The 51,885-nt window shown below is 44.7% G+C and overlaps 1 protein-coding gene across 2 annotated transcripts; it reads left to right on the top strand.

Annotated features, from left to right (window-relative positions):
• The first annotated feature begins 21,286 nt into the window (after window positions 1-21,286).
• On the top strand, window positions 21,287-31,238 carry gata6 (GATA binding protein 6). Of its 2 annotated transcripts, XM_086129572.1 has the most exons (8): window positions 21,287-21,411; window positions 21,924-22,867; window positions 24,413-24,585; window positions 26,421-26,546; window positions 26,635-26,722; window positions 29,253-29,344; window positions 29,487-29,597; window positions 29,693-31,238. In XM_086129572.1, exons 2-8 carry the CDS (start codon window positions 21,991-21,993, stop codon window positions 29,699-29,701), a joined length of 1,476 nt encoding a protein of 491 aa, XP_085985698.1. In that variant the 5' UTR covers window positions 21,287-21,411; window positions 21,924-21,990; the 3' UTR covers window positions 29,702-31,238. The 2 variants fall into 2 exon arrangements, with proteins under 2 accessions (XP_085985698.1, XP_085985697.1); XM_086129571.1 differs by having other exon boundaries at window positions 29,487-31,238.
• The last annotated feature ends 20,647 nt before the right edge of the window (window positions 31,239-51,885 follow it).

Raw genomic sequence — 51,885 nt, 5'->3', positions numbered from 1 at the left:
TACGTGATGGGCATGTTTACTGGTTGTATTTTTTAAAGGCTCGATTTTGAATGGAGCTCATTTTAAACTGTAAAATTTTGAAGCTGTGACAAAATCATTAATGGCACAATAGCATCAGAAAACTCTGGCAGTCTATCACTCTCACTGACTATGGGGGAGGGCATATGCAACCTGCCAGGGATGCCTCAGGGTGTCGGAGACACCACTATCTCCTCCCCTGCAGGACGTGATCTGATCCTGGGGAGGATCCCCAGACTGCCAGGCCTGCTGACCGGACAATGGGGGTTGTTACTCCCACTCCGGTGGGGGTCAACTAATCCACGGTCTGCCCCACAGTGGGTGAGCAAGCGGCAGTCGAGCGACCCAGCGGGCATGTGACAAATTGAACTCCTCAGGAGAGAGGACTTCTATATGTTACTTATATGTATAGATCTTGATATGGATACAGTATAGATATGCATGTGTGTGTGTGTAGAATAAACATGTCAGTAAATCAAATTACGATAACCCGAACAAATCTGTGACATCACTTCAACTGTTCATGTTTTGCCAACCAAGGATAGGTAAACGTAGAATGCTCCTTAGCACTGAATTTCCCTAGACAATATCTAACATGGGAGGCCCGGTAGTCAAGTGGTTAGCACAGTGGTGGGCAAACAACGGCCCGCGAGCCGAATCCGGCCCGTTGGTCTTTTTAATCCGGCCCGCCGAAGGTTGGTCCACAATTAAGGTTCGATGTGAATGATTGCATTCATTTCAATTGGACTTGTAATGACAGGCATTTCACCGCCAGGTGGCGCATTGACTTGAAGTTGCAGAACACGGGGGGGGGGGGGGGGGCAATCTTTTCGACCACCTAGTACCTTTGTATCGCTCTACTTCTACTGGTCTGATCATAACCCATCTGCAGCGATGCACAGGCTAAAATAGGTCATCAACAACACTTTTGTCATTTAAAAAAAGTATATGAAGACCGTACTTTCATGCTTTTGTTCTGTTGATGTTTGATATGGACTGTCAACAAATGCAGTTTTTTTTTAATGTACCATAGCTCGTGCTGACCTGGCCCTTCTGTCAAATTTTAAAAGTCAATGCGGCCCCCGAGCCAAAAAGTTTGCCCACCCCTGGGTTAGCACGTCGACTTCACAGTGCTGAGATACCGGCTCAATTCCAGCTCCGGCCTTCCTGTGTGGAGTTTGCATGTTCTCCCCGTGCTTGCATGGATTTTCTCCGGGTACTCCGGTTTCCTCCCACATTCCAAAAACATGCATGGCAGGCTGATTGAACACTCCAAATTGTCCCTAGGTGTGAGTGTGAGCGTGAATGGTTTGTACGTTTCTGTGTGCCCTGCGATTGGCTGGCAACCGGTTCAGGATGTCCTCGCCTACTGCCCGAAGACAGCTGGGATGGGCTCCAGCACCCCCCGCGACCCTAGTGAGGAGAAAGTGGTTCGGCAAATGAATGAATGAATATCTCACAAAGAAAAAAAATTTTTTTAAATCCCCCCGACAAAAGCAAAGTAATGCCCCACCCCACCCAAAAGATTTTACTCGACATTGCATCTTCGATTTGAATTCGATTAATTGTTCAGTTCGAGTCCCGTCTCAATAATGCAGTTGATGGTGCTGCTCATACAGACGATGTCAAGATGTGATAATGGCCAATATTTTTTTAAAGGCAGCGTAAAAGGGCGTTGTTGTCACCAGTATAATTATCTTTTGATGCAAGATGCTTCAGATTGATTCCAACTGCATCACACTGCACCGGATTTTCTGTTACGGCAGGTTCGCTGTGTCAAGAGAGGCTTAGCTGTCACCTGAAAAGAAAGGTGCGTGCAAAAAGGCGTTTAGTTCTTTGCTCTTTGAGACTTCTTCACAAGGGGGCAGTGCATCCACTGACTCGCAGTACTTTTCCGTGACCTGAAGCAAAAATGAAATTCTGATCAAGTTTTGTTCCAGCCCGGTAAAGGCTGAATGACTTTTTTTTTCTAAATGAATCATCAAGCTATGTTTCAGCCATGAATCGATGCTTCTCCAGTCATGTTGACCAAAAACATTTTTTTTGCTCCCTCACCTCTTGTCCACTGACTGCCATGTTGGAAGAATTGATCATTGACTGTCTGAAGGTCCCTTTTGCTTTCTCGCTCATGTCATGCAGTTCACGACTGCTCACATTTATTGTCTGCTTTTTTTTTCCTCTCTGTCTTTATGGCCAACCTGAGCAAAGTTCAAGCTCTCAAGAACTTTCTGGATTCATGTGCACCTCCTCAAATGGGAGACTCTTTGGACTTTGTTGCCAGTTATTTGTCCAAGTTGATGAAAAAGAACCCAGCCTCTCTCTCTCTCTCTCTCTCTCTCTCTCTCTTTCTCTGTCTCTCTGTGTCTCTCTCTTGCCCCCCCCTTTTTTTATTGCATTAAAAAGGGCCACACTCGTGTCAACACGTTATTTATGGGTGGATGGTGGGTAGTTGGAGCTGAAAGCAGCCAAACCCCTCCTATGGCTGTAAAGTCATAAAAAGTCCTCAAAACGCGCTGGCCCCCTGACGTTGCTGATTGCTTTATTGTATTGATCAGGGCAAAGTGTTCAAAGCAGTTCTCTTCCTATTAGTGTTGTTATTAGCAATGCGTCTACTTTGGCAGTCTTTTTTGTCACCTAACATACTGTTTTTGTATCTCCCTCTGTGGCATGGGTGGGAAACCCAACAGCCTGTGTATCCTATTTGACCTGACGGAGCATTTATTATGTCCTGCTGTGCAATTTTGAGAACACATGAAACCAAAAAGTTAGTTAAAAAAAAAAAAAAAGACCTCAGAACTTTTCAAACAAACTCGATTTTTGACAGCACCAAACATACAACAGGTCAAGCTTTCTGTTTCAGGGGTGGGCTTCTCATTAGGGCAAATACAATTGCCTGCAATGCCCTCAAAGTGTCTTATGAAAACTGAATGATCAAGTTTTCTTTGATTAAAACCAATTACTTTAAACCACGTGCTTAAATGATTCATTTATCGTCACATCGAGTGCTTTTCTCTTCTCGTGCAAAGGACTACTTAATTCAGGAAGACAGTAGCAAATCAAAGTACGGGCTGTTGCTTTGTTAGGAAAATCAAATGAAGTTCCCCGCAGAGCAAAGAGGGACACAAACAGTTTTCATCAAAAAGTTTCAATCTTCTTTACGGTGACTGACGGCAACTACAAAAGTGCAGTTGCACAGCTGTCAGCCAAAGATAAAGACAAATACTTGAGATTCATCCTGTGAAGGAAATTGGATGCGGTGGAGAGTGACGCCTCATGACCATCACATACTCAAGCGGTCGAAATAGTACATAAATATTTAATTTGGAGACGGTGATAAACATTCATATCCAAGGAGGGCCTCGTCACTGGATTATCATTGCCCTCCCCCCCCTCCCCCAAATGACTAAATATGCCATTCGTTACTAGTTTAGCTCGTTAGCTTTTTCTTTAGATTTTTGTTTTTGTTTTTAATGTTTATAGCCTAGAAGTGTTACTATTAAATTCAAACAGATTTCCCGATTTGAATTATTATTTTTTTTTTTTTTGGTTACACCTGCAGCGGATATACTTAGCATGATGACGCAAGTAGTTGTGCATAAGACAAGAACAAAGAAAGTGGTCAGCATCTTTTGGATGAAAGTGTGTACAGTTTGCATTCTACACTCACCTTTTTTTCTGCTATAAATGTAATGTGGCCATTGAAGGATGTTACAAAAACCACCTGCCTTTTGAAATAGTTCCCCGCCCAGGGCTGTCTCTCCACCCCTATAGAGCCTTGGGCTAAGAGGACCATGTTGGCCCCCCTAAAAAAAAAATTAAAAAAAAGACTGAATAATGGAGAAGAAGAGACATGTTTTCTTAAATAATTGCTGCATACTATCAAGTTAGCTAGTTGGAGGTCACGTGACAGAGATTCCTCCAGGCTGACCTCTACTTGCATCATCTCTGGCGTTTCCACTTGCGACGTAAAGGGGGGAAAAGTATTGGGATGCCCTCGGAAAGTGAAATTGGAAGAAACTAGGGAGTTGCCCTACAAAACCTTTTCTAGCTGCATTCATTAAATCCCTCTTCCTGTATTAAACTGTACACTAAATGCTCCATAATAAAAAAATTTTGCACCTTCATTTAAGGGCAGGGGTGAAATAAATCCTCCGAGAGTATATCCACATGCCTCGACCCATTCAATTGAACTTTTTCCCCCATTTGGAGCACCACGAATCATACTATTTATCAATCGACTGCATGGTATATTTATGTTGGAGTGGCTTTTGACCCGTCAAGTGGGTGCCGTCCTTATCATCGGCCGTGCGATTAGAAGGCTGGCGCTTTGCAAGCCACATTTACAGTGCAAATGTTATCGTTCCGATGACACTTTAAACAGCCTTTATCAATATATAGTCATTCAAGGTTTATGAGCTTTGATAAAAATAAAAAAATTAAAATGACGCTATGTTTTCGGCTATGTTTGCCACACGACATTGTGCACAGTGTTGTTAAAAATAGTCTTCTCGGTACTTTGTACAAAAGGTATTGATTTTCCCCCGACAGAGCGGTTCGGCTTCAGTGTGAGCTTATCATGCAATTATCTTTAAAACAGTGGGTTATCATAATTGCTTACTTAATAATTCTGTGAAACGCCAGAGCCACAACCTTTGCCTGGGCCGTAAAATGCCAAGTGCGTGTTTGATGCCGAGATTTGAAGAGAGAGCTTTTTACACCGGTTTAAACGTTGTAAGCTATTAATTGTGTTGCTCATTTACATTCAAGATGATCTTGTGCCAATCCATTCAGTGCACAAAACTAACAGCGTGGGTGACCATTCGTCTCACCACAAACGCGTACGTCCGAGACACCCATTGCACTCGCAAAAATCGGGTCAGTCATATACTCACATGTAAGGGAAATGTTTTTCACTGCCAAAATTCACCTGCTCCACCCTCAAATTGTCTATCACCTCTACAAGTTTTTGGACGATCTTAAATCGGATCATTTAGAGAAGAGCTTACATTTTCTGAACCACCTACTCCGGCGGAATTTTCAGGGCATACAGGGCGTACCATGAGTTTCCACACAGAAGAATAGAGATGTATTTTTCATGAATTATTAAAATCTCACTTTTGGGGGGGGGGGGTTGTTTTTCCCAGCTAATCAAACAAAAATGAGCGTTCAGCCCTACAGGCTTTTCAATGATCATGGACATTTTAGACTCAAGTTAACGTATTATTTGGGTTTTTCCTCTTCATGTAATTTTGTCAACATCCACCTGTACAAAACGCCAAATATCGCCTGCTAGCACCTTATGAAAACCTCCCCAATTAATCAAACCAGTGGGAGTCTCTCTTCTCTATTCTGACGTGATGAGTTTCACAGCGCTGCTAGCATGCTGAACAATGGTGTAGACGTACTTAATCAACAAGCGCAAACTCTTGTCACGTTTGAAGCCTCGGCTAAGCAAACAAGCTGATGACGCACTGTCTTCCTGCCCTTTGCTGGTTTGAATTTTTTTGGGGTCTTTGGAGAACAGTCAGGTTTTTATTAGAGAAAAGGAACTCTTGCAAGCTGCTTCATTTTCTCCTCATTTTTCTTAGGCCCAGCCAATCGCCATTTGGAGAGGTTTTCCCACACTCAGAAATCCCCCAATCTTGGCAGATGTGTTCATATCAGAACACAAAACAGAGTTTTTTGAACATTCAGCCTCTGAACACAACTTCACTTAGCCACCTAAGATTTAAAAGAAGGAGAAGTCACACAAAAAAGTCTTAAGTGGCCATGCAAGTGTGCCTATTTGGTTTGAAGTAATCCTTTTGAAGCAATTTGCTCGGGTTTCTTCAAAAGCTAACTTTTGAGAAAAAAAAAATACGCCACTGACACAAAATAACGTAGCCGGACCCACAAAAAAGTTTGAAGAAACCATGCCTGAAAAGATGCAGCAAATGTGCCATTTGGTTGAAATTGGCCATTTTAGGGTAATTTTGACCATTTTCAGGAGTCCTTGAATAGCGATCTTAGGAAAAAAAAAATAGTAGCCCCTCTCACCACTTTTACCAACTGGCACGAAATTGGGTGGGCATGACGATCATAACAAGAGGTACAAGAAAAGACTCGTGTCCAGGATAATTTTGACCCTTTCCAGGCGCCTCCATCTCTTAGTTTTGGCCCATTGCTACCGATTTGAAACTGCATGTGATGGCCAACCGTCAGCCTGCAGGCTGCTTAACACTCTGCGTGGCCCCTTGGGCAATAAAAATTATATTTTTTTGGGGGGGGGGGAGTGGTGTTGAATCATCATGTTTGCTCAACCTCATACTTGCGACTTGGCACCATTTACACATTTTTATTTATTTATTTTTTTATACATAAATGTTTTTTTGTCTTTGTTTTGGGGATGGGGCAAGCACATCCTCATTTTTCTTTGAAGTGTGTATTGAAGGTTCATCAGCATTTTTAGTAGATTTTGAGGGGTTTACAAATATTTTAAATGACATTTTTAATCGTACATCTGGTCGGGGAATTGCATGGTCCTGTTTGGCCCCTCCAGTCGAACCGATGAAAAATTGTGGCCCTCTCAATCATTTAAATTACCCAGCCACATATTCTCCAAAAGCGGCGATGCGAGATTACCAAATATGTGCATTTTCGTCATTGCATGACAGGGAAGTCTGATGACGCAGGTCCACAAGGTCAGTTTCCATACAAACGTAATGCGTGCGATGAAGGCCACGCCCTGGCGCCCCCAACATCGTGGTAGAAGTGTTTCTTTCCACCATTGTAAGAAATGGACACAATGTATCCAAAAACAAGCGCCCATCTGGCAGGTGTTGGCCTCCATTGCTGAGCTGGCAGTAGCCTTGGAGGGAGTAGACGGGAATGTTAGTATTTGAGCTCGCAGGGCAATGCTAGGGGGGGGGGTTTATGTAGGGTTTTTTTTGTATTGTTGAGAGAGACAGAGAGAAAGAGAGAGAGAGAGATCAATATTCCAGAGTCCATCACGCACTCAGACATTTTTTTTGCTTTGCACCCGCTCTCTCCCCAAACCATTTGCAAATCAACAGGCTCAGAATGACCCCTGGAAAAAAGGAGTTAATAGCTAACTTTATCTTTCTTTTTCTTTTTTTTTAACACAGCCAAGTGTTGTCTCTCTCCAAATCAATACATGATGCACAAATCTCCCACGGCTCCACGTTCTTTCTCCTCTGCGCCTGAGAGCGAGCCCCCTTCAGACCACCTGCTCCGCCTTTTTTGAAGGCCACAACCTGGAACAAACAAGTGGGGCTAAATCATTTCTGTCATATATATATATATATATATATATATATATATATGTTACATTTTGTACTGAACCGTAGCTGCATTGCAACACAACCACTAGCTGTCTGCATAGCTTCGCATAGCTAACAGCTGATTTTGAAATACACAAAAATGAAAATGACATACAATATTTTAAACATTAAAGTTTCCACTGAGAACGCTGTAAATTGTCCCTGGTTGTCATATTAAGCGCGAATGGTTGTTCGTCTTTGTGTGCCCTGCGATTGGCTGGCAACCAGTTCAGGGCGTCTCCCGCCTCCGGCCCGAAGACAGCTGGGATAAGCTCCAGCGCGCCCGCGTCCCTCGCAAGAATAAGCGGTTTAGAAACTGGATGGATTGAAGTTTAGACTTAGCACGTTCATAATTATCCTCCTAGTTGGAGGTGGTGTGCAACTCGATCGTGTCGTACGTAGAGGTGCCTGACACTTGAGGAGGGGTGTGAAGACTTATCCACTGTATCTTAACTTAATTGCTGTACAAAGAAACACTAAGTAAGCCATGTTGGGTTATTTAGAAAAGGTTCACTTTCTTATCACTTTTTCTCTCTTATCAGTGTTTATGCTAATAGGCTGGTCCTGTTTTCACTTTTTTTTTTTTTTTGCCTCTTTCCTTGATTCAAAAAGCATTTAATGACAACATTTTTAGGGTGACTTCGTATGTATACCGGTATGACTATCTGTAATGTGTTTTTAATTAAAGGTGATATAATCATCGGCCACATAGCATGATTGCTTTAGTCGTTATCCAATATTTTTGTCCATGTTTCACGTTATGTGTGCTGTTGTATTATTTTTATTTTATGTTAAGTGTCCTGTAAAGCGCTTGGTCACAGATGCAGCTGTTGTGAAATCACTGTTTAGATAAAGATGTATTTTATGTTTATACAAGTGAAGTATGTACTGCTATGTGTACATTTCATTGACTAAATATGCGCTAGAATACCATCTGCACTTGTTCAGAATCGGCTACTTATCACAAATAACTAACCTGACTTTCTTCTCATCCACAGTGCTTTTATATAGTCGGACGCAGAGCGTCTACTGCCTCATAGAGGTGGTTGTTCCACTTGCACAAGCCCGGACGGTCTTCGGATAGCTTTATCCCGCCCATCGGGCGCTCGCCATCTCTGGGGGTCTACGGGCCACCGGGCTGGCCCGGATGCTCGGCTTTTGCATTTTGCATGATGGATGACAGATGTGTCTGATGGAGATTTCTTTTTTTTTTTTACGTTTGGAGCCCTGTAATGTCTGTCAAATTTTCAAAACTTCTTCGCATTTTTTTTTTTCATATAATATAAAGAAGAAGCAAACGGTGAAAAAGTGGAGACAATTGTGGCTTGTAAGTGGGATATTTTTCCCTTATCTGTCAAATTGTGTAGCACGGCACAAGTTGAAGGCCACATCCTGGGAAAGAAGCATCTGGGCGCAGCGTGTTGTTGCTCCGCTTGCGACGGGCGGTGGAAAAATCAGCTGAATGTTTGCTTTCATTCCTCCTCTGTGCATCCAAGACACTGGCTCGATATTTGGCTGATAGCGCAAGACCTTGTAGCGAAGCAACACAGCCACTGTTCTGTAGATAAAGCAGCCACAGCTGACTTTGGGAGAGAGGAGCACCCATTTAGGTGGAAAACAAGCCCACGCACCCCCTCGCACCTCCCCGTCATCAGATAGTCGCCGCTAATCTCCCGAGGTCGACCCGGCCGTCGGGATCTGGAGACGGATGACGTGAGGCTCGTGATAGGCTGACTCCAGAGAAGGGATAGAGAACAGGAACCTGGGCGACGGACGCACAGGGGTGCTTTTTTGGGGGGCAGGGGGTCAGTCAGGGAGTTGTTGGGAGGTGGGAAAGGTTTCCTGATGAGAAAAGAGACACCTCTCTGCTGGAGATTGTTGCACGGCTGACAATGTTTGCTTAACACCAACCCCTTGGGGGTGTCGGTGGACTTGTTGGCCTTGATTTGGGGTCGGGGGCTGGTAACAATCGAAATTGCAACTTTTTCTTTTTTGACATTGCTCCACCACCAAGTTATCCATCCATCCATCCATCTTCTACCGCTTATCCGGGGCCGGGTCGCGGGGGCAACAGCTTTAGCAGGGAAGCCCAGACTTCCCTCTCCCTAGCTACTTCTTCCAGCTCTCCCCGGGGGATCCCGAGGCGTTCCCAGGCCAGCTGGGTGACATAGTCTCTCCAGCGTGTCCTGGGTCGTCCTTGGGCTCTCCTCCTGGTGGGACATGCCGGGAACACCTCACCAGGGAGGCGTTCAGGAGTCATCCTAATCAGATGCCCGAGCCACCTCATCTGGCTCCTCTCGATGTGGAGGAGAAGCGGCTCGACTCTGTGCCTCTCCCGGATGACCGAGCTTCTCACCTTATCTCTAAGGGAGAGCCCGGACACCCTGCGGAGAAAACTCCTTTCGTCCGCTTTGTATCCGGGATTTCGTTCTTTCGGTCACGACCCATAGCTCGTGACCATAGATGAGGGTTGGAACGTAGATCGACCGGTAAATTGAGAGCTTCGCCCTTTGGCTCAGCTCCTTCTTCACCACGACAGACCGATACAACATCCGCATCACAGCAGACGCTGCACCGATCCGCCTGGCGATCTCTCGCTCCCTCCTGCCCTCACTCGTGAACAAGACCCCAAGATACTTAAACTCCTCCACTTGGGGCAAGATCTCCCCCCCGACCCGGAGGGGGCACTCCACCCTTTTCCGACTGAGGACCATGGTTTCAGATTTGGAGGTGCTGATCCTCATCCCAACCGCTTCACACTCGGCTGCGAAACGCTCCAGTGAGAGTTGGAGAGCCCTGTTTGAAGGAGCCAACAGGACCACATCATCTGCAAAAAGCAGAGATGCAATACTGAGGCCACCAAAATGGACCCCCTCATGGGGCCCGGCCGGGCTCAGCCCGAAGAGGCAACGTGGGTCCACCTTCTCATGGTCTCACCACCCGTGGGAGGGGTCAAAGGGGTCGGGTGCAATGTGAGCTGGGCAGCAGCCAAAGGCGGGGACCCTGGCGGTCCGATCCTCGGCTGCAGAAGCTAGCTCACCCAATTATATTTTTTATTTTATTTATTTACTCTTTTCCTTCCTTTCATTGTATCAACACTCTTCACCCTTCCTGGAGTGTTGTACCCACAATGCACCTACCCATCCACCTGTTTGCACACGTCATGGCTACGCTTGTGCTGCGTCTTCGCCGGCACCATAGCGAGCCGGCCTATCAATATTCCTCTGTGTCAATAAATCGGCAGTGGATCGTCGCTTGTTTAACGTAAGCACCTTATCAATTTTTACAAGATGACTGGCCTCCGTTCGGCTGCCGTGTTTCCCCTCCACGCCGGCTACCGCGCATCCTAATCCCGCGAGGGATTTATCAAGGTGGCATCCGCTTCAGCTGATAGGATAGCGACAACACTTATCTCCTCATATTCTCTTATCAAAAAACTATTAATGTGCAGAAAGACACATTGGCACACTTTTTTTTCTCCTTCCTGGCCAAGCGCTCGTCCCTCAGTCTGCTCAGATTTATTTGCCCTGCACACACAGACACAAAATCATCCCCGCGCGCACATGTCTGGAAATGTCTGTCCTGATGTCATTCATGAAGTGCCATTAGACAAAAATAGCTGAAAAGCACAAGGAGGGTTTGCGGCTACCATGGCAACCCCAATTTCACTGCCCAGGTTGTCATGAAGGTTGGCCTGACCTGCTGATCAATGATTTTGTTCTCCTTGTATTTATTGATTTGTGCATATTTGAGTTCTAACCCGCAATTGATTTGCCTTTGCCTTTTACACGTAACAAGGGCTGAAGAAATAACCAAGTTTAAATCCACGTCACGTGCTAGTAGAACGCAATTTTCAAATCGCAAAGGTTGCAATTTTTGACAAAAACCACTCGAGGGCTACTTTATTGAGTGTTTCCTCCTGCAATACACTTGATTCAAATGATCAAGTTTGTTTTCAGGCCCTTGAAGAACTCGCTCTTCAGCTGATCGTTTGAATCAGGTGTGATGGAGGTGTCAAAATTCTACAACATACAGGAAAGTGGCCCTCAAGGACCGGCGTTTGAGCTCCCCTTTTTTATGTTTTGTTTTATTTGCATACCATACACATTTTTTTGTTGAAAAATGGAACAAAGACATTTTTTGTGGCATTTCAAGGCGGCCGGAACCCATCAAAGTCATTTCCATTCATTTTAATGGGAAAATGCGCTTTGACATCTTGACTGAATTGCGTTACAAGTCTGGATAAAGAACGACTTCAAGTTGTTTGTCAAGGTACAACTGTGCCTTGTTACTTCCCAACCCTGCAAGTCTTAAGTGGGAAAGCAAAAAAAAAAAAAAAAAAAAGCTCTTCATTTTTTTCCCCTTTGAATTCCCTTTAAAGAAAAAAAAAGTCAAGCATATTTTGTGACATTCTACTCTGCTGGCACGCCGAGCTGAGGTTGGGTCAGGTGACCGCAGCATGCCTGACGAGTGTTTGCGATGCAGGAAAAAAAAAAAGTGGGGGTTGGGGGGCTTGCAGGTGCTTCGGGGGCACAGCGTCTCGGGCCCACGTTAAACATTAACGCCGCCATATAACGCTGTTACTCATTACCGCCTGCTGCTCTTGAGACTCCCTCTGACCTTAGTCACAGGTAGGAATCCCGCCAGGTATGTGTGTGTGAGTACGTGCGTTCTTGTGTACGTGTGTGTGAGAGTGTGTGTGTGTTTGTGGGACACTCCTATAATGAGCCTAGTTGGAACGCGGCCTTCTATAGATCATAACTTCCTCCTCCTCCTCCTCCTCTCCCATGCAGACTTTCAACATCCTTGGAGATGACCTTCATCCTCCAGGCTGTAAAATGCTGAGGATGCTTGCCACACATGCACTTGTATTTGCTTACAGTCCAGCTGAGCTCAAAGGTGAGGAGACGCACGCGGTGTTATTCACAGGAGGCTCACGGCACGAAAACAGTTTCAATATGAAGAGGGACCTCAAACGTACAGTGGGGGAGGGGGGACAAAATCTGCACAAAATTGACGCCTATGATAAATGCATTGGTGTGGGAAAAAAAAAGGTATTTTTCCCCTTCCTGAAAATTATTGAAAAAGAAATTATTCCCCCCCCCCCCCCACCAAAAGATGACAGACTTCCAATGGGTGATGCCTCACCACCACCACCACCAAAAAAAAAAAAAAAAATCAATATATTTTTTATTCCACTGGTGCCAACGGGATTCCGTTGTATGAGGAAATCAGGTCAAATCAAAGTACAAGTCCTGGAACTAGTTAGGAAGACGGCTGACTTCCTGTTCAATGTCAGGCATCCCAAATTCATGTCAGTCACTCAAACTGGCATCAAGGGCTGCTTTTGGGCGACTTTTTCTTTTCGCCCCTATACAATGCTCAGGAACGTTACACCGCTTCTCACATGAAAAAGGTGAGTTCAGATGCTGTTATGTCAGCTTGCGACAATCAAGTTCTTGCCATTGTTTGCCATCGCCGCCGCTGCTGCTATTATCACTTGCATGCATAACAGCAGACAACTGAGGCGCACACGCAGGCAGCGAGGTTGTGTTGGAGCAGATCTGTAAACATGGAGACCAGCGGAGGCCACGGTCCAAAGCTTCCGACCGAAGTCTACCAAAACAAAAGGATGAGGGGAACCGCGTTCAACTTTGCAATTAGCAAGAATAAAGTCAGAGGAGAATAGAGTGGAAAAAAGTAAGGTCTGAGAAAAGGCATGCGCAATCGGCCGATCACAAGAGTAAAATTGTAATATGTAAAAAAAAAAATCAATCAATCAATCTGTTATCAAGGATAAAGTTGTAATACAATAGGGGTGTTCACAGGCACATTAATGAGATTAAAGTGGTAGATTTTGTCTCTCAAATTTTGAATCAAATTCACTGATGTTGCAGTATTTTGCGAGGTTGTGCTAATAAAGTTTAAAAATGTGGATAAAAAATTCCACATTTTGTTGAATAGAAGGACATTACCAGGAAAAAAAGTTCTTCAAATATTGTGATCTTGGAATAAAGAGTTGCAATTGAGCCATAACCAAATCTTACACCATTTCTGAATACATCGTTTTGGTTAAGGAGCCCTAACTGGTAATTAACTAGTAATATTTTATTTATTATATTTTATTTAGCAGTAATAGTTATTTATAATTTTATTAGTCATGTTTTTCATTATTACAAATACTGTAGCATTATGTATTATATTATAATATTGTTATTGTGTGTGCGTGCGTGCGCGCGTGTGTGTGCGTATATGTATATGTATGTATAAACCCGGAGAAAACCCACGCAGCCACGGGGAGAGCATGCAAACTCCACATAAGAAGGACGGAGCTGTATTTGAACCCTGCACTTCTGCACTGTGAGGCGTTCGTGTTAACCAGTCGACCAGTGTGCTGACACACACAATCCCATTCCCCCAAAAATGTGTATGTATGTATGTGTATAGTATACACACACACATATCTATCTATCTATCTATCTATCTATCTATCTATCTATCTATCTATCTATCTATCTATCTATCTATCTATCTATCTATCTATCTATCTATCTATCTATCTATCTATATATATATATATAGAGAGAGAGAGAGAGAGAGAGAGAGAGAGAGAGAGAGATATGCAGAGGTGGAATGTTCAAATCCGGCTCCGTCCTACATATGTGGAGTTTGCATGTTTTCCCCGTGCCTGCGTGGGTTTTCTCCGGGTGCTCTGGTTTCCTCCCACATTCCAAAAACATACGTGGCAGATGAATGGAAGATTCTAAATTGTCTCTCATCGCAAGTGTGAGCGCGAATGAATGATTGTCTATTGGCTGGCAACCAGTTGAGTGTCCCCCGCCTACTGCCCGAAGACAGCCGGGATAGGCTCCAGCACGCCCACGACCCTGGTGAGGATAAGCGGATCAGAAAATGGATGGATGAATGGAATTGTGTGTCCAAAATATGAAACTAATTTGAATTGGAACCTAATTTTGGCGGTTCATTACAGACCGACTCAGCATAAAAGCAGGCAGTCTTTCCCATTTTCCAACTGCCTTGAACGCAACATCCTCATGTTAATCCCACTTGTGCAACTTTTTCATTCTTGTCACAAAAATCAGTGTGGACGTGACTTTACCTCACTGACGGGAGTAGACGAAAATGGCATCTTTTGTACTGGTCCCCAAAAAATGTTAATGTTGTGCTACGCGCTGCTGATATGTCCGTTGCGGTCTGTGTGTGTTACATGGCCTCGCAAAGTCAACACACACGCGCGTGCACGCGCATGCTCAGGCACACGCACACGCACACACACGACCGGCTGGTACCGGGACATTTTTGAGTCTGTGTCAGTCTATTCTCTTCCCAGCATGGGCAAACATGCCGTCAAGTTATTGGTATGGTACACACAGTGAGAGGGTGTAGACGAGGTCAAGCATTATTGAAGCAGGTAGAAGGCATAGAAGTCTATCGAACATATATCCTTCCATCCATCCATGCTGTGATCCACTTTATCCTCAAAAGGGTTGAGGGCATGCTAGAGCCTATCCTGGCTGATTTTGGGCAGCAGCCAGGGGACATATACCCTGAACCGGTTGCCAGTCAATCGCAGGGCACGCACAACCATTCGCGCTCATAATCACATCCAGTAGGAGTGGCAGCAGCACAGTTGTCAACTGGTTAGCGCGTCGGCCTCACAGTGCAGAGGTACAGGGTTCGATTCCAGTCCGAGTTTGCGTTGTTCTACCCGTGCCTGCGTGGGTTTTCTCTGGGTACATTCCAAAATTTTGCATGGTAGATTAATTGAATCCTCTAAATTGTCGCTGGGTTTGATTGTGAGCGCGAACGTGGAGTCCAAGGGTGCTTTGTGTCAGGGTGAAGCTCTCGCCGGCAGCCGACTGACGAGGAAGTCACACGGCATCGGTGACCTTCTCTTCTCAGACAAAACAAGCCACACAACATCCACGATGGAGACGCTGGCATGGAAACAAGAACACGCACACGCACACGCACGCACGTGGATATGTATCCGTCTACTCTGTGTGGGACCCTTTGACTTCTTCTTACTCTTTAAATCTCCTCCAAGTGGACAACTTCATAATCCTCATGCCAAGACTCATTCATACGATTACCACCAGCACTACTACCACTACGTCTACCCACTGTATGTCGTCTTCTACTATTGCTGCTACTAATAGGGCTGTTCACGTGGCAATTTTTACTCCGGTGTAGAGCGTTCACACATACAAAGTTATACCGGTGTAGCCCCTGAAAACAGCTTAAACCGGAGCAAATTTAACCCTGCTCAGGAGGTGGTTTAAAAATTTACTCCGGAGTAAATGCTACTTTGCAGGGCAGCACCGATATAAAATTGGATGTGTGAACGCTACAGGAGTAGAATCGCTACAACGCGTGAGAAGCGTTGATTGCATACGGGAATTGAATGCATTGCTTTCGTGCTCTGTTGGACCCCCGTCATCTTTCCTTTCTCTCTCTCATCCTTTGTATATTTATACAGTACATCTATATCTTTAAACCCATGTCATAAAAAGATGACTTTGAAAAAAGAAATCGTCCCTGCATTTCAAGCGCCGCCTGTTTGAATGATGTTGTTCACCAAAACAGCAGCACCTACCAGGCTGGTCTTGCAATTGACCGGCTCAGCAGTACTTTGCCGCCACCAGAGCGTGAGTACGTGAACGCATGAATCATGGAACCACGATGAGCGCTTTGAGTGTCCCGTTGTCCAGAAAAGCACTCACCATAATGTTTAAAAAAGCTGATGCATGATGATATATCTCAGGGTGCTCGGGTGTGTGCGCGGGTGAGAGGCACATACGACAGGCTTTGAGAGCATATGAGTAGATTTAACAGCGTTTAGTTTCCTTTTTAGGAGCATATCTGGGAAAACTTTAACCCTTTCAGGGACAGTGGTTGCTACAGTGGACGGCTTATCATGTTACCGGGTTACAGGTTATCATTATTGCTGCATGAATGGGTGAAGGGAGCACAGCAGTCGACTTCAGGGGTTTGCTTTACAACTTCAGTTGATTTCAAAGTATTGAGGTAACTTTCAAGAAGTATTTGCCTCGATTAAATTGAATTGAATTGATTCAGGAGTATTTGGCGAACTTTTAGAGAGCATACGAGTTGAGGGCTTAGTTTACTTTTAGGGAGCATTTCACTCGCTTTAAAAACAGGACTTTGCAGAAATAATCGTGCATAGGAGTACACGAACGCTTGGGCTGACGACACAACTGTATTTGAATGCTGCTCCACATGGTAGTAGTTGGAGAGCCGAGCATTTTTGCGAATCGATGTAAAAACGTTGAGAATCCACTGTGGGCGCAGCATGCCATCAAAGTTGGGGGATCGTGCGGGGGGAGGATTCTCCATGAGGAAGGGGAAGCAAGGGCCCATTTCATTTTATTCCCAATGGCTCGGTGGCCTGGAGCAGACACTCCCAAGGGACTTTTTTTTGGCCCATCCCCATGTTGAGGAGCACCAATCTTCATGTGATGCTTCCAAAGAAGCTTGTTTGGGCCTCCTTGAGCACTGCTGATACAGACCACGCGATAATGCCGACTTGTCATCAGAACAACATTCGCGCTTGGAGCTAAGTGAAAGGGTCAAAACGGTCTGGTGTCAGGCTGATATGACATCATGAGAACATGTGATAAACAACACACATACACGGACGCGCCATATAAGCGGGCAGGTGAGCCGGACGTCAGCGTGCGAGGCCCTCGACCGCGTGCCAAAGGTTGCGTTTACACCTGTCCTTTAATCATCTACCATTTCGCGGCAAAGCCCGGCCGCAGGCCTCCCATAGAACCTCCCACCATTCTTTGCCGCACGCAGGCCAAGAGGGCCCGCCGTCGCACCTATGCCGACGGTGTCAGGTGTTAAAATGCTGCTGCTGCTCCTGCTGCTGCTGCTCATCTTGCCGCTCCCATAAAAATAAAGAACAAATAGTTCCCTCAGCCAGGAAAGGTGGGGGTGGTAGAGGAGACGCTAAGAGGAAATGGAAGACGCAGGTGAACAATCCTAACTGTCAACTAACTGTTAAGTTTGACTTCACATAGATGATTCGATGCTGCACGCAGATGTCTGCACCACGGCCTTACTTCACACACACACACAGCATATATATATATATATATATATATACTGTATATACAGTATATAGTTATTTATTAATATAGAGTTATTTATTAATATATATAATAGAGTGTTTTTGGATATTTCTTCTGATTTTTTTTTACCTTAATTTTTTTTTTTTACTCATTATATAAAAAGTAATCAAGTGCATTTAGAAAGAAATAAGAATCCTATACTTTTTTGATTTTGGAATACACTAAACCAGTGGTGTCAAATTCAAGGCCCGGGGGCCAGATCAGGCCCGCCACATCATTTTATGTGGCCTGCGAAAGCAAATCATTGTGTCAACTTGGATGATCCTTGCTAAAATCTGCACCGAAATGTCAAACTGTCATGTGCAATAATGTTGAGATTTTGCAAGAAATGTATTACCCTCTTTACATTCACTTGAACAATAATTGAGCAAACACCAAATAGTTGACTTGTCATCCATCAATTTGTTGTGTACAAGTAATTATATGATTTGATGATGAAACATTTATTCAGTTTCACTGTGGTAACGGCCCTCCGAGGGAAGATGTCACTCCACAGTGGTCCGTGACAAAAATGAGTTTGACACCCCTGCATTAAGGCATGCATGATTAATGTATGCATACAAATAGTAATAGAAATAAATAGACAATTGGGAGTTTTTCTTCTAATTATGGGGAGATTTTTAAATCAACACGTGTCTCGTTTCTTTTAAATAAAACTTTCACTTGAATTATAATCCACCAAATTAGTTTAAAAAAATAATACATGAATAGTGATACTAACAATTTTCATGATACTAGCAAATACTTGCCTTTAAATATGACTCTACTTTTTGTGCAATTTTAAGTTAAATGTTATCTGGTGAAAATAAAGAGAACATTTTTCAGCTCACCTCACATGACAGTGATTTTCATCAGCTCAACCTTCGCAGGGCTCTGTCTGTCCACACACCAAACGATAAGATTTGTTCCTGTTTGATCAGAATCGTGTATTTATTCATTTATATTTCTCTTCTCGTCTTTTTTTCTGCTAAGGGTTGATCTACCTCATGAAAGTGCATTGACACGATCATCATCATCATCATCATCATCTCCTGCGTGTGTTTGTGAGTGTGTGTGTGTGTGCGCGTGCGTGTGTGTGATCTTGAAAACGGATGATTGTTATGATTATCGCACTTTTATCTCATTGTTCTGGATGCTGGCGAGTGTTTTGTCTCCTCCTCAATGTGAGATTGTATATTCGTAATCTCCACATTATAAAGATTAACGAGTGTTTAAGACACACACGCGCGCGCGCGCGCACATTTACTCATCACTACTGTTGGATCCTTAATTTGTGTCCTTTTTGTGGCTATATGTGCATTCAAAGTATCTGCCTTGTGTTTATGTATGAGCTCAAGAATGCACAAAGTTATAATTCCCTCAATTGTGATGAAAATGGATGCCAAGCAATTGATTATTTCTTCTCTTTTGAACCTTTTCGTCTCTCATATGAAGTATATGCATTTCTAAGGGTGCAGTGCGTACCATTACACATAAATGGACATGTCCGTATGTCTATGCATAGTCATAAATGAATACACACACATTTAAATCGAATGTGAATGATATGAATGGTGTGTTGGATTTGATCTGGAGACATGCAGGGGCGCCGCGGGGTCGCCCCTCGTCACGGCCACCACGTGTCACACGGCAGCTTGGAAAAAAAAACACCGCCACCTCATTCATCAAGTCTGCTGCTGTTCTTAACGCGCGCGCGTCTATGTATAAATAAAGCTCGGTGCATGTTGGGTCAACATGATACCAGGTCGAGTGTGACGTCATAGAACAAACACTCGCGTGGAGCGCTTGAGAAGTAGACGTTGGGCATTACAAACTGCAACGTTTCTGAGAATGTTTATACATTTACATTATTGTTACGCGGACGCTTATTTTGTTTAGAAAAACACACATCAACAAGTACATGTTGTTATAAGACACATCAACATTTTCCTCTCAAAGTGATCCCCGTCTATCGCGGATCAGTCGAGATTTTTCTCGGCAGCTAATAAGATTCAAAATAAAAGCAGACTCTTGTTATGATCGTCGTATATGTTTCAGTGTCATGTGCTGACTTGGATGACGTCTACTGTATTTCGTTTGTCCATTCATGGCCCCAATCGGACCCCCGCGTGCAGCCAGCCTTTATCTTCTCTTGAGGTCCACTCGGCTGCCATTCGAAGTCTGAAACGATGATGCTCGTGCTCCTGCATACAGTGAGACACTCGGCTACTTTAGGATGATTATCATCACGTCTGCTTGAACGCATCTTGGTGTGGGAGTTCAGGCACTGGTGTGACTTTGCTTGGCGTCTGAGTGGGGTCGTCATGTTGTCCCGATTACTTTGGGGGGGCACCACGTGTGAGAGCGTTAACACGATTACAGGGGAAGAATAAACAACACGCACACACACATACACATACACACACACACACGCACGCACGCACACACACACACACGCACGCACGCACGCACACACACACACACCCACACACACCTTGGCGACCGGCTAGATTCGGTTTGACACCCCTGTGCGTGCCTGCGTGCGCGCGACCTTTTGATCATCTCGATGTTGATTGTTGCTTGTGCGCATGCGTCAAGCAGCCTCTCACTCGCTTGTTGAATAAACGAATTAGCTCGCGGGGATTTATTGATCACCGGCATGCAATCAAAAACAACAGAAAGCCACGAGTCAGCCCCTTGACGAGCGGAAATGTACTAATTTCAAAACAAATGTTTAAATCAATGTGACCGATGTGGCTGATTATGTGTTTTTTTTTCCTTCATTTATTTTGCATACAATTGTTTTCATCAAGTGATAAGCATACGGGGGAGGACGTCACTTGTGTCTGGATTAGTCCTGCGCGCAATAATCACATTGATTAAAACAAGCCTTTCTGCTTTCAGGAAAAAATTGGGCCATCAAGATCATGTCCCACAAGCAGCATTTTGGAGATTTTTGCTCATTCTGTCATTCGAAGTTGCTCTCAGAATACCTGCAAGCCGTGCATTGAGAATAATCACAATGCAGTGCATTTAAATATGGGAGATTTTAGTTTTCGACTTTTAGTTTTCAAATCGGCTTACAATTTTGTCATAGTAAATAATAAATAATCAACATCAACATTACAAATTATGAAAAATAATGTTTTATTAAAAATACACAACTAAAGATTGTAAAATGAACCAAAACCTCATCAAATGCTGTTACAAGAAATAGAACATGATATGGTGAAAAATGTTATTTAAAAATACATTAAAATATGTTAAATGGTGAGAAATAAAAACAAAAGTGTTATAATAGAGAAAATACATACAGTATTTTTCAAATGCAAATTATCGTACGAGAGTTAAATGAAAGTTGTATAAATGAAATATAGAGAAACAAAAACAAATGTCAATTTTCTTTTCTTTTAACCTGTAAAGCTCTTTACTTGTTTTGAAGGTTCCAAAAAGAGTCTCGATTATTAGCAATATCACAGCAGCAGATTCTCTCTCTCTCTCTCTATATATCTCTAGATAGACACACACACACACACACACACATTCAAGAACTTTCCACGGGAATGCAAAGACAACACAGAACATTAATGCTCAATTTGAACACTGCCAGGTCAAACGAAATTTTATTTTCAGAGCAATGAAGAGAGGCCAAAAAGTGCGAATTAAGTGTCCTTGCGTGTAGGGTGAGCGTGATTGGATGACGCCAAGGAGGCGGGCACGCCCCTGTGCCGTGACCACTCCCCATGTGGCGTCAGACCCCGCCCCCTGTCGAACCAGGTCGCTGCTCCCGGACTGTGAGCTGCATTGGTGCTGCTCAGCGAGCAGGAAGGCAAGCAGCGCGACGCTCGCTCCTCTCCGAGAAACTCTGCGCGTGAGTGTGCGCGTGCGCGCGACACCTATGGCACACCACTGAGCAGGTACGTGGGCACCCTGCCGCCCCCCACTCCTCCCACCCAGTCCCTGAAAGAAAAAAAAGAAAGAAAAAAGTCCTCGTTGTCTTATCTGCTTCTTATCAAACGTTTCTGCTGGGCGTATGCGTGCGGAAGAAATGCGGCATTGCTTGTTGTGCGCTTTGTTCTTTTCGAGATGAATTGACAGCCGATTTACCGAGCTGGTGTGCATCTATTACATGTGTTAATATGAAGTGTTTGCAGTTCTACCGTGCTACCGAAAAATACCGGCCAGTGTGGAAATGGTCAAATTTCGCTTCGGATTTGGCAGTGGGATGTCCTCTCCCCACTCACGTTTGCTGCCTATTTTTGCGGCGTTTATTCCTCTGTCATATCGGAGTTATCTAACTTGAAAGAACAAATTGGGTATGCGGAGTTAAACAGATGTGCAGGGAACAAACGAGAAAAGAAAAGTCCACAACGCTTGACCCACCTGAAGCGACGTGTCTGACGATCATTTGTCTGCCTGGCTTTCGCAGGGCCAACGAGTCGCTGGCTTCTTTTCCTCCTTCTGCCCCCCCAAGGGTGTATGGGAAGTGCTCCTGGATGGACCTGGGCGAGAGCGGCTGGTCCATGGTCAAGCGAGAGGCATCCAGTAGCCCAGGGTCACCGGCCGAGCCGAGCTACCTGCAGCCCGGTGACAGCCGGCGGAGCGGCGGCGCCCACAGCCCGGACGAACTGAGGACTCCCCCGGGCGACCTGGACGTGCTGCAGGGCGCCAGAACACTCCACCCTTACGCCCACTTCGGAGCCCACGGCAACCCGCTGCAGAGCTCCGGCGGCGAGGACGTTCCGCTCTTCGCGGATCTGGACCAGGGCGGCAAGCTGGTCCTGTCGGGCGGCTCGCACAAGGCAGGCCTGCTGGTGGACCCGTCGGACATGTACCAGAGCCTGGCTATCGCCGCGGCCCAGAGCCAGGCCGGATACGAATCGTCCTCGGGGGGCGCTTACATGCACTCCAACCCCAACTCCCCCGTGTACGTGACCAGCTCGCGGGTAGGCTCCATGATCCCGAGCCTGTCGTACCTGCAAGGTGGCGGCTCGGCGCAGCCCGGCCACGCCCACGCCGTCTCCGGCCACTCGGTGTGGTCCCAACCGGCACCGGAGAGCCCGTCCTACGGCGCCGGCAGCCCGCACGCCGCGTCGGGCCGCTTTCATTACCCGCCCAGCCCACCCGCGAGCAACGGCACGAGCCGCGACGTCGGCTACGGCAACGCGCTGAACGCGGCCAACCGGGCCGAGCAGTACGGGCTCCCGAGACCGCTCGGCGGGGGCTACCCGCCTGCCTACTCGCCCTACGTGACCCCGCCTCTGCCGCAGCTGCCGCAGCTGCCGTCGCCCTGGACCGGCGGGCCCTTCGACAACGGCGTGCTACATACCTTGCAGAGCAGGGCCGCGCCCTTGATCCGGGGCCCCAACGGAGGTAAACTTGGCAAGCCTCGCCGTGTGCCCCTTCATTGCATACGAACGCCCGCCACCTTCGCTAGCGAAAGTGACCGCATCACTCTATTAAGCGAAATAGATGTACTTCAACGATTTGGACATATGGTATGCGTAAAACCCCACTTAAGACAAAGCATAACTTGTTCATTTAGTTGCCTTATGTTAAGTTTGGCCTAAAAACGCCAGGTTAAATCAAAACAAACAAAACACGCACACACACAAAAAAGAAACTGTATGCCATGGTAGGACACTCATTTGTCCTTTTGTGAGCACAAAAACAATTACACTAGCAGGCGAAACCGGGACAAATAACCCCTTGTTCCGCACCGTTCATTTCCTGTCCAGTTTGCCATGGAAGTGGTCGTTTGAAGGCCAAATATTCAAGATCACAAGTAACTATTTTTGTTTTCCATTTTGAGTGCGTCAAACACTAATTTGTTTGCGGCAAACCTAAAACTGACCAGCAAGCCTTTTTCGTCACTCATCGAACACGTTTATTTGGTCCACTTTCAGCCCCCCAAAAATATATGCTGAATTTGCTGTTATAGCGCACCCATTTGTCATTTTCCGTGAGTAAAACACAATTCCCTTTTCATCAAAATACTGCTCGTAATCCCCGCTTTTCTCTGATTGAACATGCTTTCTGTTAAGGATGACCTGAAAACGGCAATTTCAGGACACTTGCTGAAAAATGTATTTTCAATAATCCTTCACAATTTAGTTAAGGCTCTGCGGTGAAGGTTGATCTAAAAAGGTTTAAAGTCCCTGCATTTTCAAATCTATGATGTGTTTTATAAGATGCCTTAAACCATCGTACAAATCAAAGTGAACAATCCTTAAATTAAACCTTTTCTGTTCAATTTTTGCTGACATATGCACGCGGTAAATTTCAACTAAATGATGACTTTGCTGCAAAAGCGAAAATAAATGCTGCAATTGAATCCAACATATGCTCCAAATAAACAAGGCACGGATTGTGACATTTTCCTAAACATTCATCATTGTGCCAAGCTTGAGTAGTGGAAAAAAAAATATTCGCCCATCACGAAGGGGAGACTTTGGAGTCTTACCTAAAAATGCAAACCGTCATACATTTATTCTGAATACACACACGCACGCGCACACGCAATATAACAAGATACGATGGTACAGTTGGGGCGTGAAAAATGTACATGTGTAAATGTTAAATGACTGTTGCTCATCGCCAAATGACAAAATCTTCTCTCGACATTGAGCGAAATATAAACTGGAACCCCAAATACTTGACATGCGTTCGTCCGTCGTGCGTGTTTCAAATGTTATTACTTTTGTGCGTAAAAACAATCGTGCCTGACTGTGCCCAAATTGAAAAAGAATAAATAACCATCGTTTCGATGACGAAATTACTAAAACATGACATTTTTATTCAGGATGATTTTACAAAGATGGACCTGCGGTTCACAGTTCGCCTTTTAACGTGCTTAAAATAAGCCATGCCTTTATTTAAAGACGCGTGCTCGTGTGTGTGTGTGTGTATACATCCCAGTTTCAGATCTGCTGGATGACATGTGTGAGAGCAGGGAGTGCGTCAACTGCGGCTCCATCTCCACGCCGTTGTGGAGGCGCGACGGCACCGGCCACTTCCTGTGCAACGCCTGCGGCCTCTACAGCAAGATGAACGGCCTCAGCAGGCCGCTCATCAAGCCGCACAAGCGCACCGTAAGTTCTCGCCTCTCGCTTTAGTACCCACGCACTCCCAGCCCACCCCTTTGGGCAAACCCGCAAAAGCCCAACCAGAACGTTGCCTTGGCAAGGATGCTTATGCCTAGCTTTGAATAATCTCGTGTTGGGAAAGCTTCCTCATATTATCACGCTCTGCTCCGATGCAAACAACAAAAATATGTAATAAATAATAAATACATATAATGTAAAAGGAACGCCACTTTGGAGCCATCGACGATATGTCAGCGACGGTGCTCACCCGTATTCAGCCTACACGTGTTTGGTAAAACAACAACATTCAACGTACATATATTTTTCTGGGCCCGTTGCAATCACTCGGCAATTTCCAGCGGAAAAAAAAAATACATCGATTCAATAATTGTAATGAATTCAAATTGAGAAAGGATGGAATGCATACCTGTCAACTCATACGGTTTAGCCATAGTTCATACGGATTTTGTGGTGAATCTTACGTATATGGCCGTATCGCACAAATCATACGGATTCTGAACATTTCCGGGTTTTTTTTTTTCACCAACTCCAAATGATTTGGAGTTGGTGAAAAAAAGTAACGCAGGAATACAACTCTGAACGCAGTAATGCCACTAAGTAGAATGATGATTAGACATTAACCAGACATTGTATTATGGAGATCTACAATAAATATCATTGAACATTTCGTGGTTTTTCTCTGCCGTTATTTTAACATATTATAAAATGCTTTGGTATGTTATGAGGATTTTTTTTTGCTCTTTATAAGGATTTTTTTGGTAGTTTATACAGGTTGGCGCTCCGAAAAGTTGACAGGTATGGGAATGACGTCGTTAAGTTTTTACGCAGGACTTTAACGCGCCGAGAAATGACATTCTAGCTCCTGTATTGTTGAAACAAAACTCACATTGTCGTATTTTGTTCGTTCTCTTAAAAAAGTAATCGTAACATTAATAAAGGTTCTCCCCAAATGTGTTTCTTTGGCTGTACGCGAAGAGCAAACGCTTTTAGGGTAATATTTCCCAGCCTCGGTCCTATTCGAACCAACCGTATAATTAGCACCAAAAGCCTGTTTGGTGTTACTCTAAATATACAGTATGATCTAAAGCAGTGATTCCCAACGATCGTGCCGGGGCACATTAATGTGCGGTGAGAGCGCTAACGGTTTGCCCCTGGGAAATAATCACAGTTGACTGAATTGGTGAGAAAATGATTTATTAATAACAAATAATGCATATTTGTCCGTCTATCAATGCCAGCAAACTTATAGTGGCAGAAAGAACAAATCAAAGATCTTGTCTCAGATCACAAAAAGTATGAAATTGACATCATCTTTTTGTGACAATTTTGTTTGACGGTATGTAGTTTCTAAGGAACAGAAGCGCCGCTCAAGGGACGGAGCCAGGGAATCTTAAGAACAAGGATTGCAAAGTGGAACATCGAAAAACATTGTTGGTGTGTGTGTGGGTGTGGGGGGGGGGGGGTACAAGACTGCGCATATTTTTGCAAATTCCAGTTTTTCATATTTATCATCGTCAAAAAACTGTCGTGTATGCGTGACTCGTTAGAATATCATTTTTCAATAGCAATCTAATTCAAGAAGTCCGATCAAAGCGTCTTTTTTGCAATCGTGGTGCCGTTACGCGCGAACAAAGTCACATTTGGATTCAATGGAGCATTCATTATTGCCAGGAAACGACTTGCGTGTGCCACGCGTGGTTAAATTAGGGGGGGGGGGGGCGGAGTAGGGGTCGTGCACTTTCCAAGCCGGTGACACGCAGTAGCTCAATCAGTGTTAAAAAGGCCTCGATGTGAATGAATTCACCCCCCTTTCGTTGCAGTCGACGTCCCGCAGGATCGGCTTGTCGTGCGCCAACTGTCAGACGAGCACTACGACGCTGTGGCGCAGGAACGCCGAAGGGGAGCCCGTGTGCAACGCCTGTGGCCTCTACACTAAATTACACGGGGTCAGTTCGCCGCCGGTGGCTATTCTCGTCGCGCTCGTCACACGTCATCTAACCGCGCGTGTACGCGTGCACGCGTGCATGTGCGCAGGTACCTCGGCCGCTGGCGATGAAGAAAGAAGGCATCCAGACGAGAAAAAGAAAACCCAAAACACTGAATAAAACCAAGGGGGGCTCAGGTGAGTGAGGGTTTTTCTTTTGTTTCTACATCAGGCCCACGTCAACGCCACAATGACCTAATGCTGTTTTTCCAGATTGAAAAATAAAAATAAAATGGGCGAATCCACATTTCAAGGCAAGAAACATAAATACCGAAATGTGTGAAGCTTAGCTGTTGTAAAAATTGGCTTTCCCGCATTTCACAACAAAGAAATAAGAGTTGGCACAACTGTTGTCTCTCGTAGACTTGAAGATATAAATAAAAACTCAGCTTTGTTGTGCTAACATTGTTGCATGAACGTCAATAATTAACATTTTTAAGTCGTTCCAAACTAAATTACTGTTTTACCACCTAGTACCCCAAAAACACAAATTGTGTGCATATGTGTTTTTTAATGTATTTTTGGTGAATAGTCCATAAAATAAGACTTTTGATTCTTGTACTATTAATTCTTGTAAAATGACAACTTTTCTCATCAAGTTACCATTTTATTTGTGTAAATCCCATTTTGCAATCACACAACAGATTTACAGAATTTGTTGCAGAATTGTTTAATCGCTGGGCTACTTGGTTTCATTCCCAGCAAAAAGACTTTGGTCCACGCAAAACTTGTGACTTCATTCTTGTAATCATGTAATTCATCACAATATCACAACTTCATTTGACTGAATTGCCGCACATAATTACAACTTTGCTCTTGTATACCTATGACTTTTTTTTCGTAATTCATGAGGCTTTATTCTTGGAAAAAAAATCTTGGAAATGACAAGTTTATTATCCTTACTTTTATTGCAATATTATGCCCACTCGTACACTAATACACATTCTTAGGTCCTCATTTAGTGGAAATGTGTTAAATAATTTAGTACAGCGGCTGCTCCACTTCAAGGTGACTCGACTTATGTACTAAGCCAATTTTTTTGTTTTCCTTTATGCCTTTTGGGCTGACAACAGTAATGCAAACAAACCTATGACTTTATCACTTCAATTCTTCATGTTTCATATGTCAGCATGCGGACTGCACTTCTTCAGCACGGCACTCGTCAAGACATTGTACAAATAAATAAATATACAGTGGAACTTTGATTTTAACAGACAACAAAAACAGTTTCCATTCCGCTCCAAACGCCCTTTGGTCAGTACTTTTCAAAGTCTGTTCCTTCAGGAATTACACTACCAAACGGCACCATTATCAGACACGACTGCTCACGTGTTTCCTGCTTGCGCTGCTCTCTCATTGTCGGAGATAAACTGACTTCACAGTAGACTAGAGCAGGCTAAAAAGTGCGCCAATGTGGCGGCCATGTTGGCAGAGGTTGACTTTGCCATCAAAACAATAGTTATTTGCACATTTGTGAGATGCGTCCTCGAAAGGCCGAATTTGAAGGCCACATGACTCAACTTAGACTGCACCTCGACCGCACACCAAATTTACTCAGCCTTCGACTCTAACCTTCAAATCCGGCCTTTGTTCCCATGGAGACGAGCCCTGAGCGAAGGCTGCTTCGGAGCACACTTTTGTAGCGTACATTGCTCCGCTCTACTCCCTCTTTGCTTCACTTCAACGTCTCTTCTCCGATCTGAGTACGTTGCCGCCATCTTGCGACGACATGCAAGTGAGAGTCGCCAGGCCTGTCCGAATGGGCTACACCTTATGCGGTCCACGGAGGCTACACGAGGAGGAGCCCTCGAAGGACCTAGCCCGCGAAGGGTCCTCGGGCATGCAGCCCATGAATTTAAGCACAGCTTATAATTGGACAGATATGGCAGCGATGTTAGCAGGAGAGAGAGAGTCCCTCTAAATGTAATGGAGCATTGACGTTAGCTTAGCATTTGCCATGGACATGTAGCGTAGGGACCATGTTGGATTGAACTATTTATATCCATGGCTGTTTCATTTAATAGATCGAGTAGTGTACACAAAAGTCAATTATATTTTTATATATTCTATATTTTTGGGACAGCACACAGTTGTTTTTTTGTAAAGCCCTTATATTTGGCATCCAATTGTGATGGGGGTGGAAAAAAGAGAGCGCTAACATGGTGGCTCATTTGCGAAGGACCAACAAGTTGAGTGTGGGTAAACATTAAAACTTTTCAAACATCCCCCCACACCCCCAAAATAATAACTGTGCTGGGCTGGGTATTTTTAAGCTATGAAAAAAAGTGCAATCAGTTTATTGGGTGTTCTTGGGCCACCAAAAAGTACTCTGATGTCACAAACAATCGGCTCTAACGAATGAGGCCTTACCCCAGTAAGTTCGTGAAGTGGAGATTCCACTGTGTACATACAAAAATAAAAGCTACCGACCAAAATAAAGCAGTTTTTGCAATTTGGAAAGTGCATCTGACTACATTGCGATCCCGACAGCAAACACATGATAAAAGAAAAATGAAAAAACATACGCATGAGCCTTAAAAATGTAAATGTCCTCGTATTGGACTTTGTGTGCATCATGAAGTAGCCAGTGAGTGTATTTGCCATCATTTAAAGAAAACACACGCGCGCACACACAAATAATATATTGTTGTCATGTTTGGATTTGTAGGAAGTAGCAACTCTGTCGCCATGACGCCCACGTCCACCTCTTCATCCAATTCGGAAGACTGCTCGAAAACCAGCTCTCCTTCCACGCAAGTGGTACGTATTCAAATGATTGCTTGATTTCTGCTTCCCGTTTATTTCCAAACCGTAAATGAAGTCACCCAGGCAACATGAATCACATCGCGACTCCTTCCGAGTAGCTGTGCATTGTTGTTTCACGGTGAACTCGCTGCCGCAGGTCAGCTCGTCGGCGCTGCCAGCCTCGGGGGACGGCTCCGTGCTCAAGTACCCCGGCTCGGACGGTCTGTACGGCGCCGTGGGCCTGGCGCAGAGCAGCGACGTGGGCTCGGTGAGGGGCGAGCCCTGGTGCCCCATGGCATTGGCCTGAGAGAGAGGAACCCCCGTGGAAATACTCACGCTTCGTTTCATTCTTGGCTCATGTAGCACAGCTGACAAAGAAGGACCGCCTGCGGAACATTCCCGGCAAGCGTCGAATCGCTGGATTTTGGAGTCCGGATTGACAGTTTTGAGAGCGGGATGGCGCTCTGTCGGATGCTTTTGCGGACCTACGTGCCTGTCCCTCCAAGAAGCCCCACGAGTGTGACGTTTCCTAAGAAGAGCCCCTCCCCCCAAAGTGTACAGAATGGATTTCCTCTCCAAGCATTTGGATACTCGGAGACCTTTTTGGGGTTTTTTTTTTCTTCCTTTTTCACAACTGGAATCACCACGCCTCAAGAATCAAAAGAAAATAATATTTATAAATCTCCCATTGTTGAGAAGATGATTGTAATAAAGTGATGGCTATAGAATAGACGCTCCAACCTTTCCCATGTCTTTTTTTTTTCCACCCGAGAGCGGTGACTGTCTTTGGTTCAAACAGGGTTTCGCCGATGTATGTCGTCGATTTGATATTGTGGGATTGTGTTCTAAACGCAATGCAAATAATACCGCTTTAAGGTACTCTTGACATCATTAAAAACAAACGCACTCAGGCTCAGAATGGTGAAAAGAAAAGTTAGGCTAAACTGCATTCATAAATCAATTATATACAGTAGAGCCCCAAATACTGGTGGTTCAGCACCTATTTGTGGATTTCTTTTCCAATATTTAAAACATTTATTTATATGCCACCCACCCCCACACATATTCCCATTTTCATGGTAACCACATCTTAGAGTTTGAATTTTTTTTTCTTTTTTTGGAAGAATAATTTGGGGTTTAACAAAATAATTTCAATGGCCGTCAAGTATACATGAATGTTCACTAATCCTGCGCAAACAGCAGAGCTCCACTCGATGTATTTTACCAGGCTGCACGGTGGACTTTTGGTTAGCGGCTCTGGCTCACAGTTGAGAGGATCTTGGGTTGAATGAGGGCCTGGCTGAGTTAATCACAACCAATATTAGCTCTTTTCAAATCTGGAATTTCTTTGGGTGGGGGGTGAGGGGGTTCAACCCTTTCATGCACCCTGTAGTCTTGATAAGATGATAAGCTGTCCACTGTAGTAACCGCTGTCCCTGAAAGGCTTAAACCGATTTTTGTACAAAATAGATTTTTCATTCTTTTTTTTTTAACACATTAGCACACAGGCGTCAAACTCAGCCGCTGCATCATTTAACATGGCCCGTGAAAGCAAATCATGTGCATTGAGTTACTTGCTAATTTTTTTTTTTTTAATTAAAAAAAATTTCAAAACAAGTTATCAATTTGTGAGATAAGCAGAGGATGGATGGATGTAATATGAGATGATCATGCATTTATTTGGGTTCATAGACATGATGGCCCTCCGTAACACAAATGTGGCCCGTTACAAGAGGTTTGACACTCATGAAGACAAAGATAATGACGTGCCAACACCCCCTAAAAATTGTCTGATTTTTGCCCATTTTTGTTTATGTTGTAAAGTTAAACAAATATGAAAGGATAAAGTGTTCTTAAACAGTAACATGTCCAATAGCTTTTTGGCTGTAAGTGTTCAGGGACCCCCCCCCCCCCCCAAAAAAAAAGATTTGAATCATTCTACATATCTTTGAATTAATCGGGCAACTAATCGATCGTCGGAATCATACTCTGCCAAACATCGGCACCGATTATCCCTAGTTTGAATCTTTTCATGACCTTGTGGTGTGTTTGCCTTTGTGATGAGCGGGCGACCAGTCCAGGTTGTCCCCCCGCTTGGTGAGCCCAACTGTGAGGCGCGATCGACGCCAGCTGATACACAAGCGCTTAAGAAAATGGGTGCATGCCTTTTAGAGCTGTGGGAGAACATTCCCGGGTAGGTTGCATTTGACCCATTTGTCCCCAAATACTTCTGTCTTCCACTCGTTTGGGCTTATTTATTTTGAATTGTTATTTTTCATAACGTTTTAGAATTGCGTGTAGCATTTTCTTTTGAAGAATAAACTAATTTGGTGTTGATGCATTTTATGTTGAGACCATCTGTTAAAAAGTATCATGTTTCCTCCATTGTTGGCCACTTTGAAGGAAAATAAAGTGTGTGGACATGAAAAGATGTCATTTTCTAGCAATTAAAATGCAACCTCACCCTTGTTTTTTTTTTTTGTTTTTTTTTAAGGCTGACTTGGCTTCCACAATTTTCTCATGAAAGCAAGCCTTAATTAACCCTTTCATGCACCCTGTAACCTGATAACATGATAAACTGTCCACTGTAGTAACCACTGTCCCTGAAAGGGTTAACTCCAATAGTTTCTCTTTCCTGGTGGAGGCGCAACTCTCTTGCATTCTTGTAGCGTATCATTTAAGAAAATGAAGACTAAAGTTACCAAAAATACCATAGGAAAAAAAAAAATCCAAATTAGTAGTAAATGGTGTCAGGTTGGTTATTTAAAAATATAATGCTGAATACAAGCAAAACATTTTCAGTGTTCTGATTGTATTCTAGCCGGCCCGGTGGTCCAGTGGTTAGTGTGTCGACCTCACAGTGCAGAGGTACAGAATTAGATTCTGGCTCGGGCCTCCCTGTCTGGAGTTTGCATGTTCTTCCCGGGCCTGCGTGGGTTTTCTCCGGGTACTCCGGTTTCCTCCCACATTCCAAAAACATGCATGCCAGGCTGATTGAACACTCTAAATTGTCCCTAGGTGTGAGTGCGGATGGTTGTTCGTCTGTGTGTGCCCTGCGATTGGCTGGCAACCGGTTTAGGGTGTCCCCCGCCTACTGCCCGCAGACGGCTGGGATAGGCTTCAGCACCCCCCGCGATCCTTGTGAGGATAAAGAGGATTGGAAAATGGATGGATGGATGAATGGATGATTTTATTCTAAACACACTATGTTCAATATATCCGGTCCGGTGTAAGCACAGAACCAAAAATGTTTGACTTTATTTGATGTTTCAGATTTGTCTCCCTCCAATGTTGCAACTTTTCAACTTCTGTGAAGTCAAAATCAATGAATATTTTTTGACTGTGTTCCGAATTGCAGAATGAAGTCCCCTGCAGTCACTAAGCGTCACAGAAGCTTTAGTTTTTAGCACCAATCCATTTCCTTCCACATTTTTTCAACATCTCTCCAAAAGGAGGACACGACACAACCATTCCAAAACAAGACGCAAGCAAATATTTGCTAGCATATTAAAAATGCATCATGACGAATGTTTCCAACAAAATACACACATTTCTTTTCTGCTGTGCTATCTTCATGCAAATTGAGGGCCAGCGAAGGATTTCTGTGTTGGATTTACAAGTTGTTTGTCCCAGAGAGGGACTGACCAAAACATCCAGGAAAAAGCGAGTAAAAATGACAGCGTGTCCAAGACACGGCTGCCGGCATTCATAAAAGTGCCATCGTTGGTTATCGCGTTTGGGATACACACAAGTGGGGCGGCACGTGAAATCCAACGTTTGTTTCCAGTTGTTTTCCAACAGGCAGCACCAGCAATTTTGTAAAAGTGCAACGTCTGCTTGTGTTGTAAACGTACGCTGAGACCGAGTGGCTTCACGGGGTTGAAAGTCCTCCCAAAAGTAAACACGGCCATGAGGGCAGCAGAAAGACCTGCTGGTTCCCTCCGGAGGTGAACGTTGATCTTTTCCTATGTTGACTTTCAAAGGAGAACACCGCTGCATCAGCCACACACACACACACACACACACAAACACACACAAATACCCCAGTCCAATCCTCCTCCTCCTCCTCCTCCCGGAAGAGATGCCATCTCTGACTCAGCCCTTTAGGCTTCCTCAACAGACTTGGGGGTTGGGTGGGGGTGGGGGTTGGCAATCAACTCTTCCAAACACCCTCAGTGCAATAAAGTGGCAAGGCTGCTTTAATCAACAAGTTGACTGCACCTACCTCCCACTTGTCGCTACGAAGCTGTCAGTTATTTGTGTCCATGGAGTATGTGCAGTTTCATTTGCAATTACCTCCCACTTGACTGGACTAATTACTGGTTAACTGCATTCACTTGATGAAATTTGCGTGTGGTTTCTCGACATGAACCTGCCACTTGACTGAAATGACATCTTTGGCTTGACTGCATGAACATGCCACTTGACTGCGGTGACAAAGCCAAATGATTTCACTGTACCAATTTATGGATTCACTTGCGATCCGTATCCGTTTTCCATTTTCTGATCCTCAGGAGGGCCGTGGGTGTGCTGGAGCCTATGCTAGCTATCCTCGGGCAGTGGGCGGGGGACACCCTGAATCGGTTGCCAGTCAATCGCTGGGCTCACATCGAGGGACAATTTCAAGTGTTCCATTAACCATATTTTTGGAATGTGAAAACCACACACCCGGAGAAAACCCACACAGGCACGGGGGAGGACATGCAAACTCCACACAGGAAGGCCGGAGTCCGAATCGAACCTGCACCTCTGCACTGTGAGGCCGGCACGCTCACCAGTCGACCTGCCAACTGACAGTCCCTGTTAACTCTCTCCACTCATGTGCAACTTCCAGCTGGATTTGTTTGATCAACCCATGACACTAAGTTGAAGTTCTCTAGCAATTCCATTCCAGTCGACTGCATGAACCTTCCAGCTGGTCACTGTACTCATCAGCCACTTCAATACACCAATCTGATGCCGATTCTGACGCATGAAGCTTCCCACTCACCACACTCAGCGTGCAGTCACGGCAGTAAATAAACAATTCAATGCATCACCAATCAATTGACTCCACTAATTTGTCAATGCAGTAGGCAGCACTTTGCTGGACTTGACTGCGAATTATTTGTCAATACTCTCCACTAACCTGTGATTTTAATAATATTCCCATTTACTGTGGTGAATTTAAGTGCCATTTTTGTACTTCGCAGCAAGTTTTCTGCACCCATCGGCCGGGTCATTATGCTCATTTTCCCCTTCACTCCATCAAACTTCAAGCTCACTCTACTGCAAAATGTCAAACATACGGCCCGCGGGCCTGAACCGGCCCCCAAGGAGGTTCAATTTGGCCCGCAGGATAATGAAAGAAAAAATGCATTAAAGACACAGAATGAATATTTTTAATAAAATGCAATTCATGGATTGTCCGCTAGGGGAAAACCGTTTTGATCAGAGTAGAAGACAACATTGTTTTGATCAAAGAAGAAAACAGCAGTCTCAAGCTGTCACTGAGACAGACCCAACACGGCAGACGGTATCAATGCGCCAATGCTTCTTTATACCAAAACAAAGGAAAGACATGATATTTTGGTTATTTATAGCAGAATATGGTATAATGTTAATGGTCTGGCCCACTTGACATCTACCGAGTCCATATGTGGCCCACAATGTGAAATGAGTTTGACACCCCTGCTCTACTCGTTAGCTTATTATCCATCAAATTGCCCTGCAGAGTAATCTTCCTCAGTCACTTTGCCCGGTTTTGCCTTGGCAAATCAGTAAGGGGACTGTGGCGCCTCTCCCAACGGCGTCGCAAAGCCTTCTTAATCACAGGAAGTTTGATCCACGCTGGGGTTGGGCTTCCAAGTTCAAAATAACAACCCCCAGCTCAGGCAGTAAGGAAAACCTTTGAGCCATATCACCACCGTCGAGTGTTTGTAATGGTGACGCACTGGATCGTGGTGACATCATCACTGCTTCGAAACAATGGGAGTGTTTTCAAGGAAAAGGTTGAGAGAGAAGGAGTGGAGAAGCCTGGAAGTTAGTGTAGGAGTGTGTGCGTGTGCGTGTGCGTGTGTGTGTGTGTGTGTGTGTGTGTGCGCATGCACGTGCGCACTCTGCTTGCATGTGAGCATTTAAGAGGGCGCCGTTGTGGGTGTGACTCACGGCTGAAAGTTAAGCGGAAAGATAAAGACAGGGACGCTCGCGTGGGCCACGGCGACGCAAATGGCGCCCCGAGGGCCTCGCTTGGCATAGCCCTCGATTCATATTTGAAAGTAAACATGTTGCCTACAGCAAAAGCAGTTTTAAACTTGTAATAAGAGTGTGAAGAACAAACACGCGGATGTCACTCAACACCACCTCAAACCTCAAGACTGCGATTGTGCATCAGAGAAGAAAAAAGGGTGTCCTCGCTTATTGCCGGTGTCCGAATTAGGTCAAATCAAGAAAATTGGCGTTCAGGCACATTATATGATCACCACGTTCCCCACTATGGGCCTAGTTTGCTTAGTGACGCTGTCAGCCATGAAAAATTTCAACGCCAGTCGCCACGACAAACACGACCGCCAAAGTACACAAACACTAGCATTTTTTTCCCCCCCGCTGACTTCGTTTAAGTGCATGAGGAGTTCCCTTCAAAAAAAAATGGGTATGTTCAATGCTAATGACAGCTTGGAGAAGCTGTTGTGACCGACGACCGCCACTTTGGGGACAAACTGGGCTGCATTTTGTTATACGTTTGAGTGATTCGTCCCATTGGGGAGTTTTTAATGGCATGCAGGGAAGACATACAGTGAAACTCCTCTATAATGAAACCTACATGGGCGAAAATGCCCCCTAGTGTGAAAAAATCTTCATGCATTAACACCATTCCCACTCTCCTGCCCCCCCATACAACGAAAAAAAACCCTGTTGCGTTATACGAATTTTGTTTCTCTGCTCTTGCCTCGCGATGAGATTCACTACAACAAAGTCTAATTCAACAGCGACCTCTCTGCATCGTTCGGAAATGGCAACAGCAACCACCACACTGGTTTACACATGCGCAGTAGTCCAGGAAGTATTTGTTGTTAGTTTCAGACACACAAAAAAAGATATATCGTTGATGTATTTGTTTATTCTGAACAGATCTTATGATACCGTGGTTCAAAACAGACGCACACGTATTTGAAGATGTCACCTGGTTAGCTAGCGCTGACGAAAAATTGTGTGAAAAATGTTGTCTCTTCTTGGCTGATAGGCCAGGATGGTGGCAATGATTCTGTAGGTGCTCTACATGCAGAACCAGAAAAAAGCCAACGCAAACGTATACAGCATGCTACTTGTTGCTGTACGTTTCATTGATGAAAACACAAACTTCATGTGACAGAATCCCTGCAGGATGTATTGCACTTGGCAATGAGCTCAGGTTCCCATCCATGAACTTCATTGAAAAGGCCTTGGACACACGAGAGTGGGAAGAAGAGAGACAGCACTAACCTCGCTCTGAACTCCCGACATTCCGAGCAGGCTTCTTGGACGGTGACGGCGGGGAATACTTGGGTCACATGATTTAGCGGCGCCGTTTCAGAGGCAAGATGCTTCTCCCTGCGTCCAGGTGGAATGCTGCAATGGCAGCATAGCTTCCAATGGCCTAATGGTGTGTCAACCCCTTGTTTTTTGTGTTTTTGTTGTTGTTTTGTTTTTTTAATTCCGTTTGTTTTCGTTGGTTCAACCTGACCTGCACACGGATTGTTCTGTGAAGTCATTCCCCGCTTTACAGCTGGAGCAGCTTCTCCAAAGACTTTCACCAGTCCGAGATCTTTGAAGTTGGACATACAGTTGGTTCCAAAGGCAGGCCGCTAACCAACCATCGAGCTCCAAAAATTGTACGAGTGTGTTAGCTAACTGCACTGAACAAGCAATGATTTGTACTTTGAATCCCTGCAAAGTCATAGTTATGTTTCTACATACGTTTACAAGTTGGAAGACATTGGACTCCATTTTTGTGTCCAGCGCAAGCTAACTGTGCGCATGAGTGGGGTTTCCATTCTTTTGGTATTCTTTGCAGGTGTGTGCATTGAGAGGCGGGCAACTTTTTGGGGGGCGGGGGGGGGGGGGGGGGCGAGGGGGCGTGGAGGGTGTTTTTCTTTTTGGGCCAGCAAGTTATTAGTAAGAGAGTGGTATGGTTTCGAAACTCATTTTACTAAATATTATACCTGCAACCTTGACTATTCATCTGGTATTTGTCCATCCATCCATCCATCCATTTTCTGATCTGCTTCATGCTCACAAGGGTCGCGGGGGGTACTGGAGCCTATCCCAGCCGTCTTCGGGCAGTAGGCGGGGGACACCCTGAACCGGTTGCCAGCCAATCGCAGGGCACACAGAGACGAACAACCATCCGTGCTCACAATCACAACTTGGGACAATTAGAGTGTTAAATCAGCCTGCCATGCATGTTTTTGGAATGTGGGAGGAAACCGGAGTACCTGGAGAAAACCCACGCAGGCACAGGGAGAACATGCAAACTCCACACAAGGAGGCTGGAGCTGGGATCGAACCCATGATATTTGTTCATCCATCCATCCATTTTCTGATCCGCTTATCTTCACGAGGGCCGCGGGGTGTGCTGGAGCCTATCCCAACTCTCTTTGGGCAGTAGGCGGGGTACACCCTCAACTGGTTGCCAGCCAATCTCAGGACATGGTATGTATAATTGGCAAAATTCCAACCTTCACTGTAGCCTCATTGTAACATGTATGCTACAGCTAATTCTGAACCGTGTGTTTAGGCCAGGCCCTCCCCTTCCCTATACCTCTCCCCAAATAATTTTTGGGCACTGAATTATGATTGCACGTCACCATCATTTAAATACTCGAACATGGCCGAGGCAGAAATAATTTTTCTGGAGTCCATGCGAGAGACTCAAGTACATTTGCATTTGCTTTGAAGTTTCTTCATTGACTTTGTGGATGTATTTTTTTTTTAATTATATGACGCACGCTGCGTATGAAATGCGCTCCCTAAATAAAGCCGCCTTGGCTTGGCTTGCCTGATTCGCTAGGACTTCAGTGCAGAGTTGCTGTCCTCCGCACGAACGTGAAATTTTACTGCAATTATTATGATGGATGGATTGGTGAAGAGTGGTGTCCCATGTCTTTTCTTCATCCACTCAGTGAAAAGCAGAGCGCGCCGAGCGGTGTTATTTTTGCACACAAGCTGAACTCAGTGACTGAGCCGAACAACAGCGGCGCTTCCTCGCGCGCCCCCTGACCAAGCAGACCCTTTGGCCCAGCCAGCCAATTCATTATGGACTTGACTTTAAAACTTCCTGTTTTTCCCCCCTCTTTAATTAAGCCAATCTGCTCCCACTGCACTAAAGAGAGGAAATACCTCCAAATAGTCCCCAATTTGCGGCAACTTCAATTATTGCGCGGTGCAGATTGCATCGGCCGCGTTAATGTAAGTACGTTTGATCGCAGAGGGGAAATTATGTCTGTCATTTCTTCCTGCCTAGCTCCCAATAATGTGGGAATGGTGCGGCGACTCCATGCCCGGGGGGTGGGCACGCACGTCACAACTACGTGCCCTCATTCAGGCCCATCTGACATCCATCTTTGCCTCATGTGTTTATTATTATTATTACACTCTTGTAGTCCCCCCCCCCCCCACACACACACACAAAAGAAAAAAGGGAAAAGAAAACAGTTGATTGATGCGTCCACTGTTGGCCTTTCCTGTCCTCATTTCTGAAAACAAAATTCCATGGAATTCCTTCAGCACTGTTGGCGCTAAGCACTGATGAGGTCAAATTTTCACTGGCACTGGCCTGTTTAAAACAGTCAACAGTTAAAGAACAGTTGTTAACTGTACTTCCCTGTTTGTATCCCGAGTACTGCGTGTATGCAAATGGGGTCCAACAAACAACCAGGAAGGCCTGAGTTGAGATTCAAACTCCAAACTTCCGGTGAGGCAGATGTGCACACCTCACCGCCATCGTGTTGATTCGTTCAAATTTCTTTGCCCTTGTCTTTTCCCAAATTGATAAGCTGGGATTTATCGGCCTTATGCGATCTGCATGTTGACGCCACACTTGGCCGATATCCGATGAGGACATTTTTATCCACATTTGGAAGAGCTTGACTCCAAAGTGAACATATCTGACCGCTTAATCACCACCTGGTCTTTGCTCTGCCATGACACATATCACAATTATGCGGTTTACAAAAAAAATGTGATGATGTCACTTGAATCGTGAAGCGCAAATCTAATCTAAGATGCAAACAAATGGAGCGTTACTGTAGGCGTTTTATTTTTAGAAATGGTCCCGTCATTCTGAACATGTTGAACGAATTTCAGACCAATCCAGGCATGTTTTTTTACACTTTCAATTCTCGTTTTTGTTATGACTGACCAGGAGAGGATTTTATTTGAACACTTACTGTATTTCGCACATTTTTTTTTCTCAAGATGTGGACGCTCTCAAAATTGTTCTTGGAAGTTCTCTGCTAGGCCAAACGTACTCAACTGTGATTGTACAAAAATAGAGACTCTCATTGAGCATAGCTAGCTGTTCACTTGCCAGTGCGGCCTTTTCAACTTTCAACTGAATCTCACCTCCGAGCCTCACCCTCCACTGTGCTTTTCACCAGGAAACAGGAAGAGGGAGGAACCACGTCTACATGAAGAAGCCAAATCTTTTGAAAAAGGTGATCATCTTTAGGCTCTATATCATAAAAAAAAAGTAATCATTTTAAAAGTGTCACTGTATTTGCAGCGCTGTTTCCTAAGGTGGCACATTCCAGGTGAGAAATCGACTATTGTTCCCACTTTTCAATCATTGATGACGTGGGCGGAGCCAAGTATGCTGGATACTTTATAATCTCTATCAAATTCCTGGGAGGACAATGTTTGGCTACTCCACAGAACCTTTTTTTTTTTTTTTACAAAGTTATCTCTGTAGCTACCAAAACCACAATCGGTATGGTTTTGAGTTAAAGAATGTTTTTTTCTTTTTGGCATGAGATGGTTATCTTGTGGCGGGCCGGTAGTCCAGTGGTTAGCACGTCGGCTTCACAGTGCAGAGGTACTGGGTTCGATTCCAGCTCCGGCCTCCCTGTGTGGAGTTTGCATGTTCTCCCCGGGCTTGCGTGGGTTTTCTCCGGGTGCTCCGGTTTCCATTTTCCACATTCCGAAAACATGCATGTCAGGCTGATTGGACGCTCTAAATTGTCCCAAGGTGTGAGTGTGGGTGTGGATGGTTGTTCGTCTCTGTGTGCCCTGCGATTGGCTGGCAACCAGGTCAGGGTGTCCCCCGCCTACTGCCCGAAGACGGCTGGGATAGACTCCAGCACCCCCCGCGACCCGAGTGAGGATCAAGCGATTCGGAAAATGGATGGTTATCTTGTATTTCAGAATGACCTTACCTCTGATCCGATGTGACCATTTTGAATAAAAGCAATCCGGTGGAACATTTGAAGGAATGGCGCTAACTTCTACCGCAATTTTGAAGCATTTTTGGGGAGACTGGATATCGCTGCATTGAGAGAACATGCCAATTATTTTGTGAAATATTGTTGAAATAACACCAAAAAAGCAATTATTTTTCAATAATGTCACTAAGCACAACTTCATACTGTCTTCGGACACCCCCTGTGTTTTTCTTAATTCACCAAATAAAAATCGACTTCTCTCCGGGTGCTCCGGTTTCCTCCCACGTTCCAAAAACATGCATGGCAGGCTAATTGAACACTCTGAATTGTCCCTAGGTGTGAGTGTGCGCGTGCATGGTTGTTCGTCTCTGTGTGCCCTGCGATTGGCTGGCAACTGGTTCAGGGTGTCCCCCGCCTACTGCCCGTAGATGGCTGGGATAGGCTCCAGCACCCCCCGCGACCCTAGTGAGGATTAAGCGGTTCGGAAAGTGGTGGTGGAAAATCGACTTCATCTCAAACCATGAATCATTTGGACTTAACCGACCCGATATGTTTTCATTTCATTTCATCCTTAGTTAGCGTTCCATAGTTGGTAACTTCAGCGCCAACCATAAAAGAAAAATAGTGTAACATTTGCCTTTGCAAAAAAAGTAGCACCAATGATGGTGTGGCGTTCATGGTTGCGCAGCTAACGGCAATCATCTTTGGTGCCCTTTTTGTCCCGTCTCATTGCTTGTTGTAGTGTGAGCACTTGCTAAGCCGGCCAGGAGCTGAAAGACACTGGGAAACCTCTGGTCACGCCGCATGGCTCAAATGTGAAGTTTTGGTTCTTTTCAGCATACCATTGTTTCCGCATTGCTAGCATTAGCTCATGTAGCATCTACTTGGCATGTGTCCAGTGAAACCAACGGCTAGAAATACTCCCAGCCTGTAGTGGAAAGCATCTTTACACAAGGAGAGACCCCAGACGCCGCAGATTTGGTGCACCGGCGCAATGATATCACCGCCATCATCATCATCATCATCATCATCACCATCATCGTCATCAAAGAGGAAACTCGAGCGGACCTGCTCTAGTGGCCCCTCAATAAACAGACTGGTTATCACATCACTAACATTTATTTAACCCCTCTGCAGGAGGTGTTCTGGTGAAGGGGAGGGAGCCGTACCCAAATGTATTTGGCTGACCCACTGATATACTCCATGCGTGTGTGCGCGCGCACACACACACACACACACACACACACACACACACACACACACACACACACAAAACACAGGTGTGCCCTTCAAACTACACCTGTGAAAAGTGTTCATGTGCGGCGCCTGACAAGGTTGTCATAAAGCCAAGAAGAGAACATGAAGCGCTTTAATGTAGACTCTTTCAAATTTGAGGGAGCTTTGGATGTTTGATTTATTTAAGATAAGATAAGAAAACCTTTATTTGTCTCACAATGGAGAAATTTCCAATTTCAATAAGAAAGAGGAATTTTAAATGCTTCGGAAATGCAACTTAACTCTAATTTCACATCTTGGTTAAGAAATCATGCCAATTGAAACCATTTTAACTGATTTGTGAGAACATTACGTTTGGAAAAAAAGTAAAAAAATCACAACACAATTCAAGGTGCACATGCAGCAGTCAAGGCGAATGCTCGAAATGCTCCTTCAACTTTTTTGACACCCGCCATTCTCCATCCACATTGGACAGGGCGTGGACAAAAAAAAAAAGCTTGGCCATCTTGACCTTCCGATTGTGGCTCAAATTCCACAAGGTGAGTTCATTGAAAGCGCGAGCCCTGCAATTGGCCCTTAAATGCCTACTTCAAACCAAAAGTGTCAACTTTCTATTCAGTTCCGTACATGGCTGTGTGCGACTTTTTATTGTATACTGCTATGAGAAACAAGTCCACCCTATTTCTTCTTGCTCAGTGAAACAGGTGCCGGGGAGCAAATTTTTTTCTCGCCCTCTCCATGGCAAAGAATGAGAATGTTCATCAATGTTTGATGCCTTGCTCCGACAACTATAGATGGTGAAGACTGGAAAGCTTTGCAAGACAGCATCAGTCATCTGAAAAAGACATCTTTTCCCATTGGGACTTGTGTGGCTAAATTCTCTTGTCAGAGTTGATGAAATTGCTTGAATTGTTGGACTCTTTCAATTTTTATTTAGCTAGTTACAACAAGGTGCCCCGGTGGTCAACTGGTTCGCGCGTCGGCCTCACAGTGCAGAGGTGAAGGGTTCAATTCCAGCTCCGGCCTACCTGTGTAGACTTTGCATGTTCTCCCCGTGGCTGCGTGGATTTTCTCCGGGTACTCATTTCCTCCCACATTTCAAAAACATCTATGGCAGGCTGACTGAACACACTAAAATTGTCCCTAGGTGTGAGTGTGAGCGCGAGTGGTTGTTCGTCTCTGTGTGCCCTGCGATTGGCTGGCGACCAGTTCAGGGTGTCCCCTGCCTACTGCCCGAAGACGGCTGGGATAGGCTCCAGCAACCCCCACGACCCTTGTGAGGATAAAGCGGATCGGAAAATGGATGGATCGTTAAAATAAGATTATCAAACTAATTGCTGGGTTTGAGAATATGGGAAATAACTAATGATTTTTTTTTACTAAATTTTCAGTACGCAAGACACTGGGTGACTTTGGCTGTGTCCAAATGACACAGGGTGCATTCCCCCGAAGGCCGCATTCTTTGGACGCCACGTGCAGTCGAGTCGCATTGGAAGTGATATCATGCGACCAAAAATGTGGCCTTCAAAGGACGTCGTCTCCGCATTTGGACACAGTGGCTCAATTCGGTAATGAACAATCTTGCTGTGGCATCAAGTCTACTTTGCATGCTGTAAAACACATAAACACACGATACACAGCTAGTGTCCTTTATGAAGCCCATCAGCGCCTCACCTCAACCATCCCACCAACTTTGAAGTCCACCTGTGGAAAAAAGATGGGATGGAAAAGGAGAACAGATGGGTGGAAGAGAAATTACGATCTCTCCTCTTCTATGCTCAAACTCAAACAACACCCACAAATGCCAGTCCTTTCCCGTTTGCGAAGCTCTCTCCCACACATCTCAACATCCCCGAGCCAGGCCCCTGTGTGTGTGTGTGTGTGTGTGTGTGTGTGTGTTTTCTTTCTTCATGACTTTAAGGAGAAAGAAAATGGAGCACCGACCAAAATAAATACGGCACTCTCTCTCGGCTCAGACAATGTGTCATAGTGCGTGTGAGAGCTCCTCAGAGGAAAGAGGGGGTGGGTGGGAGGGGGGCAGTTGTTGTTGTTTTAGCCTGGACGAGAAGGATGGAGCACTTTCGGGCGCCGCGGAGCGTCTGTTACCCCTGTCTACATCGCACACTGTCTCCGTCTCTTGCGTGATTTCCAATTGAATGCATTAATTTGAAATGCAGTTAGAAGGACATTGAGCAGGTGTCACGACTACACAGATGACAATCTGTTGGAATGTATTTAAAGCCAAGATAGACGTGAGCTCCCCATACTAGCTTGAAACACTTGATTTTTGTCTCCCTCAAATAGACGCCTGCAAAAAAAAAACACATTATGACCGTGCACCGGCGCTACTGTCTACAAAAGGACACTCAAGAGTGAACTCCCAAATCCATTTGAACTCTGTTGCCAACCAAAACGGCAGCACCCATCGAAACATGGCAGCAACTGTAATGATCTAATTTCTTAGACACCGCTGTTCACGAATCAACCCAAATATAACATCATCATGGACTACAATGCATTTTTTAAGTCGCACATGTTGCACGTTTTAAAACAACAAAACGGCTTATTTTCTGTTGCTAGGCTTTATTTTGATGTACATTCAGTACATACACACAATACATGTATTTCGATAGCGTCTGGCTAAGTTCAGTCCACGTTTACATATCTTTCACGAAACAGGAATTACTTGCATTTTTGTTGTGATTTGATTTATGACGATTGACATGTTCACACCACATTCGAATCGGACCTTAAAAAAAATCCCATATTAAATTGGAATCACATGATTGAAGTCAAATAAAAATGGGAATCGCAACTAAGTAGTCAATGTTGCTCTCGTATTAGCGAGCGAGTGCGTCATTCACAAATTCGCTCCACAATGTTGTGTGCCCATGTTTGTACTCAAAATCCGTTGATTTTGGCGCCAGTACCACCAGTGGTACTCGGGATCATTCTAGTGGTACTTGAAAGAATTACCGGCCTTTAGTGCTATTTTCCTATGTTGTGGTTCAGTGTTAATGTTCAAACTGTGCATAATGTTACACAGAGTTGCAAAATGATTTAATGAACATTTAGACCTACTCTACTACTGTATTTTAATGTTGGTAATCATGTTATTTGGTTTAGAAAGTTTGAGAACAAGAACAAAAATATTTGGTGTGTGCGTGTGTGCGTGTGTGTGTGTGTGTGTGTGTGTGTGTGTGTGTGTGTGTGTGTGTGTGTGTGTGTGTTTGCTTGCTTGCAGACAGCGTTTTGGTCATGGCCTCCACATACCTAAATGTGTGGAAAGGTGAAACATGCCCGTTCCCCTCAGGATGGAAGTGGAAGGCCACCTTCATTTTACAGCGGCTGTCGTCATCAGCTCACTTTCAGTCAGTAAGTGCCTCACGCTGGGAGTTCATTTCTGTCCTCAGCGGTTACAATGCAACCCGTCGAGATCATGATAGCAAGAGGAAAGGACTCCTGTGTCTTTTCTAGCTCTAAAAACACATAGTGATGATTCTAAGCTGTGAGGGTTGGTAGGGAGCAGTCGGGGCCACGATAAAAAGAACAACATACTGTATTATTACGACTCTCACTACTATCTCTTGTAGAATAACGTCGAAATTACTAGCGCTGTGCATGAAGGGGCGCTGATTCTAATTGAGATGCTAACCGGCCATTAACCCTTTCAGGGACAGCGGTCACGACAGTGGACAGCTTATCATGTTATCAGGTTACAGCAGTGGCGGTTCTGGATCAATTTCACTGAGGGGGCCGGGCTGGGGCCAGGGGTTTTGATGGGGGGGCACATTCAACCCAGGGCTAAAAAGACAGATTCGAAATCTTATTTGACTTTTCTTTTCTTCAGACTTTGAAATTGTAGTCATAACATTACAGTGATGAGAAAAAAAAAACAGTATTAGGAGGGCTAAAATGTCTGCAAGCGTAACAATACGCCGTGTCCATCTGTTGAGAATATTCAAGCCAGGGGATGATATGGTACCAGCCTGCCGGGGACAAAAATTGCAAATACACTGAAGCTAGATGTTTTACATGCATATAATTATCCAAATTTTAAAAGGCTATGTCTTATATATTGATCCTGTTAAATAAAAATTAAAATAAAAAGGGAGACTAAAAAAGTTACACCCGCACACACACACACACACGCACGCACGCACGCACACACACACGCACACAAACACGCGCACACACACGCACACACACACACACACGCGCACACACACGCGCGCACACACACACACGCAAATAGCACTCGTGTCGTGGTAATTTCCTTCTCTGCGGACTGCTTCTCATTTTCCCGCTCATTTTTAAGTGGCGCAGCGCACTAAAGGGTCCGACTAGAATAATAAATCACGCACTTTGGTTCCACCTTTCGCGTCGGCGACTAGGCGCGACTGCGTAATCTACGCTCGGAGGGGGGGGGGGGGGGGCAGAATCGGTGCTACAGGGGCACTGGCCCCCGTTGCCCCCCCCCCCCCCCCAGAACCGCCACTGGGTTACAGGTTATCATTATTGGTGCAGGGTTAAAAACAAATGACACAAATCAGAATTTTGAGATTCAAATTAGAATCATAGCATGGTCTCACGTATAGGAGTGTCATAGGAATGGTAGAATGGCAATGTGCGTGATTATGAACGTATGGGAGGGAGGTGAGCATACAAAACATTGTGTTAAGCGCGCGTTTCGAGAGCAACACCCAGAAATGCTTGCGTGTGTTGGCAAATGAGCATTCAATTAAACGGTTGAGCAATCAGTCAATAAAGCTCATCTCGGCAGTGTATCAAGGCCTTCCGTGCAAGCATGAAGTGAGTTTGCAAATTTGTATGCTCGACCGCAGAGGCGAACCCTGCGAGGTTAGCTTAGCGCTAGCTACCTTGTAGCTGCTACAGCAGAACACGGGTGGATTTAAAACGTGACCAAAAGCCCCCCCAAAAAACCCTGGGTTCTGCAGTTGGCCAGGCTACGGCCAGGGATCCGGGAGGTTAAAGTAAGTTATTTTAAACCAAAAAGGAAAACACTGCGTTAGTATACAGACTTGGTACATTCCGATATATTTTCAAGAAAGTGAATATGAGGCTTGGTAAAACACTTTTGGCAACGTAAGGTGTAGATAAAGTGTAATATATGATCAAAATAAAATTTTCATTTTTTGGACAATGACATCTTTGTTGGCAAAAGTACAACTGGAAACCCATTCAAGTTGATTCGGGAGTCACTGCTTGAACGGTAAACAAATCAGAGCCGGAGTAAAGTTGAAATGTTGCAAGATTAAAGTCAAAATCACAACAATGAAGTCGTACTGTGAAAAGAATAAAGCAGCAATTCTGAGAAAAAAAGTCTGAATTTTACAAGAACAATTTCAGAGAGAGAAATTTGCTTGTTTATTCAATGACTAAGCATGCAGCTGGTGACATGTACAGTACATCTCTTGGTACATCAAAAGACAAGCAAACATCAATGAAGTGTACGGTAAATATCCCTTTCAATTTTGATGGGACACTTTATTAGCCATCCTAAAGTGTCCCTTTTTTTTCCTTTTCTTCATGAAGCGTGCGCTTTGGGTGACCGTCGTTAAATGGCCAATTGAACGCTCTGTCAAGCAGAACCTCCCTTTGACCCCGAAATACACACACACGCACGCACGCACACTGGCACAGTCTAGCACAATCCCTAAGTCGGACATCACTAGTTTGTTTATAATTAGCCCTGGCACCTCTTGACTACTTAGAGAGAGTGATTGTTTTTGAAAATGGCCCCTGGGGTCCTGTTGACTGATTACACTGAGCTTTGACGGAGAAGGAGGAGGCGTTTTAAGGGGGGTGTATTGCGAGGGTCTGCTGCAGAAAGTGCGCTGGCCTGGGCCAGAGTTGCAGTCGGCATTCCAGTCAAGCCGCTGTGGACCCTCGCCTGACAGCCTCGCCGATAATGTCCCAGTCAGATAGAGAGAGGCATCTGAGCCCTGCTCTCCATCACTCAATTAGTCTCACGGCAGTACATCCACCCCCCCGGACCCCCGCCCGCCACCCCCTCTCCGGCAAAAGGCCACAAATCATACAGCAATGCTGTTTATGAGGAGAAAGCGTCTGCTTCGTGTCCACTCTGCATGTGTGCTCATTAGTGGAAATAGGACACTTAACAAATGTATGAGAGCGCTTCACATGAAGAGAGCAGTCGTGACATGCTTTAATGTGTCCTGTTTCCAGCGCTTTGTCCATTTCGGACAGAAATCGGGATCAAACCAAATTCACTGAAATCACTCTACATTAGCAATGATTTGACGTTGTACTCAGTGATCATCTGCGTTAGTATTTTGCTGTTTTTTTTTTTTAATTTCCAATACAACATATAACACTTCATGACTAAAAATAGTAAGAATGACAAGCATCAAAAACTCCTCCATGCTGAGGCATTGCCCTTCAGAGGAACAAAAAAAATGAGTTTGGTAATTACCAATGTTGTTTCTTTACAGCAGCTGTGACTTCTTCAACAAACAAACAAATAAATAAATAAAAACAAACAAACTCCAGCAACCTAAAATGTTTAACGTAGACTCTTTCAACTTCAGTGAACACTCGACTTGTTACCATTTAAGCAAAAGTCACCTTTCTGTCCGCATAGTCCACAACGAATTGAGCCTACCCGTCTTGCAGTTATTTCTCAGTTCAGAATTGCATATGAATTCACTAAAATCAATATGACGCCTTGAAATCAAATGTCAACATGCACTGCTCAAAGTGGAATATTCTTCATAAGATTGTCTTCATTCATTTTCTTGCCTTTATTATCGTTATCTTTTTTTTCCCCCTCAAAATAAAAAGTGAGGGAGGCATATTGGCCTTTCAAGGGCATTCAAACATTTAGAAAAGTGAAAATTAAATTTGCCTGTTGTGCCTTTTTGGTTCATCCTGAAATTTCAGCCTTTTGTGAGTGGTTTAAGTCTCAATATTGCATGATGACCGGCATCGCAGGGGGGAGGGGGGGGCGCTGGTCAAACATTTCCCGCCATTCAAGTGGCCCGTCAACCCGAGAAAGACCCCCTGACCCGCAGGTGACCCGTCACCTGCAGACGGCCGGCGCGTTGGTCTTTGATGGTGTGTTTGCTCTTTTGTACAGTAGAGGTTAGTCATACACACCTCGAGAGAGCGACGCGCTGGCGCACACAATGGCCACGCCGGCCCCAGGTTTGTGTGAGCAATGAGCGGGGGATTAAGACATGAAAGGCAGCCAGTGTAGCGGGTAAACATGGCCGCAACAACCTTCTTTTACCTGCGACGTGTGTGTGTGTGTGGGGGGGGGGGCGGGGGGGTCCGCGTCCAGGCAGAATTTCACCTACCGGTAATTGATTCCCTGCTTCTCCACTTTCAAAATGGAATATTGTTTGATTTAAAACAAAGAATAATGAAGGAAGTGGGAGTTCAACAGCGGTGCCCTGCTAGCTCGTAAGAGATATATCGGAGATTTTCAAAACTTGATAGAACTCCTGCCAAAAAGGTCACAATATTGAACAAGGCCAAAATGTGTGCAATTTCTTCTCCTATTTCACTTTTACATCGCCATGAGCTACTGTACCTTTCATTTGTTGTTGTAGAGTAGCTAGCTTGCCAAGAGACGACGTAAAGCTAGCAGGGCAGCAACAAATAGATCGACAAATCTGTCCAATGGATAGAAATGAAGGTTTGTGGTTGGGAACCATTCACCACGTTGACCTCAAAGTGAGCTTGTGAGTTACAACCGTAGTCAGCTATATCATATGGTATTTTTATGGTACCTAGCTACCGAGCGCAAGTTTGGAACAGAATAAGGAATAAGTCCATTAACTTTTTCATTAATTACCAAATGTATGTTATGTGTCTAACTCAAAGCGAAACCCCAGATAACCTTTTAGACCTCAGTCGGCTTCTGGGAGAATTCTGCATCTTCTGACTCTGGGAAGCAACCCAATAATGTCCAATTATTCATTTAGGCCTCCTCATTTAACGTTGTTACGAAAGTATGCTTTGCGCTGAAAGACACGTTCTTTTTTTTTTTCCTTTCCTTCATCTCCTAGAAGAGGAAATAATATCCCTTGAGCCGAGGGACTCCAGAGTTTAGAAGTGAGTTGTAACACGACTCTGGCTTAGGGAACTTGCCCATTCAAATGCTAATTGGAAGTGAAGTCGTAGAATGAATTGTGGACGGCAAAAAAAAAAAAAAAAAGCAACATTGGTATTTTTGTGACAACGAAAAACCAAGGTCAGCCAATGAATATCAATTTGGAAAAAAAAAAACGTTGAAAATAATGAACCACATTTTAAGATACCGTGTACAAATCTGTTAAGCTCTGTTAATAAGACGTGAAAAAAAATGTCAGAAACGAATGACAAATGCCGAAAGCGTCATGTGAAGGAATGGAACGTCCTATTTTTAAACGTGTCTCACGACTATTTCAACCCTGTCCTGGATAAGCGGTGTTGAAAATGGATGGATAGTGCAGAGAAAGACAAAAATAAGGTAATTTTTCCTGCTGGGTTAAAAAAATTTTTTTTTTAATTTTTAGGTTTCAAGTTTTGGCCAAACCCAGAAATGGCAACAACAACAAAAACTGTACTTTTGTTGGGAGTTGATTTTTGGTCAGGTTAGCAGTTCAGGAAAGATTTGACAAGTTAGGAACAAACCTTGCTAAAGCAGACCAAGGGTGCTGAACGGACTCAGAAAACCCCCAAAAAGGCTTTTGCTGGGGGGTTTAAATTTCAGCTGTTTCATCCGCTCCAAATTTCAATTCTTCCTCAAAGGAATTCAACTTAAAAAACTAATATCATTCACAAATTATACATACACAGCATATAGATTGATGAAAATAAAAAGCGATGTGTAAGTATCCACATTTGGAGAAAGAGAATCACAAATGCACATTTCAGCGACGGTGAGTTTGGAGGAAGTTGTTGACTTTTTGACCATTTCGCACTTGAGCATCAACCTATAAAAAGCCTCAGCTTACACTCCTCCCCGGTGACACGAAGAAACAAAACACCAAACGTAAATTGAAAATCTCCACCCGTCAGTGTCACGGTGACAGCAGGGCCTGAGGGATGAATCACAAGTGCACAATTTGAGGGTGAATCATGCTGGGACAATATTTAGACTGGATCTCAGCCGCTTGCCTGTTGTGCAACGTAGCAGGAAATTCACATGAAAGCTGCGGGGGAGGGAGTTTGCAGTCAGGTGAGGAGATTTTATTGAAATGCAGTATGGAGCGGCTACAGTGGCTTTTGCCTAGCTTAGCATTAAGGCTATAAAGGGATGATCAACACCGAACTGATGAGCTCCTGCCATCAAAGTTGCAGCCACTCCTAACTGTGAAATGTCATCGAGCAGTTCTGTCAGCCTTTGTCGATGCTAATCAGTTTGAAGGATTGTTCAGCGACTTCACGGGGGCATCCTTGGTGTCATCTTTCGGAAGATTTCTTTTTTTTTTTCTTGGCATCATTTCTACATGAGATATCCATCCATCCATTTTCTAAACCGCTTCATCCTCATAAGGGTCGCGGGGCATAGTGAAGCCTATCCCAGCAGTCTTCGGGCAGAAGGTGGGGGACAGCCTAAACCGGTTGCCAGCCAATCGCAGAGCACACAGAGACGAACAACCATCTGCGCTAGCATTCACACTTAGGGACAATTTTGAGTGTTCAATCAGCCTGCCACGCATGTTTTTGGAATGTGGGAGGATACCGGAGTACCCAGAGAAAACCCACACAGGCACGGGGAGAACATGCAAACTCCACACAGGGACCATAATTGAAACCACGACCTCTGTACTCTGAGGCCGCCGCGCTAACCAGTCGACCACCAATCCAAACACCCCTGACTCAATTTTGCTTGTTGCAGGGGCAGCCAGATGGAAGGCTGGCACAACTTGGCCAAACACGAAATCCGTCGTG

This window comes from Hippocampus guttulatus, chromosome 14, assembly GCF_054856545.1.
Source record: "Hippocampus guttulatus isolate MCC_2025c chromosome 14, RoL_Hgut_1.0, whole genome shotgun sequence".
Lineage (NCBI taxonomy): Eukaryota > Metazoa > Chordata > Actinopteri > Syngnathiformes > Syngnathidae > Hippocampus > Hippocampus guttulatus.
The sequence above is the reverse complement of the archived record's forward strand: the minus strand, read 5'-3'. Positions and strand labels throughout refer to the sequence as shown.

Bases quoted from the DNA above. Each gene is read 5' to 3' on its own strand.
- gata6 (XM_086129571.1), top strand. From the start codon at position 21,991: ATGGACCTGGGCGAGAGCGGCTGGTCCATGGTCAAGCGAGAGGCATCC. The intron at 26,547-26,634 runs GTCAGTTCGCCG...GCATGTGCGCAG, and splicing joins TCTACACTAAATTACACGGG to GTACCTCGGCCGCTGGCGAT. The intron at 26,723-29,252 runs GTGAGTGAGGGT...TTGGATTTGTAG, and splicing joins TAAAACCAAGGGGGGCTCAG to GAAGTAGCAACTCTGTCGCC.